The sequence below is a fragment of the Equus caballus genome, chromosome 15, assembly GCF_041296265.1.
Source record: "Equus caballus isolate H_3958 breed thoroughbred chromosome 15, TB-T2T, whole genome shotgun sequence".
Taxonomy (NCBI): Eukaryota; Metazoa; Chordata; class Mammalia; order Perissodactyla; family Equidae; genus Equus; species Equus caballus.
Window position 1 is genome coordinate 36,694,951 of NC_091698.1, and position 72,089 is coordinate 36,767,039.

The window sequence follows — 72,089 nt, forward strand, 5'->3', positions numbered from 1 at the left end:
GGCTCTGTTCATTTCGTTCATTATTTTTTCTCTCTGGCCCTCAGACTGGACAATTTAAGTTTATCTATTTTTTAAGTCTATTGATTCTTTCTTCTGCTTGTTCAAATCTGCTATTGGACCCCTCTAGTGAATTTTTCATTTCAATTATTACACTTCTCCACTCTGGAATTTTTTATAATTTCTATCTCTTTACTGATATTCTCTATTAAGTGAAACAATATTGTCATAGTTTCTTTTTCTTCTTTGTGCATAGTAGATTCCTTTAGCTCTTCAATCATATTTAAGACAGTTGAATTGAAATGTTTCTCTAATAAATTCAATATCTCCTCAAGGATACTTTCTACTCATTCTTTTGTTTTTGTTGTAAACTAGACATTCTGAATATTATGATATGACTTTTCTAAAAATCAGATTCTCCCTTGTCTCTATGATTGGTTTTTGTTGTTTTTTTTGCATTTGTGTAGTTTGTTTGTTTTCTGATTTTTCTGAACTAATTTTGTAAACTCTGTATTCTTTCTCATGTGTGACTACAAAGGTCTCTGTTCCAATAGCCTAGTGGTCAACCAGTGATTTGATACAGATTTCTTTAGACATTCTGAACCTTTCCCCTAAAAAGAAAGACACTCTCCCACTCTTTTCAGATTGGATCTGCATTGGGGTATTCCTTCAGGACTTTGCCAAGTGATTTGCATCTCTGCCTTTTAGCCTTCACTTCCTTTGACTGGAACCTGAAGGGCAGCCATAGCGGAGAACTTAGGTTCTTCTCTGGTCTTTCCTGAGCATTATCCATCCATGGGTTATGCATGTAGCCTTAGATTCCCTGACAGGAGCTTTTAAAATCACTTATTTCCCTAAGTATCTTCTTTTTCATCTTCTTCCTTTCTAGGCTTTTATTTCTGTCGATTGTTGGTCTCAGGTTCTCTCTTTTGCCCTGGTACTTTCAACCAATGATGCCTAGGAAGCTGCTTCAATCCTGGGGAACTTCTGAGACAGATGAAACAAAGGTAAAACCTTGAGCTGACCCTTCAGGGAGCCAACAGAGCGGTCAAAACATACAACCACAAGTCTTTGAGAACAAGATCCATATTTCTTCCTCTGCTACCAGGAATGAAGGCTGCCTTCATCAAGGTTGCTGTTGAGAGGGAGATTGGGGAAGTTAACAGGGTAAGTAAAAGTGCCACAGAGCTCTCTTAGCAAAACTCAGTAGTTTTTCTTCTTCGTTAAGTGTTCCCCTGGTCAAAGTTTTTCATCAGATTTCAGAGTTCCTAAAAAGTTTATTCCGACATTTTTTGTGAGCTTATTCATTGCATTTCTGGAGCAATGGAATTTTGGAGTTTCTTATGCTGTCATATTCATTGATACTACTCTAAGCATCATATTTTAATGGTAGGGTTTTTGTTAAAGAAAAAATTATTTAGTCAAGGCAGATAACTTCCCAAAGATCAGTCAGCAACTATTTCAGAAACAAAAAAGACAATAATTTGGCATTAAATTCTCTTTTTCTTCTTATTTTTCCAATTGGTTGCCTTATCTTATCACTCATGTTTTTTTGAGGCATTCTTATGTTCTTAATTATACTAATAAATTTTTAAATACTTAATTTCCAACATAAGCAATACAAAATTCACAACTCATTATCAAAATTTTCTCCTCTCTCTATATATTTAATATATTATAATATATTATAAAGATTGAATAAATATACATTATATGAAAGATTTTTAAATTAAATAATAATGTTCCCTGATCCCAAATGAAAAGAATATAAATTTGAAGGTAAAATACAAATACATTTTATTCTTATATTGAAAAGCATTCACTATCTGAATCATCCTTTCTGTTTTTATGAAACAAAAGGGACTTTATCATATAGGACATTGATCCTATACATGAAATGGCTTAGTGCCACCACCTTTCAACCAATGGTGCCTGTAGAAAGTATTATAAAAGCAACTCTAGAATCGCTAAAGTAACAGCCCTCATTAAAGTGGTTTCTGGTTTGAAATTGTTTTTTTGAATCAGGAACTGATTCATAACATCAGCACCTATGACTTCCACAAATGACCTGAAAATTGAAAACAACAGAGTTTAATTGCACTATTATAATAATGCTTTATTAGTGGTTTATTACTGTGGCTTATTATACACTGAGAGATCCACAGATAGAAGGCTTAGTAGAAGTCTAAAGTTACATTTTCTAAAGAAAAAGTATCTCAAAGTGGTAACAAAAGTTTTAAAGTTTCATAAGTAAGAACCATAGGCAAAATAATGTTCTTTGCTTGGTAAAGACCAAATTTACAGTCTGGGTGCCCATCAATATGCATAGCACTGCTCCCTCCCAAAATGCTGTTTCAGAACTAACCGCCCTGTGTTTCTTTTCTTAAGATACAAAGGAACGTATGGTAAAGATCTGTGTCTGGTGTTTGAAGACCCAGACACAGGAGTTCAAATTGGGACTGTGTGACATATTTGCTTAATCTTTCAACCCTTGATTCTTATGACTACTAAAGTAGGGCTAAGAGTACTTTCCTTGCAGAGTTGTATTAGAGATAATTAACTGGAATGCATGAAAAATATATGAATGAAAATGTCACAAAGGAGCAGTCATTATTGTAGCAATGGGAACAAAGTGCTTGATTCAGTGAATCCTTGCTACTGTCAAATCTGAAAAATAAAATTGTTACTTTATCCTATAACATAACATATAACCACAAATTAGGAGAGGCACGTAGAGACATCTTTAATAAGGGGGTCTTTTACTATGTAATATGATCACCATCTACTCCAGCTATCTGGGCCTAATCAGACAACACCACATGGGAAGTTAAATTAAAGCTAATTACATTTAAAATTTTGGTTGGAATAACTCCTCTCTTATCAACAACATATTATTTGTTGTGGACCTTTGTTTCTGCATTGTGATCTAGCGGTCACAAAAGTAATTAAACATTTTTGAACTATAAACATGGCAATTTCATATGGTATGGCCTAATAACTTTAGTCTTCTCAAACTATAAAATCTTCCTAGGGCCGGCTCTGTGGCCAAGTGGTTAAGTTCGCACGCTCCACTGTGGCGGCCCAGGGTTCGGATCCCGGGCGTGGACATGGCACCGCTCCTCAGGCCACGTTGAGGCGGCGTCCCACATCCCACAACTAGAAGGACATGCAACTAAGATATACAAGTATGTACAGGGAGGGTTTGGGGAGACAAAGCAGAAAAAAAAAAGGAAGATTGGCAACAGTTGTTAGCCCAGGTGCCAATCTGTAAAAAAAAAACAAAAATCTTTCTAATGCTTCTTTGACAAAATATTTTTAAGCTTATTGTGGCTAACGTCCTGTCCTTTGTATCACTTTTCTCCATTACATCTTCACCAAATGGTCCTCCATTCTAGGCTTGAATACATAAAGCCTGTTTATGGGTTCAAGTGTGGTTCCCCCAAACTCATATGTTGAAACGCTAACATCCAAAACCTCAGAAAGTAACTGTATTTGGAGACAGGGCCTTTAACAAGATGATTAAAATGAACTGAGGCCATTAGGGTGGGCCCTAATCCAATTTGCCTAATGTCCTTATAAGAAGAGGAAATTTGGATACACAAAGAGACCCTAAGGATGCCTGTGCACAAAGGAAAGACCATGTGATGAAATAGCTAGAAGGCAGTCATCTGCAAGCCAAGGAGAGAAGCCTCAAAAGAAATCAAACCTGTCAACACCTAGATCTTAAACTTCTGGCCTCTGGAACTGTGAGAAAATATCTTTTCGTTGTTTAAGCCACTCAATCTGCAGTATTTTGTTATGGCAGCCTTAGCAAAGTAATACAGAGTGTCACAGACTCATAGCAGAGGGGAGGAAATTATGTCTATTAAGGGGCTGTTTGGTATTAATCATAAGGCTTCATAAATCTTAAGGTTTTATTTGCCTTTTGTTTTAATTTTTAAGCTGTCACATTGTTAATTTATATTACAGCAGCCTTTGAATAGGCTCCAAATTTATTCAGCAATTGCTAAGGGTCAGAATACACAATCAGACTCATAAGACACAAGTAGGCTTCAATCTGATACTGCATTTATTTAGCTTTAGGGAAGAAAAAGTCATGGACTGTATAAGGACATTTTGGTCAATGATAGACCGCATATAATACGGTGGTCCCACAAGATTAGTATCATAGAGCCTAGGTGTGTAGTAGGCTATGCCATCTAGGATTGTGTAAGTACACTCTATGATGTTTGCACAATGATGAAATCGCCTAATGACACATTTCTCAGAAGGCATCCCTATTGTTAAATGACACACGACTGTCCTGAAGAAGTAGCAGATAGACTTCCATCTCATGGGAGGCCCTGCAGCTATACAGTTCTGAACTTCTTTCGCTGCTTACTCCGTGTTTATGTAGGCCTGTCATAGACCGACATGTAAGAACCAAGGTATAGGTAGGTCACCTTGACACAGAGGAGCTGCAATCTCAGTTTCTCACCAACTATATAGGCCCACAGTTTGCGTGCAAATTCGGTTTGCTCAAACCAAGTGAGTTTTACAGAACAGAGGTTTATACAGTAGAACAGAGACAAAATTCCACATTGATATTAAATGTAGTTTTCAAGAAAACAAATACCAAGATCATTCATCAGTAGGCCAATATCAGCCCAGGCCAGATGTTAGCCCTCTGCTTACAAGCCTATTAGAAAAGTTTGAAGACAGTGCATAATTAAATGAAGAGTGTAATTCTGGGAACCCTCCAAGACCCTGAAGTGTTTCATTCATTCCAAACTGGAACTCATCCTTTCTTTTTTTTTTTTTGAGGAAGATTAGCCCTGAGCTAACATCTGCTGCTAATTCTCCTCTTTTTACTGAGGAAGACTGGCCCTGAGCTAACATCCATGCTCATCTTCTTCTACTTTATATGTGGGATGTCTGCCACAGCATGGCTTGACAAGTGGTGCACAGGTCCACACCCAGGATCTGAACCGGGGAATCCCACGCCGCCAAAGCAGAACATGTGAACTTAGCCACTGTGCCACCAGGTTGGCCCCAACTCATCCCTTCTTATAGACTGCAGGCTTAAAGATTCAATTTTGCTGGTTTCCCAAAGTTGGTAAGACTCTGGAATGCTAGATCAGGGTAAGGATGCGCATAAGTGGCAGATGAATAACAATCAGAATTCATTAGAATATATTGAGCTATCAGCAAGACCAGAGTCACTGGAAATGGGCCAGTGCGTTCCTTCCATGTGAAAAGCCAAAGAAGTTGTAAGACATCATCCTTTAGAGAAGCTTAGAAAGTATGGAATCAGTTAAAATCTATTACACAAATCATACATTTATTAGAATTAGACTCGTAACTTTCATGTTCATCCCATGCCTTCATGTCTTCCAAATCTGTGAGGTGTGCTAAATGTTTATGTCATTCCTAAAAGGTACCTTGTTCCAGTTCTCTGGAGAAAATTGCATGAGTTTTATTAAAACTGGTTGCATGTTGAGCCGTATTCCAACCAACCTATCAGTGTCCTACGTACACTATTATGCATGCATGAATGAACATCATTGGAAAACCAGGAGATAAGCTGCATTTTTACTTTTATTTTATCTCTAAATACACCCCCTCAGGTCTTCTCTATATGGAAATATGCTTTCTCTGAGTTTCCATTCACTTATTTTCTAGAAATTGCTCAACCCTCAGCTCTTGATTTCCCCTTAATTTTGTTCATTGCCACATGCAGAAACTCACTGTCCCGTTCTGTTTTAAACCACTGTGGCCCGAGAGGCAGGCCACATCAGACTCATATGGCTCCCAGGGTCCGTCCTGGTGAATGGCCAGCTTCTCAGAGAAAGAATATTTCCAGTGATGAGCAGTCACTCTCGTGGTATCCACTAGTAGGACCTAAAAGTATATTTTATTTTGTAAGCTCTAACACATCATCCCAGCCTCTCAAGGTCCTTTTTGGATAATGGTTGAATCGTTCAATATTTTTTAGCACATATTATAGCAAAATTTTACCTGTAAATTTGAAAAGCATGTCTTCTATAACCATTTCCTTTTCAAACCGGAAGATGCTCAAAGCTTCATTAAGGAAAGAATTCTTCAACTTATCACTAGAGATTTCTATGTTGTCACGGGTTAACCGATTCTGTCGAGATTATAGAATTTTGGGTAACCATCACATGGAAGCTGCTGTACACTTATTTTAGGTGAGCAGTATTAGTTCTTGGCCACCATGATACTCTGTGAAATGTTTTACTATTTATAGGCTGTTTCAATATGTATTCTGAATTTTATTTAAAATGATATTTGAGTTTATCCCTTGCTTCAATGTATAGTATTCAGCTTTATAATCTTTTAAAAACACTAGTAGACTTAAGCAAAGTATGTTTAATATTTAAGACAGTCTAAAAATATTATATCAAGATGTATTGATTCTTGACCACTATATAATATCAATGAATGTGCTTGCTTTTGACCCCTGCAAAATAATCAAGTACTTTACTATTTATCTACACATGGTATTTTATAAGCAGGTGTGCTAAACAAGTGTCAAACTCTTTAAAACTAAACTAAAAACCTATTTGCTTTGGAGTCTGATTTGTATTACCCAGTAATTGAATTGCTTTACTCTATTGCTCTCCAGACGAGTACACACGTTTCCTTTAAGCTCTAAAAATAGTTGCCATAATAAACACAGTTTCTGCCTCATTGTCTCATTACTAACTTAAAAATTTGGATCTTACGCAAGAACTATATCCTACGACCATATACGGGAATCAGCGTTTGGAACTGTGTCTCAAATTGCTAGCTTTAAAACTGACCCTTGTTCACTTTGTTAAGATTGATACCAAAGACATATATATTCAATTACCTCTTGGAGACCACTTGGACACGGCACAGGTACCTCAAACTCACTACGTCCAACGGCACTCCAACTACTGCCACCAACCACTCTTGCCTCAAACATACAAGCAAACAGATGAACCATAACTTGTGTTGGCCATTCATCTATTAATTTAGAAAACAGTTCTCATTAGAAGTAAACTTTAGCATTCTCCCTGACTGGAAGAGAAGACCTAGAAGGTAAGAACAACTACTTATTTTAAGGGCCAACAGCAATGAATGAAACCAAGTAATTGTTTAATAAATATTTAATTAATTTTTTAATCACATAGCCTTGAATGCTTCCTTCAACTTGGACAGTAAAGATTTGGTTACTTGATAAAAAAAATATGTCTACTTGCAAACGGAAGTATTTCTCCATTTGTGTTGTATGTATGAATGTTTTACTACTTTTTCCAGTATGTAGAAACTGTACCTGGATATTTATTAAGGCATAAAACCTGTATTACCTGCTGTGATATATAAATTTGAAGGTATTAGTTATTCTTCTTTAACTCAATGTTTATTTTTTAAATGCTACACGCATAAAACAAAAGTTTACATAGTTGTGTATTTATTTCTCCCTAACTATACATTGAGATGTTCAGTTTTTGTTCCCTATAAATTGCTGACATACATAGGTATGTGACCCCTTTGTTAAGCAGTGTTGATAACTTCTATCTACCTCACCAGAAGCACACAGGGATTAATGTGTTCATTTATATGCAAAGCAATGCTAACTTGCCTGGAGCAGTCAAACAAATGCCAAATGTTTACTAAGAGGATACCATGTTTCTGAATCTTGATAGAAAGCAAGATCATGCAATGAGGCTGTGCCCATGGCTATTTGGCTATTGAAGCTTATGGAGCTCTCTTTTGCAGTTTCCTTATGTGCTTATGGTATGCAAATGTGGGGTCTTGAAGAATTTAATAGAGTTCAAGGAACTTTCCTAAATTTAGACATTTTGAATAAACAAAATCAGTGGAATTTTCCCAACATATAGCTGTTGTGGGTACAACGGCTTCCTTAGAACTGTTTGTGTTTGTGTGTGTGTGTGTATGTGTAGCATTCAGCCTCTTCAGTATTAGAGGCAAGGCTCTCAGGAGTCAATGAAATAAATTTCAGGGGAATAATGACAGAGGAATATGAGGTGGATTTCTCTGGGTGTCAACACAGCAAAGAATTAAAGGGTTTTCTATTCTATGAACACAACTAATCAAAAAATCAAACTACATTAACCTTGACAGTTAATGATAAAGAGGAAAACTAAGAGAAAAGGCCTACTACACTCAATGGTCAGTGGCTGTTATGAAGCATTGGTCCCTGGTTTTAAATTTTTGGTGGTGGGAAGCTGGAGGGGAGATTAGGAGAAGTCAGCCTGTGTCTGACTCACATTCCCAAGCCAAAATTACTGATTAGTAGTAGAGCTGGAAGGAGGATGTGACATATTTATGTTTAAAAAACTTTGCATAAAAACAGAGTCTAACACTATTTTTAAAAATCATGTCAGATATCAACAGAATTATTTTAGGAAAGTGAGGATGGGCCAATTTTATTATCATAATTTATCCAATCATGTATTTTTTCCCCCATGCATTGAAGTGTATTTTTTTTTCCAGCTTTATTGAGGTGTAATTGAAAAGTGAAAATTGTATATATCTAAGGCATAACAATGTGACGTTTTGATATATGTATACATTGTTAAATGATTACCACAATCAAGGTAATTTACATATCTATCGCCTCACATAGTTACTTTTTAAATTTTTTATGAGAATACTTAAGATATATTCTATTAACAAATTTCAAGTATACAATACAATATTATTAACTATAATCATCATGCTGTACATTAAATCTTCACAACATATTCACCCTGCATAACTGAAACTTTGTAACCTTTGACCATTATCTCCCCATTTCTCCACTCCCTAGTCCCTGGCAACCACCATTCTCCTCTCTGCTTCTTAGATTTCAAATTTTTAGATTCCACACATAAATGAGATCGTGCAGTATTTGTTTTGCTGTGCCTGGCTTATTTCACTCAGTGTAATGTCTTCCAGGTTCATCCCTGTGGTTGCAGATGGCAGGATTCCCTCTTTTTTTACGGCTGAAAAATATTCCAGTATGTGCAGGTGTGCAGGTACACGTATACACACACAAACATATCACATTTTCTTTATTTATTCATCCATTAATGGACACTTAGGTTGTTTTCATATCTTAGCTATTATGAATAATACTGCAATGAACATAGGAATGCCAATATCTCTTCAAGATAATGATTTAATTTCCTTTGCATATACATATCCAGAAGTGGAATTCCTGGATCACATGATAGCTCTATTTTTAATTTTTTAAAGGACTCTCCATATTGTTTTTCATAATAACTGTAGTAATTTACATTCCCACTGACAGTGTACAAGGATGTTTTCCCCACGTCCTCCCCAACACATCTTTTTTCATTTGATAATAGCCATTCTAATGGCTATTAACCATTAGATAATAGCCATTCTTACTCCTGTAAGGTGATACCTCATTGTGGTTTTGATTTACATTTCCCTGTTGATTAGTAATGTTGAGTGCCTTTTCATGTATCTGTTGGCCATTTGTATGTCTTTGTTAGAGAAGTGTCTATTTAAATCTTTGTCTATTTTTATTTTTTATTTAATTTATTTATTTATTTACTATTTATTTATTTATTTATTTATTTATTTATAGGGAGATTGGCCCTGAGCTAACCTCTGTGCCCATCTTCCTCTGCTTTATATGTTGGACGGCTGCCACAGCGTGGCTTGAAAAGCAGTGTGTAGGTCCATACCGGGGATCCAAACTGGTGAACCCTGGGCCGCCGAAGTGGAACATGCGAACATAACTGCTGTGCCACTGTGCTGGCCTACATCTTTGCCCATTTTTTAATCAGGTTGTTTTCTTGCTATAGAGTTGTTTAAGTTCTTTATATATTTTGGATATTAACTCATCAAATATATACTTTATAAATATTTTCTCCCATTCCATATGTTGTCTCTTCACTCTGTTGATTGTTTCCTTTTCTGTGCATAAGCTTTTTGGTTTGATGCAGTTCCACTGTCTACTTTTGATTTTGACGCCAGTGATTTTCAATCATATTCAAAAGAATCATTGCCAAGAGCAATGTCAAGAAGCTTTTCCCCTACATGTTCCTCTAGTGGTTTAACACTGTCAAGTATTACATTTAAGTCTTTAATCCACTTTGAGTTGATTTTTTGTTAATGGTGTGAGATAAGGGTCCAATTTCATTCTTATGCATGTGGATACCATTATCACAACTCTATTTATTAAAGAAATTATCCTTTCTCCATTGTGTGCTCTTGGCAACTTTATGGAAGATCAGTTGACCATAATCACATGGACTTATTTCTGGGTTCTCAATTCTGTTCCATTTGATCTATACATCTGTTATGATGCCAGTGCTATACTGTTTTGACTACTATAGCCTTGTAGAATACTTTGAAATCTAGCATTGTGATGCCTCCAACTTCGTTCTTCATGCTCAAAATTGTTTGGGCTCTTTGGGATCTATTGTGGTTTTATACAAATTTTAGTATTGCTTTTCTACTTCTGTGAAAAATGTCATTGGACTAACGATAGAGATTGTATTGAATCTGTAGATTGTTTTGGGTAATATGGATTTTTCAACAATATTAAGTCTTCCAATCCATGAACAGGGATATTCTTCCATATGTGTCTTCTTCATTTTCTTTCATCAAGGTTTTATAGATATCATTGTACAAATCTTTCACCTCCTTGATTAAATTTATTCCTAATTCTTTTATTGTTCTTGATGCTATTGTAAATGGGATTGTTTCCTGTCCCCTTCTCCTCCCCCTCTTAGATTCCTCCTTCTCTTTGTCCTTCTTTCAATGTTTGTGTCTCCTGGACAAATGGATCTTAATGCCATGTTAAGCACATTTTCTGGACATAATTGGAGCATTTTTCAGTTCAGTTATTGTATTCTTTGGCTCCAATATTTTTGTTTGATTCTTTTTAATTGTTTCTATCTCTTTATTGACATTCTCATTTTGTTTAATTACTGTTTTCCTAATTTTGTTTAGTTGTCCTGTCTGTGTTCTCTTGTAACTCACTGAGCTTCTTTAAGATGATTATTTTGAAATCTTGTCAGGCAATTCACAGATCTCCAATTCTGTCAGGTTGGTGACTGGATATGTATTTTCTTCCTTTGATTCTGTCATATTTTCTGTGCATTTGAAGATGTAGACGTTTGTTCTGCGCCTTTTCACAATCTTGCAGATCAGTGTTGGCTGTAAGAGGATGCCCTCTCTTTTATTCCTAGATGCCCCAAGGGCCTGGACTCCACAGATTGCTCAGTGCTTAGTATGAGGGAAGATAGAAAGTGGCTCCACGAAGGGTTCTCTGAAATACTGGGCATAAGGCCCCCTTCACTTCATTCCCTCTCTCTTGGAAGATAAAGCTTAGTTATGTGCCTTTTCTCAATCTCATTGAGCAGCACTGGCTGAAAAACGATGCCCTACCCTTATCTTTTATCCTTGCTGTCCCAGGGGACTGGGCTGTGGCGATTGTTCAGTGCTCGGTTTGAGGTGAGATGGAAACCAGCCCAATGGAGTGTGCCCTGAGAGGCCAGGAGGCCAGGTGGCCAGATGCAAACTCCAATCTCGCTTTTCCTCCCATGAGCAATATCACGGACTGAGCCAATCTTCTTGGCACTGAGGTAAGCCGATTTGAGGGAGGAATTGATGTGGGTACAGTGAAATTGGTCTTCTTACCCATATAAAAGTGACTACTCTCAGTTTGTGCTCCTCTGGGGTATTTCAACTCCTTGCCTGTATTCTAAATTTACTTTCAAGGTATTTTGCTACCAAAATCGTTGTTACATCAGTGTTTCTGGGGAGGAACAAGAGCTGGGGCTTCCTACTCCTCCATCTTGTGTATTTGATGCCAGTGCCTCCAATCATGTGTATTTCAAGTGTGAAAAATCATGCTTTTGGATGGGCTGTAAAACATACCTAACATTATTTTTTACAGTGTTTTCCTCAACTTTCTAAATTAAATTAACCTAGAGACCACCCACTATTTTATTATATGTATTCATTTATTTTTAACACTGGTCACGGTCCAGGAATTCCCTGTCTTGTCTCCATTTCAAGATTTCCCAGCTGGGTAAAGGTGGAACTGAGGTCACATGACTCATCATTTAGGTGTCTCTTTCCTCTGCAGAAGCAAAGGGTTCCGGGGAGATGCTTGTTACCATCTAAGGCTCACACAGATTTTTAGATTCTCTTTGGAGTCGAGCACCTTTCAATGACATTTTTGGTCCTTCCTGAGATGACTGCCTTATTCAGCGAGAGTACAGTAACCCCATTCATAGAAATTTCAGAATAGTAATCTTCATGAGATGTTACAACCAGAGCTACACAGGGAATCCAGGACCTCATACCTATATTAAATTCACTGACAGTAAGGACATACGGGAACTCTAAGGCAGTCCAGATTCACCCGGTCCTGGATCAGTTTAACAAATTCAGAAAATGGCACAGGACATTAACAAATAAGAATAGATAGATATTGTATTTTGCATAAATATCTACACACAAAGACAAATCTAGAATCATGCTTAAAATATGGAAAAAAAAACCACTGGTATAGTAAAAAGTGAGGCAAAACTGCCCCTCTTTTCCATTAATATTTAGTATTGTTCTAGAAGAACTAGCAAAGGCAATTAGATACAAATAATATGTGATGTATATCATTGGTAAAATGGAAATAAAATTATCTTTATTTAAAAATAATAAAATCATATATCTTGGACAGATGCCACTAAAATGTAAAAATCTTATTGAATCATATAAAAACCAATTGCATTTTTATTTTCAGAAAAAATCTGAAAGCATAATTAAGGAACATATCCCATTAACAATAGCAATAAAACTAAAAGCTGCTGAAAAACCTCACCTCACAAAAAATGTCCTTCAAGTCAGGAGCATTTGTATTTCTCCTGAAATATGGGGATCATTTTCTCTTAAAGATATTTGAATCTTTAAGGATTCAGTTTTCTTTTCTCGTTTTATTTTTGAGGAAGACCAGCCCTGAGCCAACATCTGTGCCCGTCCTCCTCTACTTTATGTGGAACACCTGCCACAGCACTGCCAGACAAGCGGTGGGCAGGTCCACACCCAGGATTCGAACCGGTGAACCCCAGGCCGCCGAAGCCAAAAGTGTGAACTTAACTGCTGTATCACCAGGCCGGCCCCTCAGTTTTCTTTTTTGACTGGAATTTGTATCATTTAAAAGCAAATGTGTAGTCCACCTCTAGGAAGAAGACAGGATACGAATGTTTTTCACATTATCTTCCCTCATGGCTGGAGTTTAGGACCTTAGACCTTGACTTTCTTCTGCCTTTCTAATCTGCATTCAATTTATTGTAATATAGTTTCTAGATCCCTGCAAGTCACCTTAAATGTGTTTTTGGAATGAGACAGAATATAAATAATTAAACATAAAAATAGAAGACAGAAATGCTGAGCATGGCTTATTAATAAAAATATCCTTTCTATATACCTAAACCACTAAAAACAATAGGAAAGCTTTAGGTATTATATATAATACAATCTCTACATCAATCCCAATAATTCCCTGAAATGCGCAAACAAGATGCAGTCCTGGAACTGAGGATTCATAACAATTTGCCCAGTGCTTTGCCACTCTGCTTGTAGAATTGATCTTATGGTTAGAGTTCTTCCTCAAATTCCAAATTCTCCTTTTAACTTTAAAGTCTTTTCTTTCTTTCTTTTTTCTGCTGATAAAAATCATCACTAAAATAAATGTAATAAACAAATAAGCCAGATATATTGAATGCATACCGCAGGACAGTTCTTATTCTAAATACATTAATGAATTGACTAATTTAATCGTCAAGGTAGTACATCAAAGACTATGAGGTGCTAATTCCATTTTTCTTTTTTACCATTTTATGGATGAGGAATTCCAGGCATAGAGAAGTTAAATAAGTTCTGAAATCATTGAGTTAGTTAGTGATGGAGCAGGATTTATCATGAGATGTCTAATACTAGAACTTACATTTCCAACCACTATATTAAATTGCCTAATCAAAGATAAATTAGAAGAAATAATTATGGAAAGATATTTTAAATGAGTATGTAAACTAAATTATATAATGTATATTAAGTGGCACAGATTCACTACCTTAACAAATACATATAATAACTTAGTATGCTATAAAATAAAAGCATCAATTAATTAATGGATATGTCATTATGAATTAATAGCACTATTCATTATTTGTTAAGCATTTATTGTGGCCCAATAAATTTTTTTTAAATCATTAAGACCAAGATATCCTTTGATATATTAAATTGTTCTAAAACATGGATTTTCTTACCTTCGTATTTACAAAAGAGAAAATTGAGGCTAAAGATGGTTAAACGGCATTTTTTTTCCTTAAGAGATAAGTATATCAATTCTCTTTTACAGGCTTGGCACTTCTGAAATAATTTCACTATACATGTATTTTTTCCCCTCTCTATTAGGAAAAAGAAGATTAAAATGACAACTGTGAATGCTAACTACTGTTCTCAAATAAGTCTCAATTAATTACCGTGTATTTTTTTCTCAAAAAATAACAACAACTAAATTTCACATCAGAGCAGCAAGTAAAGATTTGACACTTGCAAAGTGATATATCTCCACTTTAAAACTCTTTTTAGGTGTTTTCTGAAAATTGTTACTAAACACCAAAAGGGTTCTTTCCAACTAAAGCCACTTTTTATGAAGAACGAAATTATGATTACTTGCCATCTCTGCCTATCATCATTTCCAGAGAGAATTTTATAAGCAATCACAGCAGCCCTTCCTCACACTGGACATGACTGGAAAGTTCTGTGCCCGATAATTCCATAATTTAGAGTTCTAAATATGATCAGATATATGAATATACCTGTATTATATACATCTAGTGTTGTGTGTATATATACACAAACATATCACATACTATGGGCTTAAAATTGATGTTATAATAGCTATTTTCTATTAGGATTGGCTTTTACTAAGTAAATTTGAAGTAACCCAACCAAGGAAGTCTTCTCTGATTTGACAAGTACCCAAGACATATACCCAAAATGACACAACTAATACATGTCTGAGTCAAGCTCCTAAAACTCAAAATGACAACTGTAAGTAAATATGTACCATTAAGGTAACTCACTGCATGTTGGACTATGAGTAAGTTAGTTCTCTTCTCTGGGCTTCATTCATTTTATTTACTTACAAAATTTGGAATATGGATTGGGTGCTATTTAAGTAGCATAGCATTTTATAAGGCTATAATTCTGCAAATGGAAGTCATTTGTTCTATTCAGGAGTTTAACTCCCAATTTATTACCCCTGACATAGTCTATCAAATCTGTTTATGTGAAAAATCCACATAGCGATCTCCTCATACATAAATACTGCAAGGGCATATTTTAGACCTGTGGTCATGAAATCTGAATTAGTGAATTTCCAAAAGTCCTGTGCTTTATAGTTTTCATTTCTATGCACACAAATGACTTATTTTCTGAGTTAACTTCATCCTCTGCCTGATCTAATACCTCTCTGTTAGAGTACAATCTTCAACTAGACTGGGAACAACAGGTGCATTTCATTGGTTCTCTATGTTCTTTGTGAAAACTTAAATGTTATTTATAATCACCGTTCTCTCACTAACTTTCTAATATCCTTTCCCCTGTCTTTAAAGGCTTTTTGAAAATATTTGATGAATATTCATAACTCAGGCCAATTGACTGATGGTAGGCAAAAAATAATAATCTGGGAAATAATGGGATGAGAGGCTCACTATACAAGGTTTATAAAAGAATATTTCTCCAACTCAAGAGGAATTGTTGGAGAGGCTCAACAGTCCATGTCAGCTACCAGCCTGTCTGTGTCTGCTCTGTTCCCTCCTCCTCCCCCTCCTCCCCCTCCCCCTCCTCGTCTCTTCCTTCTCTTCCTCCTTCTTTCAGTGGTTTGTGTCTGCTGGAAGAACAGTCTTACTGACACACTGAGCACACTTCCTGGACATAATTGGAGCAGGACAACTTTCACTATTGCTTGTAGCATAACTTTATCTTTCATTCCTTTTTCCTTCCTTTCATATTTGAAGGAAGTATTATAGGTTGGAGGTAATTAAAGAGTGATATTTACAAAAATACAAGAGATAAAAAATGCTGGCATGGTTGTGGAGAAAAGGGAACCCTGTACACTCTTAGTGGGATTGTAAACCATACAGCCACTCTGGAAAACAGTATGGAGGTTCCTCAAAAAATAAAGAAATAGAATTACTATATGATCCAGCAATTCCAATTTTGGGAATATATCAAATGGAAACGAAAACATTAACTTGAAAAGATATCTGAACCCTCATGTTCATAGCAAGATTATTTATAGTAGCCAAGATATAGAAACAACATAAGTGTCCATGAATGAATGAATGGATAAAGAAGTTGTGGTATATATACACAATGGAATATTCAGCCGTAAAAAATGAGGAAATTCTACCATTTGTGACAACACGGATGGACCTTGGAGGTATTATGTTAAGTGAAATAAGTCAGAAAGAGAAAGACAAATACTGTACAATTTCACTACGTGGAAACTAAAACACACACACTCGTACCAAACTCATAGAAAAAAGAGATCAGATTTGTGATTATCAGAGGTAGTGGGTGGGAGCAGGGGGAACTGGAGGAAGGTGGTCAAAAGGCACAAACTCCCAGTTACAAGATAAATAAGTACTAGGGATGTAACGTGCAACACGATGACTACAGATAACACTGCTGTATGATACATAGGAAAGTTGTTAAGAAAGTAGATTCTAAGAGTTCTCATCACAGAATTTTTTTTTTGTTTTTTTATTGTATCTATATGAGATGATGGATGTTAACTAAACCTATTGTGGTAATAATTTCACAATATATATAAATCAAACCAAAAATAAGAGTTATATTTACAATATTTAACAATTTAAGAGGAATGAGCACACACATATTAGAACTGAAGGTGTGTACAATGCAGGAACAGAGTCCTGTTGGGTTAGTCTTTACTCTTGGTTAGTAAATTATACCACGTTTCCTAACGGGGAGATCTGGGGAAGAACCAGGGTGGGCGAGAGCTTGAGCATGATATATTTGCCAAATTGTATGGAAGCATTTAAATATTTAAATAATATGTAGGGCTGCATTAGTCAGCTTTGGAAATTAGAAAGTCTAAATTATTAATAATTTGAAAGTTTGTTGCATGAGTTTTTGCCCAAATTACAGAGATTTAAAATTAATTAGGCCATGGTAATATGGAAAAGACTGAGATGTCTTAAAGTCCCAAAACACTGTCCAGGCAGAAGCTAGAGAAAGCAAAAGAAATGCTATGTGATCATATTTTTGTTACCACAAAGATCTCATGTTGGATTAAATTTGAAGTTAGATTTAGTAACATCTCTTTCCCTTCACATATTAGTGAAAATAATCTTTATGAATTGAAAAATAGTTAAAATATGTTTTTGAATGGTTAAATAAAAACAAGGGCATCCTTAAGCTAGGAAAATAACAGCAGAGAGGCACACTTCCTAACTAGAAATTTACCTTTTCACCAATTAACACCAAGAATCCTTACAATTCTTGAGTTTCTGCTACAATGTACAAGAGTACAAAAGATGCTTTTTCATGCTATTTTAAAATATATTTTTCTCAAAAAAACATTTGGCAAATAAATTATAATTAATGATATAATAATTCAAGCAACATATGCCCAGAGCACTTTAAGAAATTTGAATAATACCACTACCACCATAACAAAAATGTTGCTCAGGGAAACAAATCACTGTTAACACATAAGATAGACCTGAAGGCAGGAAGAAGTCAAAATAGCTGGTGCTCTATCTGAAACCAGTTCACAGGCTGGCTGAACTGTGAGTGACACCTGTATGACTTTTCTTTTCTCTTGAGTCTAAATGAAACTAATTCAATAATAACTGTAGCATACAAGAGATAAAGGGGGATGATTTTTAGCAGAGCGTATGATACTAACGGGTGCTCCTGAGTTGAAACTTGATCATTTGTTAGTTTGCCATTTCAGGATTTCATAGAGGTCAAAGTAGTATAACCAAATCTTATATAAACTTTTTTGAACCATTCGCTTTGTGGTAGCCATAAAGTGAATCTTATTTCCAGTCTGAATAATTGGCCAAACTCTATTCATTAACTGAATAAATGAGATTGACATTCCCTTACATCTTCTAAAATCTTTGAATATTGATCAAATAATGAATTTCTTCCCCCTTCAACACAGCTTCTAATATAACTCCTTATCTAGTATATGCAATCCAGACTTTCCTTTTTATCTTTCAGAATGGCATCTATAAATTATATTCTTACCTTTGAGCTACTCTTCTTTCTCTTTTTAATCTCTTGTTTAATAGTAACACTGCTCAAATAATTTTACCAAATTTTCTTAACATTTCAACTTCAAATAGCTCTTTATAATTTCTTAAGATCCTTGCACAACTTACCCAGCATTCTTCTACACATTTGCTTATGTATCTGCATGTTTATGTACATGCATGTGTGTTATCATGCATGCATATACAATGCATATAATGTATACACATATATTATACACATTTATAATGAATTTATATACACAAATATATATATAAATACAAATAGACACATGCACACACATATACATCAAGTATTAATTATTGATATATTGCTTTTTTCATTTTCTCTTCTTAAAACCCATGTGAGTTAAATCATAATTTATTCATTTGATACATAAGAGCACAAAGGTGTAGTGATATCTTGCTCTTTATCACAAATATCTAGTGTGAGAGCTGATTATAATTGATTGTTATATATCATACATTCTGCTACACACAACTTTACTCCCAAAATCCCAAATGGCAAGCAAAATCAATGTTCTTAGCATCATTTTATAGATAAATATATGAGAAAATATGAATATTAACTGTCCTATAGTCTAACAGAAAGTCTGAGGTCTGAAACTAGAACAGTATCTGTCCAGCTTCCAATATCAATGTCTACCATTACCTCACACAACAACTAAATGCACTGAAACAGAGCTCCCCATGAGCTCTGTGAAGGTGTAGGTTATTCCTATCACTGAATATGGGGACCAGCTCTGGAACACCTGCCATGGGCCATTTCTAGAACACCTGTCATGAGCATAAAATCCAGATTTGATTTAAATTTGTTTGCTCTCATTTTATCAATTTAAACTGGAGTTTCTTAACTCATAGGTAATTCTGAATGGATACTAGAAGAAAAAAATAATCTTTTCAAAGTTGTTTCATAACAGAAAAATGTGCCTCCTGTTTAGAAACCAAAATTCAGCAAACCAAACTTATTTATTATTTAAGGTGCAGCTAAAACCAATGAAGTATTTATGAACATACACTCTTATGCTCACTGCATTTGTGAGGAATTCAAAGAGGAATTACTTTTGGCATCCACTGGGAGTCTGAGAGAGAATTTTAACTTTGTGAACATAAAGGCATTTCTTTCAACAGAAGATAGAAGTCAAACATATATTATAGGTCATAGAAAGTTTCAATTGGTCAGAATAGGGTGAAATTGGTCAGAATAGGGTTCCTATGACTTAAGTTCACCAGAGAACTAAGTGTTTATAGGAAAATATCTTGTTGGTATTACTTTCTTGAAAGTATTCTAAATTGAGTGTACCTTATGGCTGTAGGTCAGTTACCAGTACTGAATGTGAAAGCTTTAGAAAACGAGGATGAGATTTCCCAGATAGAAATTTGAATACCTTCACTGGAATCAGAATCATGACCAAAAAGCAAATTCACACTGTCATCTTGAGACTGGTTACCTACGCCTGGAGATGTGCATTTTCCCTACACACAAAATAAAAAACATTGAAATACATAACTTTTAGGATCTTTCCTAGAAGTAACATATATTACTTTTTGATTTTACTTTGTTATATAAAAGGAAAAGGTGACTTTGAGAAATATTAAGAAGGAAAAAGTAATATCACAACAGATATTGTTTATGTTTTCTCAAAATCTGGACTGAGAAAAGCTCACCTAGTAATTAAACAGCATCTTTGACTCCAGTAACCCCATGGATAGTTTAATCTGCTCGCTGGCAAATGCAATCCCATCTAAAAAGCTGAAATGAACAGAATGAAATTTTTCCCACAGTTCTTAAAGAAATTATTCTGAATAACTTAAACTAGTAAGAAGAATGTAAAAAAAGTTTTTATTTAAAAACCCTCTAAAACGCCCAGCTATGCTGTAGGAAAAATGAAATTGAAGGACCTGATTGCAATTACTGTTAATATACGGATATTTTTGAGAATGATAGACTCATTCAGAGAAAATGATAATAGCATGGTCTGTGATGGTCTTTAATATAGGAAAATCACATTTTAGCAAATTTGGAAGCTATTCTTTAGAAAGAAGAATATATGTAAAGAAACTCAACTATTCAGCTGCTTAATACTATTCTAAGGACTTTTTTTTTTTAAAGAAGAAGACTATGTCTTGTTATTTGTTTTTCAAATCTCTATATAAAATTACATAATTTTTGATAATCTATAATGTGCTAAAATATTTGTTAAACAGGATTATTTGGTTTTGAAATCTGTTAATAAAATTTTGCATATTCTGTCCCTTGTGAATTTGAGGAGGGGACCTAACACTCCCTTTCAAATACCCGAAGGAACATGATGTGGCAATGGTGACTTTCTTTTCCTGCTACTAATGGGAATCTTTAAGGTGGGAATGGAATAAAACTAGAAATTACAATAAAGTGGGGAAAGATTAGAGGATATCGTTTAGGCCACAAGGTGGAATCTTTTACTGAAAGAGGCTAAGATCACCTGGACGCCCACTTGATAGCATAGTAAACTCATTTGCAGAGAGAAGGGAGTTGTCCAAATTCCAATAGAGTTGACAACAGATCAGAGACCCAAACAAAACCAAGATCTTTGGACTCCTATCCACCTCCTCACTCTGTTATATCAGAAAATTTCATAATGAATTTAAACTTAATTTAATTTAATATAAACTTAATTTAAAATGTAAACATGTTTACAACCATGTTTTAAGCTGTGGTAGATTGCCTAGCAAGAGTCAACACTAATAATATGTTTCCTCATTAATAATACCAAATCCTCTGCTTTGCATTACTCTTATGTATAAGCAGAAGATGTTGATGCCTATATAATATGACTTACAAGGGGTCAAAAGCCCCTTCCTGAACACACTGTTGTCTTTTTTGGAAGACAATAAAACTTGATCTTAGCAGTAGCTCATGTTTTTAACACCAGCATTGTGTACAGGGAATAGCTTATATGGCTACAGAATTAATTTATGAATAATACTGATGGAAATGATGATCAGATCCATTAGCCTCAGAGAGCAGAATCCTAGGGAATGATACATAGGGAAGCTGAGTTGTGGATGATAGGAAAACCTCTGGGAAACGCCTGCCTTATCAGAGTCTATCAGGCATACACTTATATTAATAGTGTAAGAAACACCAGAAGGATTCTTTCCCACCAGTCTGTTTTTGATGGTTGAATTTTCATACTTAAATACTAATTCACTTTAGAGAAACAAAGACATTTTCCTGTAGGCCTCTTTATGAGTTTAGAGTGGGCATTACATGGACCTAGAAATTAAACTGAACTGGAACTACAAAGTAATTCTGAATCTGCTATTAACTCACACTAAATACTTACAAGTTGCCTGAACTCTTTAAAAAGCAGTACTCTATTATCTAAAATGAAAAAGATAATAATATCTAATTTACGGGCTGGCTCAGTGGCGCAGCGGTTGAGTTTGCATATTCTGCTCCTCGGCGGCCAAGGGTCTGCCGGCTCAGATCCCTGGTGCAGACATGGCACCACTTGGCTAAGCCATGCTGTGGTAGGCATCCCACATATAAAGTAGAAGAAGATGGGCATGGATGTTAGCTCAGGGCCAGTCTTCCTCAGCAAAAAGAGGAGGATTGGCAGCAGTTAGCTCATGGCTAATCATCCTCAAAAAAAAAAAATATATATATATATACACAATACCTAATTTATCTAGCTATTAGTAGGAATAAATATGATAATGTATATAAAATACTTAATAATTATAACAACACAGCCAGGCAACGTGCATGGATTTCCTCCAGCCTTTTTTAGATAGGCACTGTAATTATTTCTTTTCACAAATCAGTAAACAGGCTAAATAACATTTTTCTGACTCCAACATTTTGATGGATTAATCTCTCTGCCATATTCCTTCTCACAGACTGTGATGGTTAATTTTATGTCTCAACTTGATTGGGCTCAGGCATGCCCAGATGGCTGGTAAAACATTCCTAGGTGTGTCTGTGAGGGTGTCTTAAGAAGAGATTAGCATTTGAATCAGCAGACAATAAAGAAGATTATTCTCACCAGAGAAGGTGGGCATTATCCAGTCTGTTGAGGGCATGAATAGAAGAAAAAGGTGGAGGAAGGGCAAATTTGCTCTCTTTGCTTCAGCTGAGACGTTTATCTTCTGCCCTTGGATACTGGTGCTCCTGGACCTCAGGCTTTCAAACTCAAATAGGGACTTAGACCATCGGGCCCGATTCTCAGACCTTCTCATTCAGACTGAATGATGCTACTGGCTTTTCCGGTTCTCCAGCTTGCAGAGGGCAGATCATAGGACTTCTTGGCCTCCATAAACACATGAGCCAATTCCTATAACAAATCTCTTAATAAATATATAGATAGATGATAGATAGATAGACAGACAGACAGATAGATAGATAGATAGACAGACAGATGCAGATAGAGATATAGATCCTGTTTCTCTGGAGAACCCTGACCAATACACAAAGCCTGACAGAACACAGGTACTCAGTAAGAGCACAGAGGAAAGACAGGAGATCTGAATCATCCCTTGAACTAGAAGTCTCCTTCAACTAAAATCAGAAAATCCAGTAAAGAATTCCTTGCCCTGGCATGAGGACAATCCCTTGGAAGTATTAAATGGAGACAGGGGCTTAACACTTAGTGACTGGAAAGAATAATTTAGCAATGTTCAAACTTTGCAAAAAGTAATCTTGTCCTATCACAGTTCATAATATATTTTATTAACTGGATATAATTCAGACAAATATCTAGGCTTCAGAACAACAGACTTCCACAATCTAAAAAGATACACATAGACTTTAAGCAAACTTTAAAAATGAATGTGGCTCCAAGAGGATGGTAAGTGCTGCAATTGTGAATATGACTAGAGAAATGTAAAGGATTGATACATGGCTCAAAAAGGGAATCAATACAAACCCAGCCCGATCACCTAACAACGCCTCTGCTACGCTTGGATGGTAAAATGAGAAGTAGATATGACAAATCGAGAATCACATATTGGAGGAGAAAGACACAAGAGTTGTATGAATATCTAAGAGTTCTGGCTAGAAAGTTTAAACCCAGAATAAGATAAGCCTTGAGAAAAATGCTGAAGGGAATAAAGGGGACCATCACAAAGGAAATTAATAAAAGTGAGATATAGGAAAACTATTTGGAGAAAACAGGACGATATTAGCATACGACAAATTTGAGTTTCAAAATATTGAGTGATTTGGGCACAGGATATAAACAAATGAAAGACACACGGAAAGGGATTAGTCATCCGCGAACAGATACTGTACATCAGGTGTTTTATATTCGATATATTTTATATACACTTTATTTTATATATATTTATATAAAATACAAATTATTTAGAATATTTTATATATATATATATATATACACACCACAACCTTGGCGGCTATTATTATTTTCATTTAGGAGGCAGGGATTCAAATCATTTAATTAATTGTCCACGGTCATACAGTTTGGGGATGCCAGAATTGACTCTGAGCCCAGTTTCATTCTGACTTTGTCTTAGAATTAGACATACAAATTTGTCCCACACTGGATTGAGAGCATTTTTAAAATAATGAGGAATTACAATTGATTGAAACATAAGAAATATCATTTGCCTAGCTGTATATAGACAGGTTTTGAAATATCAGAAAATGGAGGAATTAATTCTGTCCTGTGGTGAGAGTAAGAGAAGCCTTTACAGATGAGGTAATGTCTTTCAGTCTGCAAGCTTAGAAAGACTGACCTTCTCTGTCTCGTCACACTCTTTTTCCCAGGGCTATATCAGTTCTGGGTATATGGTAACAGCTCAGTAAATATTTGTTGGGTGAACTGATACGTAATCAGTTTACAGATAATTGGTGGATTATAAACAGGAAACGGTTTTACTTTTCAAAGAAAAAAAAATCCCACCCAGATCCTCTTCCATCAACTTAGTTATTACCTTCTTGATATCCATATATTTTTAGCCATTTCTATATAATAAGTAGTCTCCTTTTAGTTGCTGAAACTAGGCTCTGGTTGTGTTCAAAGCAATAATTTTATACACAATTCAAAATTCTTCTTTGATCCCCACAGTACAAGCTAGAGCAGGGGCAAGGTTACCTATTCCATTCTTGGGGCAAAATAAGGACAAGGACAAAAGAAGCAGACAGAGCTATCATACTTGAATGTTAGGTAGCACTTCTCCCCTTGGATGTGACTGCTGCCCTCTCTACGTAATTTTCTACTTGATGTGGATTTGGCAGTGGAGTGGGGGAAATTTCAAGTCCTGAAGACAAAGTGCTTGCTGCTGAGCAAGTACTCATGCCTAGCCACATCCTGTTGGCCCCCTTTCAGCCCTGTTTATCCCTCACTAGCTATCTCCCATCAGATACTCTGCTCCCAGTTCTAGAACTAGGACTATGAATCAATACATCTCCTGACTCAGCATAGTCCACCTGAGGGGTCAAATGATGGCCCTCCTGTCACCAGGCACTATTCCATCTTTACAGGTGATTCTCTCTAGACTCCTACACTTGGCCTCCAGGAAGACAGGTACCATCATCTCTGTGAAAGGGATAGGAAGAGCAAAACTGCCTACCGTAATCCTGCAAAAGGCAGCTTTACCCTCCCTAGAAACTGAATGTGGGACTGAAGATAAAGACAGCTTCCTGAATTGCTGAATTTCTATACGCCTTGGTGAGGAAGACTGGCACCAGCTGCTCTTTGTTTATTTTACTTAAAATGTAAGACCAATGGACCACTTGTCCTCAGTACTAGCCCTTCACCACAATTCCAGGACAAAAGTAATAATTCTTCTGAAAATTCCTGTTACAACTTACTAAAAGCATAAGCAAATTAATTAATGTAGTATTTTGAACGATGTCAAAAAGCTGAATGAGTTTGTCTCTGCAGAACTCCACAGAATGGGGAATATTCCAGGTAAGATACTTATTAAGGTAATTATTAAGCACAGTGAGACCGTACCGTGGATGCAAAGTGTAAGATTAAATGAATGGACTGGATTTTAAGAAACAACTGTGTACAATGCTAAGGTTTTGAACCTTATTCTGATGCCCCTAAAAAAAGCACTGGAGCATGTTAAGTTGTGGAGACATTTTATTTTGTCTATAATCAAAATATAACACTTACATAAGCATCCAAATTAGGACAGAGTGAAAGCAGTATCTTATGTAGGGAGATGCTGTAATATTTCAGGAAAGAGCAAACAAGGTTAATGGAATCATGAAGGGAGTCAAATTAAAAACAAACAAAACAAAAAGAATAGATCTTGGAGGTATATCAGATGTGGAGAATTTATTCCCAATTAAGTGTGGTGGGCTGAAAGAGAAAAGGGGGTTGTCTCCAAGATTCCTCTCAGGGCAGATGTGGAGTTGCAGGATGTAATCGTAACTAACTAGGATAGGAAAGAACAGGTTTTCTTTTAATAAATCCAGAATGTGAGTTGGAGTTTATTTTATTAGCCTAATATTTCTGAATATGGAATGCACTGATTCTGATAAAGGGTAACTTCGTTCAAGTTACCTCAAGTCTATGGAAGTATTCTGCACCTATTTTGAGATGTAGTTTCTATAAAACAATGGAAGATGGATAGTTTGTCTTCACCTACTTTGAAATGTAGAGAATATATTTTGATTATTTGTCCTTGAAAAAAACCCCCATCATTTCTTTGTCTCTGCTACAAGAGGTCAGAACTCAAAGGGAGACGCATCACCACAAGCAACGCAAGGACAGCATCCACTTTTTTAAACCACCTTTGGCAAAGCTATTTATGCAAATTGAAGTCTGACCTGTCATGCCTATTTATTACTCTGCCAATTTTTTTGTTGCAAATCATTGCTTTCCCTGTTCTTGTTTTTTCATCTTAGACATCCAGATGAATTTTTAATGGCATGACTTCAAAACACCATAGAAGTAAATGTTGTTTATATTTTGCTTGCAAAATCAGCACTAGAGAGAATCATTTGCTTACAAATTGACCCTGGTAAGTTCTTAAAAGCTCAACCTCACCCAACCTTTCAGATGTGAAAAATTAGAGATGTCTTGTAGATAACTGAGGCTACTTGTTATCAGGGTGATGGAGGCAGAATATAAACAGTAGGGAGGAATATGGTACTTGGGGATTTGTTACTTAGGAAGTCATCACTTCATCGAATGCACGATGGACATCTTTGTTTTGAGAATTGTTGAAATCATTACTATTTCATAAACAAGTTTGGATATATACAAGGAAAAAATCATACTATTTATTGTTTATTACTTTATTATAATCTGTTCATATTGATTATGTCTTGAATCTCTCCAGGTTCATTTGCTGATGAAATCAGCATTTGTGGGCCAACGTTTGCTTGGCAGGAAGTGATAGACCATATCACTGAGGAAGTTACTGTTCCATTAAAGAGATCAGGTATTAATCCACTCAGAGTGCATGATGATAAATATAGGCTAAGAATATGTAACATTAAGTGCTTAATGTTAAATGGGTTAGTCAATAAAGACATCCAAATAGAAGTTTTGAGAACTGTCTTCAAGAAAGGAATAAAGATGGCTTTACACTAAAAGTTTTGATGACTATGAGACCCAAGAGAATTTGAAGCTCTTTCCATAGGTCAATGTCTTTTGATGTACACATCTTTTACAACTAGAATTTTATGAGATATCTCATAGGTTCATTTACAGAAATTGTGGAAATACCCAACCGTTTCTTTTACATGAGTATTTAATATATTAATTTTGTTGGCATGTCACCTATAGAAGACAGAATAAAATAGAATAGGCATAGGTACTAAAATGAAACATAATTAGATTCAAATCATAGTTTCCCTTTTACTTACTCTGCGGCTATATTTAACTTCTCCAGGCTTCAATTTCACTATCTCAAAAATGGAGAAAACAATACTTGTCTTAGGGATCTTGAGAGAATTGAATCAGAAAATGTGTATAAAGCCCTTAGTATTGTGCCTGACACAAAGAAGATACCAATACATGTCTATTTGTCCTAATTTTTAGGTCTACATTTCCAAAATAATGTTCCACAGAACAATAGGAGTATTAGATGCTTTATGGCAAATGTTTAATTTTGTAACCTCATTCTTTGAGCATCACAGTGCATATTATTGACTCTAAAAAGATAGTTGGGATTTAATGCTATTTCCTCCATTATATCCATTTCTTAATGACAGCATTAAACCACAAAAAGTAAATGATTTAAAGAAAAAATAGTTATTTAATTGTGCAAATGAGGGATTCAGAGAATCAATTAATTAATTCTGAGGCTCTATTGTCTTACTTGTAAAATTCATTCCCTTATCTTTGAATTAAAATATTTGGAGCGCTGACTATGCCGAAGATGCTGTGAGGTGTTGAGGTTAAGTTATCTAAACATGTAATCTCTGAATTCAAGGAGCACAGCATGGAGGAAACAAACAGACCAAAAAAACCAAAAAAATGCCCAAATGAGAATAAAAAGAGATGGAGCTTGAAATAGACAAAGTTATAAATAGCATGCATCACATGGCACTAGGAGATCAACTTTGGGGACAGTCCCTAAGCCTAGTTGTAGTCAGAAAAACCTCATGGAGAAGTCAAAACATTACTCGTGGTTTATAAATTCAAAACATATTCACTGAGCATCTGCTAAATGCAGACGCTTGTCTAAGTGTTGGAGACAGAGCTGGTAAATAAATATGAAAAAACCCTTGGCTTCATGAAACTAATGTACTGGTGGACACAGAAACAATAATCAGATAGATAAGTGCTACAAAAATAAATCAGGAAGGTGTCGTATCAAGGAAGTTGCTATGGAGACAGGGTAGATAGAAAGCCACCTTTCAGAATTCTATTTGATCTCTTTGGTTTATTTGTGTATCACGAACCAATACCTCACTGTTTTATAATCAACTGTATTTATGGATAAATTACATACAATAAAATGCACTCATTTTAATTGCACAGTTAGATGCAGTTGGCAAATGATATACACCTTAGTAACTAGCATCACAAACAATATACAGGACATTGGCATATCTCCAAAAAGTTACTTCATACAACTTTGTAGCCAATTGCCTCACCTCTGACCTAAGGCATTTACCGATTTGCTTTCCGTCACTATAGACTCTTTTTGTCTGTCCTACAATTTCATAAAAACTAAATTACTAAATTTTCCTATTCTTTTGTGTCTGACTTCTTTCTTTCAGCATAAGATTTTTGAGATTCATCTATGTCTTTATGTATCAGTGGTTTATTCCATCTTATGATTGGGTAGGATTTCTTTGTATGAAGGTACTATAACTTTTCATGAATTTGATATGGATATATGGGCTGTTATATATTTTTTATTATTTTGAATAAAGCTGGTAGGAAAATTTATGTATAGGTCTTATACTCACCTACATTTTCATTTCTCTTGAGTAATACGTAGTGGTGGGATTGCTGGCTCATGAGTCATATGATAGGTTTAGATGTAAGTCAGGGTTTTTCAGCCTCAGCACTATTCCCAATTTGGACCAGATGCTTCTTCATTGTGGGAGGCCGTCCTATATGTAGACTCTAATATGTTCAGCAGTATCCTGGCCTCAACCCAACTAGATGCCAGTAGTTCTATCAGTTGTGGCAACTAAAAAAGACTCTAGATATTGCCAAATGTCCCTTGGGAGGCAAAATTAACTCCCAGTTGAGAATTACTGGCTTGCTTGATAAGAAAATACCGAATAATTTTTGAAAGTTGTGTTATCTTTTAACATCTCTTTCAACAATATATGTGTTGTTCCATATTTTCAAAAATATTGAATTGTCAGATTTCTTAATTCTAGCCATTAAAGAATGTATGTAGCGACATGCCATCACAGTTTTAATTGTCATTTATTTGATTTCTAATGATACTATGTATCTTTTTAAAACTATTTTTTCTTCTTTTTTGAATTATCTTCAAATCTTTTTTTAGTGAAATTTTTACTGAGACAAGTGTGGATTGACACAATTTTGAAAATAATACAGAGAAATCTTGTGTTAATTCTACCCAGTTTCAACTAGTGGCAAAATTTTTCAAAACTATAGTATAATGTCACAACCAGTTTACTGGAATTGATACAGCCCACGGATCTTACTGAGATTTCAACAGCTTTACTTGTACTAAGCTGTGTATGAGAGAACATTTAGTTCTAAACAGTTTTATAATACGTATAAGTTTGTGTATCCACCATCACAGTCAAAATACTGGATAGTTCCATCACCACAAGAATCCTTGTCGTCTTTTTATAACCACATCCACCTTCCATTCTCCTGTTTCACTTCCCTAAATCCTGGCAACCACTAATCTCTCCATTTCTAAAATTTTCTCATCTCAAAAATATTTTACAAATGAAACCACATAATGTGTAACCTTTTGGGATTAGCTTTTCCATTTAGCATAATTTCCTAGAGATTCATCTGTTTTCTCTGAGTCAATATTTCACTCTTTTTTTATTGCTAAGTAGTATATCATTGTATGTTTTGCCAGTTTATTTTACCGTTCACCTGTTGAAGGACATCTGGACTGTCTTCTAGTTTGGGATCATTACAATAAAGCTGCTATGAACATTTGTGTAGAGGTTTTTTGTGAACATAAGTTTTCAATTTTCTGGGATAAATGCCCACGAATGCCACTGCTTGTTTATATGGTAATTGCAAGTTTAATTTTATGAGAAACTGCCAAATTGTTTTCCAGAGTGTCTGTGCCATTTTACATTCCCATCGGCAATGTATGAATGAGCAAATTTTTTCACATCCCTACAAGCATTTAGTGTCGTCACTATTTTTTATTTTAGCCACTCTGATGGACATGTAGTAATATTTCATTGTGGTTTTAATATACATCTCTCTGATAGCTAATGATACTGAACATTTTTTCATGTGTTTATTCACCACGTATATGTCCTCTTCACTTCAATATCTGTTTATATCTTTAGCCCATTTTCTTATTGCACTGCTTGCTTTTATTTACTGTTAGGTTTTGAGAGATCTTTATTGTATTAGTCTGAGTTCTCCAGGGAAACAGAACAGGATATATACAAATCTACAGAAAGAGGTTTACTACGAGGGATTGGCTCACACAATTATGGAGGCTGAGAAATCCTATGATCTGCCATCTGCAAGGTGGAGGCCCAGGGAAGCTGGTGGGGTAGCTCCAGTCTGAACCTGAAGGCCTGAAGACCAGAGGAGCCAATGGTGTAAGTCACCTGATACCAGGAGCACTGATGTCTGAGGGCACATCTCCGCTCAGGGAAGAGAGCAAATTTGTCCTTCCTCCACTTTTTTGTTCTATTCAGGCCCTTGACAAATTGGATGACACCTACCTGCACAGGTGAGGGTGACCTTCTGTACTCAGTCTTCAGATTTAAGTGCTAATCTCTTCTGGAAACATCCTCACAGACAGACCCAGAATGTTTTTACCGCCTATCAGGGTGTCTTTCAGCCCAGTCAGGTTTACACATAAAATTACCTATTGCATTTATATACTCTGAATACTAATTCTTTGTCATATATGTGGTGTGAAAATATTCTCTCCCATCTGTAGCTTGTCTTTATATCCTCCAAGCAGGGTCTTTTGTACAGCAAATTTTATTTTGGTTTGTTTTGAAAAAGGTATTCATTTCCTAGGACCGCCGTCAGAAATAACCACAAACTTGGCTTAAAACAACAGAAATTTATTCCCTCACAGTTTCGCAGGCCTGAAGTCCAAATTCAAGGTGTTGGCAGAGCTCTGTGCCCTCTGAAGGCTGTAGGAAAGAATGCATCTTTGCCTCTTCCAGCTTCTGGTGGCTCAGGCTTTCCTTTGCTTGTCACTCATAACTTCAGTCTTGGCCTCTGTCTTCACATCGACTCTTTCTCTTTATCCTTGTGTCTCTCCTCTTTGTGTATCTTTAAGGACACTTGCCATTGGATTTAAGACTCACCTGTATAATATAGGATGATCTTGTCTCAATATCCTTAACCTAATTACATCTGCAAAGATAATTTTTGTCCAAATAAGGTCACAATCATAGGTTCAGGAAGGTAAACATATCTTTTCGGGGGACACCATTCAACCAACTACAATGAAGGCCAATTTATCAGTGTTTCTATTTGGTTCTTTTTTATAACATTTATTTTCTGCAATTTTCATTTGTTTCAAGAGAATTTTAACTGCTTGTTGAAGTATTTTTATGACAACTGCTATAAATTCTGTTCAGATAATCCTAACATCTGATTGAATCTCACTGTTGGTGTCAATTGATTACCTTTTCTCATTCCAGTTGTTATTTTCTTGGTTCTTTGTATTTAATTCATCCTAGACATTTCGGCTATTATGTTAGGAGACCCTAGGTCCTATTTCAATCTTTTCTTTTAGGTATTTTATTTAGTGTTCAGCAAACACTCACTCTGATCAGCTTTAGATTGTGGGCTGGGGCTATATTTCTGGGCAGTGGTTTTGATGGCAGTTTAATTTTCTGAGCCTTTATGGTGTTATTTTGTGTGTTTGGTTTATCTGGCACTGCTGGGGGCACCTACCTATCCTGACGTTGCTGCCTGAGGCAAAGAATGAGGCTCCCCAGCTGGACTCTGAGCATCTTACATTTAGGGAGATGAGTCTCAGGCCTGAGGGCACACAGAGGCTTCCCTGGTTGGACAGTTTTTGTGCTGGTATCCATTTGCCCATGACCCCTAGATGTACCAACGTCTCTGGACAGGTGAGGGGAGTTTCAGGTCCCTCGGACAAAAAGTCCCTTGGTATCCCAAGACCTGGCAGCTTGTTGTGGCTGAGTTCCTCTTATAGGTTCTTCTCTCCTACATCACGAGGTTCTGCTTTCCTACATCAGTATCTCTCTTGGGGGAATCTCAGGCATGGAGAGGAAAGAGAAGACTTCCTCTGGCCACTTATTGTTGGCAGGTCTACTGATCCCTCTTGCTGGTGGTTGTTAGTCTCAAATGATGTTGTCAGGACGACACGTGTTTGGCCCAGGAGAGGAATGAACCTAGCTGTGTTGCCTTCTGTTGTTAAATTGGGGATTGGAAATGCCAGGTCTGGTTGTCTGCCTTTGTTGGATGGGGGTATGTAAAACATCCTGTTGCTGTGTTGTCGCTGCAGTCCTGAGGTCTCTAACAATTTTGTCCTCTTTTTATCATCTTTCCTGTTCTTCATTAGTTGCCTCTTGTGTTATTTCCAGGGTTTATAGCTGTGCTTAGTGAAAGGAGTAGGGAGAAACAGGTCTGCAACATCTTGTCTGGACTTAAAGTCCTAGTTATATTTTAGAGTAACTAAAACTAGGAAAAATAAAATTTATTTCACATTTATTCCATTTTCAGAGTTTTACTTATTTCTGTCTAGCAAAACTTCCTTCTGTTTAGAGGCTTTTCTTCAATATTTCTGACAGAGTTGGCCTACTGAAAGTAAATTCTCACAGTTTGAGCATTTTAAAATTCTGTCTTCAATTTTACTAGATATTTCCACTGGGTACAGAATTCATAGTTGACAGACCTTTGTTTGTACGTTTACTCTCTTATTTTGTCACTCTAAAAATGACACTATTATTTTGTAGATTGCGTGATTTCTGAACAGAAGTCTCTAATTCTTACCGTCGTACCTCTGTGTGTAGTATGGTTATTTTCTTTATGTGGCTCTTTGTCTTAATTTTTCTCACTTTGAAGACGACATGTTTTGGTGTCTTTTTCCTTTTGGTCTGTTATTAATTTTTTGGAAAATTTTCAGCCATTATTTTTTCAAATATTTCTTCTGTGCTTTCTTCTCCCTTTAAGATTCAAGTTATTTATATGCTATTCTACTTGATGTTGCCCCACAGTTCTTCTTGCAAAGCTCTAGAAGCTCTGTTATTTTTTTTTTCTCTTTTTGCTTATATTTGGGTAATTTGTATTGACATGTCTTCGGAGTCACTTACTCTTTCATTGTCTGTGTTAAGCCTAATGATGACCCTGCTAAAGGCAATCTTCACGAGTCACTTTTCATTTACTTTTATTCAGCTTATCTTGAACATCGTCTACTTTTTCAATGTGGGCTCTTAACCATTTAACCCAGTTATTTTAAATTCTTTGTTAAATATTTTCAACACTTCTGTCATAGAGTAGGTTCTGATGGTTGCCTTTGGACCTTTTTTTTCCTTGCCTTTTTTTTATGTCTTCTAACTTTTAGTTGAAAGACGGACATTCTAGGTAGAACAGTAGAGGCTGAGGTAAATAGTCTTTATGCATGGTGATTAGCCCTTCCTTTTTCTGCCATTATTTTAGTGCTAGGGCTTGTCTTAATCTAACTGGGCTGGCCTGTTGTTGCTAGGGATACCTCAAATGTACCACAGGTTTCAGATTCATCTGTTGACACGTGCTATTTAGGGTATGGTATGCCAGAGGGAATTTTCTCAATGTCTGTTCACCTCTTTGCTTTTATTTTTCCTCTTTCATTTTACCTGAAAAGGAATATGTCTCTTGAAGCTCTCTCCGTTGTATTCCACAGTTATATTCAATTCTTATTATTCTGGAAGTAGGGATCAGGGTGGGGAACTAGTCTCTGATGTCCTGATTTAGCCTTGGTCTTATGCAGGCACTGTGTCCAAGGGTCTCATGAGTGGGGCCTTCATAATTACTCCTGCCCCTTCTCCATTTGTAGTGGTGGGCTTAGCATTTACCCATGCTCCTCCCCAGGACAGAGGATTTTGTTTTGTTCTCATTCTCTTCCCTTCAGTGGGTTACTCAGTTCCCTAAAGTGACAATATTTGTTTCTCTTTTACCTGGAGACCAAGACCTTTCATAGAGGAGAAATATGAGATGCATCTAAGCAAAGCTTCAGCAGTTTAAGCTATTCCCCTCCTGTAGTTAGGGAATCACAAGGGAAGACTTCTCAGCATTCTCTCCAATCTTTCCTGTGAGTGCCTAGTCGGATTCACGGAGAAAAAGCCAGTGAGAGGTGAACCAAATGTGTAATCTCCCAGGGATTTACACTTTAACAATAACATAAGGCATTTCAGCTGAATTCTTACTGGCTTATTTTATGTCCAGCAGCCCCTGCCCAATTTAAGCAAGCTTACCACTTCTCTCCCATCACTTCTCTCCAAGCAGATGCCTGGCTCTCCCAAATTTGGGGTTAGTTGGATGCCTTGAGAATTCAATTTTCTGATGTGCTCCAGAAAGCCATTAATTTGTAGCTCATCTAGGTTTTCCTTGTTATAAGGGTGGATAGACTTTTCATATCCCTTCTTCTCTGATCTAAGAATCAAAAGCTTCCCTTTTTGATTTTTACATAGGTATTTATTTAATAACATAATGATTTTAGTGAACCAATCACTCACCCCACAAATGAGCTGATTATAAATAATGTCCACCTAATAATGTGCCCTTCCCTATCATATTTCTGTCTCCTTTTAGATGAAAACACTATTTATATTACCTCTTTACCATTTCATTACTTTTTCATTTTTAATTTTAATACATACACACACATTTCAAATATATCTCTGGTTTGACAGAATTTTGCTTTTCTTACTCCCCTTCATTATTCTACTTAGGCAAACATTGGTTCCTTGGCTATTCATCTAAGATGGCTAGGTTTGAGAGCTTAAAAACTTCTATTTTCTCCAGCATCAGTAAAGATTTCACGTGTAAGTGTAAAGGAACAGCGTTATTTTCAAAGGAAGTCACTTAGCCAATTTTGTTGTACAATGATTGGAAGATGCGGCTTATTTCACCTTGATGAGTCTCAAACATTAAACTTCTTGGACTAGCACAAATTTAGAATATCATCGAGAATTAACTTTTCTTATTCTATTTAATCAAAATAAAGAAATATTAATGAATAATCAAAAAAATACCTTCCTAAATGACAACTTACAGAAAGGTACAATAAAACTTAAGTTATTGGCACCTGAAAATATAACTTGTACGAGAGTATAATTTTGACATCTGGTTCAAAAAAAAAAAAAAACCCTAAACAAGAGGAGTTGGATCCCTTTAAGTGTGATTCTTACAATAGGATTTCCATGTTTTAGTAACGCATAAGTTGCTTGAAAAGATATTTTTCTGGTATTTATATACAGGCTCATATGTTTTGGAACAATTTTGCCCTTCGAAAATTTGGACATAGTGTCATGTCAAATTTTACATTCACTTACACATACAACAAAAAACAGCAAACAATAAAATTTATTCTACCAGAAAGGTTTAAATTCCAATTAAGGGCTTAATATTAAATCCTGAATGTCATCAGAGAACTTTGGTGTTCTCCTTTCTCTGTCTCTGGGCTCTTAGACCACTAAGGCTTTTATAGATAGTGTCGTTGTCATAGCGCATGAGGACTAAGTACATTTGACCTGGTTAAAGTATATTTTCTGCTTCAGAGTTGAAGACTGCCATTCCATGAAACTGGGTACTAGTTAAAAACTATTTTAGTTATTTCTTAGAGCAGCTCCTGTTTTTGAAATTCCAATATTATCATCCATCACATATTAAAAATAAGCATACCATATATCAATGCAAAGAAAATTAGTAGAACCGCCTGAAATGTATAAATGACTAGTATTGTCAATTTTACATATTTTGTGTGTGTGTGTATATATATATTTCACAAAAAGCTGCTTAATGGAAGTTAACTTTGATTTTATCCTGAATCATACACAACGTTGTCTTAAGCACTCACTTTCTCTAATGTTTAGTTAAATAACACCAATATAAATACAACTGGCAAGGCATAAGTCAATCACTCTTCAGCAAACACTAGGCAATGCCAACTTCACCTAAATCTGCGATCCACAATAAGCGGGTGGTTGACACTCCAAGCATGTGCTAATGTGTAACAAAATTAGACTGAAAATATATTAACACTGGAGACGTGTCAAATCTCTAAAATAAATTCACTCCAACTTGCTGGAGTTTGCAACTCCAGGAGGGAAATAGGAGCCCGTCCTGCGCTGTATTATGCCTAACAAAATAAAGACGGCTCCTTTAGTAAACCTTGAGCTCAGGAGAAATCAGAAATCAAGCCACGGCTGGCAGAGTAATTGCATTCCTCTCCTGGCCTTTGTGGAGATAGCAAGATATTGATGAAACACAGAGGTGGCAAAACAGACATCCTCAAATGATTTTGCATGTTTCTGGAAAAAGATGATTGGTTCAGAATTGGTGAATATTTATGAACTTTACTTTCTCAGCATCACTCTAGAGGTATTTTCTGCAAAGATTTATCTAAATACTGCAAAAATCAAAGTCATTTGTATGAACAAAAAGCTTCCTCGGGAGACAACACAGGGATGTTCGGGCAAGTCAGGCAAGTCATTAACCCCTAAACTACCTTCAACTTTCAAATGTTTGACAGGATCATGAAATGGCGATATGTTTAATTAGACGAATATTTTAGGTGACAGATTCCAACTATTATTTAAAAATATTCTAAAATACATGCATCTATTCGAATATTTTAATAAATAGAAACAAGTTAATAAAATGACTTTTTCATCCCCAGAAAAGCCTTTACCCATTCATTTCTAATCCAACTAACTATGGATTCCATATTGATTCTCAAAACTGACCTCTTTTTTACAGTCACAGCCTTTAATTACCAAAAATCTCAGTAATTTCCACTAGAATAGATGTCAACATTCCCTCTTTATATGATTTACACTGATAGCATAGAAAGGGATCTCCTAAAATAAAAAAATATATATATTTGTTCAGCTTGATGGTTGAGAATTAAAAGATATTAAAACTTGCATTGTCCTCAGAGCAAAGTCCAAAATCATTTGCATGTAATGTAAGGCAATTTAGGCTTTGGAGCCTTTCTTACCTTCTAGCATCCTTATTCACCACTTCCTGAACTGTAGGTTTTGTTTTAGCCTAAATGAACTGCTTTCATTCCTCAATACACCATACTGTATCTCACGGGTTGCTTTTTTTCTTCTTTTTTTGCTTCCTTTGCCCTAAAAGATCAATTATTTCCTTCTTTACCTGAATATTTCCTTCTCATACTTCTTTACTAAACTCTGCGATAAATAATCATTGGAGAAAGTTTTTGGACCTTACGTCTTCAGGGTACAATGTATTAAATTGCACTTATTATTTATTATAGTCTCTTTACTTGTCTGTTTTTTCTCCTAGACTATGAGCTCCTTATGGGAAGGAGTTTGAAGTCCTGGTGCTTAGCAGAATGCCTGGCACAAAATAGTCACGTATAAGTGTTTGCTGAAAGTATCAATGATTTGGGAAATGTCTGAGCTTCCATTCTCACAGTCTACAGAAGAGACGATCTGAGACCAGAGTCTCCAGGTTCAATCCCCAGCTCCCATACTTATTAGCTGCACAGCCGTAAACAAGTTATATGACTTCTTTAAGTCTCAGTTTATTCATCAATAGAATGGGAATACTAAGGAGTCCTAACTTACTGAGTTGTTGTGAAGATTTAATAAGATCACCATTAATAGGTGCTACTTGATAGATGATAATTTTTCAGGAAAGATAAATGATTGCAGAAAATAGTAGGTTTTCTAACATGAAATGTTAGCTTATTTTTAATTATCCAAAAGGTAAATTGGACTGGTGGCTTTTATGAAGAAAACTGAAAACAAACTCATTTATCAGCCATTCAAACCTGGAAGCCTGATGTCATAGATCCAAGAATGAAATGCACCATCTCCTATTTTTGAAAGGCATGAGTGTACAAACTCACTTTCTACAGTTAGTTGTAAATATCTTCTACTCCTTAAACTCTTTCTCACATTTTAACACACACACTCCCCACATTATCAAGTATTTTGCATAGTGCTGTAGAAATAATTGATTCGCAACAATATTAACACATCGGCAAATGTTCTCTCTTTACTCTATTTACAAATGGCTTTGTAACTTAATTCAATGGACAAAAATAGATGGACCAAAGACAAAGTGACCACGGCAGAACCTTCCCCATCGCTTTATATGAACTTAACCGGTCCACACAAATGCGCTGCTTGAAGAGAACTAGAAACCAGGAACAGAAATTAATCTGCTAAATCTATATTTTATTTGACCCTCGTCAAGTATTTCCTTCCCCATAAACTCTTTCTTGAGCTCATTCTTCTAGTGAGGCTGACAAGACATTTTCTTCCTACCTTCTTCAATATGTAGTGGTAATAAACCAAAAGAGTAGGAGTTTAGGGCAAATATGCTAGTCTCTTTGCGACAACAACATAGCTTTATTTGAGTTACTCAGTTAAGTTCTGATTTATTCATTCATTTACTTGTCAAGTACTATGGAATAAACTACTGAGAAACTACTGCAACCATGAACGTTTTTGGCACTGGTGATGTAGGGATGTTCAAATTAGATAGGCTTTCTGTCTTCCAATAATTTCAACTGTATAGGAGAAGAAAATAAAGTATTCATTTATTGTATTTAGAAATAAGAACTATAAATGATAATTTTGGAGGGCTATGAGACCTTATAACCTAATATAATCTGAGAAAATTAAAGAACATTTTCCTGAAGTAAACTTTCTGCAGAAATCTAAAGGACAAGCAGGAGTTCACTGAGTGAAAGGAGAGAGAGTAAAGCTCACCTGGAGGAAACAACAGGTTAAGGGTCATGAGGAATGGAGTCTGGTACATTGCAGAGACTTAAGGTAGTCTTGTCTGGAGGATGACAAGGAGGGTGAAATCAGTGGGAATGAAGTCTCAGTAGTAGGCGAGTCATGGCTATGTAAAACATATTATTTGTTTGGGTCTTAATCCTGAGAGTAGAGAAAAGCCACGGAAAATGCTTAATAACCATGTGTGCAAAAACTTTTAAAAGTATCACTCTATGTTGTGGATAGAAAAGACTGGAGAAAGAAACTATAAGAAATGAGGAAATCAAAAAGATTATTTCAGAATTCCTGGATATCTTAATATTCCCCTAATTTAGACTACTTTGTCAGTGGTAGATATGAGGACTGACTTGGGGGATTGCTATAAGGCAAAAAGGGGAATGTTCTGATGATGGTATTCTTTTATTTTGTTGATTAGAGGTTCAGAGATTGGCTAGGGAGAGTATGGGCAACTATCACCCACCTCAGATCCACTCTAAAATATATTAAAGGCTTCCACTGAACAAAGCCAGTAGGTGCTATTAATATCTCCCTGGGGGTATCAGCTGTACTTGTCCTTTATACAGTAGCCTTGGTTTGTACTTTATACATTAACTAGACATCTTTTATGTTTTAACTCTTAATACTTTTAAAAACCTAATTTACGTTATTTCCTTCTGCCTCTAAGTGCCAAAATTGCATCTAATGGACATTTCCGCCCTCTACTTTAGCTTCACCCCCAAGAGCTGAAGTGCACAGGAAGCCACTGTTTTAAGTTCTGTAACAGCCCAAGAAATGAAAACATGGAAGAACCTGGAACACAGTTAGATATCTAATACTGCCTACATGGGTCTATAGGATTATGCAAAAGAAAGTCATGTCAAAGCATGCTACTTATCATAAAAGTAGCAATTCCTGAGTATAAATTATTCTAGGTGTCATAGTGGCACTGATCTACATTATCCACTTTTGTATTTCTCAAAATAAACTCCACGGATCCCTATCACTATAACATGTTTAGCTAAAATGTATACAATGAGCAATAATTTGAGAAGCTCATACTAAAAGGTCAAATACTAAATGTTCAAACAATTCCTGAGAGAGATGTTACTAACAGTAAATTTAACTTTGCTTAGGCTATCTTTACTAAATGTTTGTTTTTTCATAACACTTAGCCTATATAGCTACTATCACACAGAATAAACTGGGGAAATGCTAATCCCATACATCTTCACAATCATGAACTTTGTTTCAGCCTTGATAGTCACCCTCATAACCTCACGAAAATGCACAAACATCCCACGAAAGCATACATTTTTCTATTGTACATATTTTTTGAACCCATCCAAACTTCCAGGCTGCTGATCTGCCATTTAGTCTCAACCTAGCTACCCAAGTCTTTAATCATCTTTTTTATCCTGGCAGCAGTCCTCAGTTACCATGTCAACAATCTACTCACCCAGATTCTCAACCCACAAACTGCTTGCTCTTTTGCTGCAAGAACACAGGCTTAAAAGTAGTCATCACTCACAGGGGATTGGTTCTAAGATCCCCTAAGATACCAAATTTCATGGATGCTCAAGCTCCTTATGTAAAATGGGGTGGTATTTGCATACAATCTATGCACATCCTCCCTTATCCTTTAAATCATCTCTAGATTACTTATAATACCTAATACAATGTAAATTCTATGTAATTAGTTGTTATTCTGTATTGTTTATGGAATAATAACAAGAAAAACGTCTACATGTGTTCAGTACAGATGCAACCATTATCGGCCTTTTGATCTGCAACTGGTTGAATTGGTGGATGTGGAACCTACGGATATGGAGGGCCAACTGTACAGAGTACAACACCACCACCTTTTCTAGCTCAGGCTACTGACCTTTCTGAGGGTATCACACAAATAGAAAATCAAACCTTACACAGTGGATGCCAATGGCAAATGGGGTCTCAACAGTGATTAGTACATTATCTATTTGTTCCTAGTCAATGCTTAGTCCCGTTACCAAGGGTAGATATTTGAGATCTTCACCACTTTTCCACAGCCTACCTCTAAATATTTTAGTTCCCTGTGATTTCCTCAGAAGCCCTTTCCCTCTACTCTCTCTGTGTCGGTGATAAATCTCTCTGAGGACCTTAATAACTAAGGAATCTATATCTGCCCACGTTCACTTCCCTTGCATGTGGTTCACTGTACTGCAAACCTCTACCTGAATATCCCACAGACATCCCCTGAGTTTTATATCTTGTTCATTATCCCTAATGTTGGAGAAAGCCACCACTCCCAGTTATCACTGGTGTCTCCTCTCAGATTGACAGCTGAGTAGCCTCAAAATCCTGTCAGTTCTCTAGTCTTGATCATTCTCAAGTCTTCCTCACTCCATTTTCTCTGCCACTTATTTAGCATCATCCCTTTACAAAATTATGGCAATAACTTCCCACAAGTCTCCTGGCTACCTGTCTTTGCTGTCTGTAATTCACTATTCCCTGTAATACAGCAAGAAAAAACATTCAAAAATATAAATATGATTATACCATACCTGGTTTAAAATATTGCAGCACCTTGCCAAGATTCAGAATCAAATGCAACAAGACCACACAGAAATCTCCCTTTGTGTTTTCAACTCTGGCTTACCCTTCACTTTTATTACCCGTCTTCACAGAATGTTCTTCTCATTTTCATCTAGTTAATATCTTCATATATGTTGTCTCTAAATGCAACCATCAGTTCTAGAAAAATTTCTAGACCCTTAAAAGTCCATTCAGTAATCCCTCTTTGGAGCTCCATCATACCACAAATCATATTATAATTTTACCTAATGTCATCAACATTAAATTTAAGTTTCTTAAGGGCAGGGATTATATATTAATATTTTACACCTAGTTCTGAGTACTGCATATTGCAAATAGTAGGTGATCAATTAATGTTTGCACAGCAATTTGTAGTTTTTACAAAATATTCATAGAGAAATTTATTTATTAAAAAATCTTTAGGGGGAAAATATCATAGATGTTTCTACCCTCGTTTCTCCACAACCAAAAAATGAAGGACCTGTAACTTTCACTTGAATTTCCTGACTCAAAATCTGATGCAATTTCCATTAAGTTTTATCATATAAAATCAATCCAAGGCTGGAGTCTCATAATAAATAATTTCCATTCTAATGTCATGGCTTTGACAGGTAAGTTACTTCTGACAAGCATCCATTATTCAAATATTAATTCAAATGTATTATGTATATGCAAAGGAATCAGAAAAGAGTCACCAAAGATATACAGATCTGCTCAAAATCTTATATTATGGGCACAGTGGTATCTCAGTTACTTATTAAAATGGTTTCCAATTGAAAATTGTGTTCTGCTGCTTGAATAATTTAAATAGATTTTAAAGAGACTTATGATGTGCATCTCCAATATTAATCTGCTACTTTACTTACTTTTCCACTTTTCAAATTTTGTTTTGATCAGAACATTTTCTATCAAAGCTCAACCATTGTGCTGTTTTTGAACTTCTTCATATAAGTAGCTCGCATTTCAATAAAAGGCCGTCACCCACCCTAGCGATTGAACTAGTATAAAGTGAAGGGCATAGGTTCTTCAAAGATCCCAAAGGCGTGTCCACCTATTTCCTTTGCTTTTCCTATATTCACGACAACCTTGGATTTGCCTTCTTAGAGTCTATTAGAGAAATCTTAACCCTGGTCAACAAGGATTGAAGCACCTACTGTGTATGTTTTATCTATCGGGACTTCTGGACTGCTAGTCCACACAACGCATTAAATTATCTGGACATTTTATTCATCTCTAAAATAAGTTGGTTTTAATAGATTAACTCTAAGGCTCTTTCCAGCTCTAATACAGTGCTACTCTAAGTTGAGGCATAGATTTTCATATTTAGAAACAAATATTTAGGGTTTACTACTTTATATTTAGAACATAAGTCTGGACACAGTAAGCAAATATACAAGAAAAGAGTATAATAGCTCTTTTCTCAGGCTGTATTCATAGAGAGAAATTATCAAGGGAAAAAGGAAGGGTATCCACCTTTATAGAGCATTACAGTCGGCGTTGATTTCTACACTTCAAATGAGAGCACCGCTCCTTGTTTCTGCGTCCAGTTGATTGGCTCCTATCATGACAAGGGGAGTGGGAAGCGGTCTTCTACAGGATGTCAAACAAGTTTTACCGAAGTCAAGTGATTATTCAGCCCGCAGATTCCTGTTTGGATTTCCAGATTCCTTGTCCTGAAGCTCACTTGACAAGTATGATTTTTCTTCAGCATGCTACTGGCTTACCACGTATCAATTTTTACCTCTGACTCACATTTTGGGTGTACATTTTCTCTTCTTTCCTTCAACATTTTTCTCTTAGTTTTAGTCAATCTATCGTGTTTCCTGTACCAGATTCCACAGGTGTTTTTTCATTACAACCCCAGTCAGCTTGGTGGCCCATGTCCACAAGGGGCATCTTTTCTTTCCCCAGCAGTTTCTTCCAAAACACTGGCAATTTCAAGTCCCTCATCTAATTTGTGTTTCTCTTCAGGTATTTAACTACTGGAGTTTCTGCTCACTCTGGTCCACTTGATATATCTTAGGGTCACAATCATGGTTTCTCAACCTTTCTGTGTTCTAACAAAAGGCTACTCCCATAGAGTAACCATAGGGAGAAGAAGGATATCAAGGTGTTGCCTTTATTAGGTGAGGCCCAATAATTGCCCAAGTACAGGATCTTGACTAAGGTAGACTGCCAAAAAAAAAAAAAAAAAAAATGTGTTACTTTAAGTCCACGTTGAGCTTCCCTCTACTCTCTACAAAGTCAAGACGTTTTGACCCACCTGACAGAAATATGAACTTTCAGAGAACGAGCACTACACATTCATCCAGCTTCCTATAGTATAAAAGCTGTAACTTATAAGAACTGTCCTTGGTATCAGAGAAGATGCAACAGAGAGAAAGCCAGTTAGTGCTTTCATAACATAATATGTCTTTGCCCTACTAAAGATATCTGATGAAAGCCAGTTTCTCGACAATCAAAAGTAGGTATTGACCAAGCCTGCCTTAATATCTCCTTCAGCGTAACAAAACTGTAAACAGGTTTCTTCCTGGCGGTAGGCCCATGGCTTCCTTTTTCTTAGCATATAATCGTGAATTCTTTTTCTGCCCCTTTGAGATATAAATTTTCTCCTACAGTCTTGCCTGTTTTACAACCCAGGCATATCCTTCTCAAGGACCTGAGAGTCACCCCTTTGAAATGTAAACATCAAGAATGACAGAGTCCCTATCTCCCAGTCTCTGTGGGAGGGTAAGTAAGAGCCTAAACTTTGATAAACCCAAATTACCAAACACAGATGGTATAACCACAATGACCAATCTCCCAACTAAAGTCTTGGAACACTTTCCAAGTAAGTAGCTCACCCCAGTGTCTAAAAATTCTCCTGCCTTTGATTTCAGTGAAGTTGAGTTTAATCTCTCCATTACTGAAATCATCTTGACCCCTGTTGCAATAATCCAGTGCAATTTTTGACCATATTAATTTTCTTTGAGAAGAAGGCAATAAATGAATGGTGGGAGAAACTGGAAAGATTCAATACATTCCTTTTCCCATCCCTATGGGAGGAGGGGGGAGCACATTAATGTTTTGCAAAAACTGGAGGAGCAAAACAATCTTGCCTCCCCGCTACTCCCAACAACTCTGTTCTTACTTTATTTTCCTGGAGTAGAATACAACCTGAATGTCCTGACATGCATGATGGAGAGCATGGTGAGAAAATTTAAAGTCATGACTTTTATAGAACGTTTTAACTTTCTTGGGGTTGGGAAGGAGATTCAGCAGGCTGCATGCATGCAAATACCAAATATGTGAGGATCTGGAAAGAGAAAAGTCACATGGAATAGGCATTCCGACTTGTTTTATGCAGTCCCAGAGAGCACTCTAAGACTAATGCATATAAGTGAAAATGAAAAATTTTTCAGTTCAATAGAAAAATAACTTTCCGAAATCCTGAAATGTTCAAAGATGGAACATGGCCCCTAGACTTGGAAGGTAGTGAGTACACTGTTGAGGGATATGAAGATCCAGTGATTTCAGGAAGTCTTGATTGAAACGTTGAAGAGAAATTTCAAACAGCACAGGAGTTTGCAGAAAGCCTGAGGTATAATTTTCTTTCTAGCCTTGAATTTTTTCCCTATTTTTATTCAAAATATGGAGAATTTTAAAATTTAAATATGGAGAATCAACTCATGTGAACTAAATAGGGAGAGCACAGTATAAAAGATTTTTTGTACCAAATAAAAATAGTTAATAGTTTAAATACACACAAACACACAAAAATGGACACACAAACACACACACATACTCACATACACGATAAAGGAAGTTTCCCTCACTGAAGAAGTTTTTCTGAAAATACTTATAGGAAAGAGGAAAAGAATACAAAAATACTACTACCATAAAACCAGAGAGCTACATGACTGTGCATCTTCTGTTGGCAGCCCATAGTGTCTGCAAGAATGAAAGAAACAGTCTTGTTGCATCCTTTATGGTCACTAATAGCCTTTTAAACTGAAAGTGCTGCATCTCAAAATTTTTTCCTTCACTTTGCCTTCTTAACTGCATCTTTCACCTCCAAGCTAGATTAGGCTGTATATCACAAGGAACATAAAGTAGACCAACGACCTTAAGAAATTCAGACATGGTGGGATCTTTGATTTTCACAACAGATTAAAAATAGGATGGCTTCAGATGGCCCTGTTGAATGAGTCCTCTGGGAAGAGCAGCCTGTGACCATTAGTGTGATTTGTCCACTATGTTGGGCTGTAAGAAAATTCTCAATGGCTATGTGGAATATGCTTTGCAGAAACCTTCTCTGAAATGTATAATAGCTTCAGCAGATGAGTAGAAAATTAACAGATATTTCCTGGTCACCAAATAGAAGAGGTCAGATACCACAGTGATGTCAAATGAAGGCCCAAGGCAAAGTTATCAATCCAAACCAAACAAAATTCTAAAATTCACAAGATCTCCTAAGATTCACAGATATAGATTTGCCCCGTGCTCTATCTGACTTTCAATAGTTGAGGAGAACTGGATAAAACCGATTCACTGACGTTTCAGACACCAGATGAAAACATAGGTATTAGTGACGGGCAGTTGTCAATAACATCCACCTCAAATAATAGTATTTTTTATTTTCAGTTATTCTCTATATGATATTATGAGAATATATAATTATAAAACAAAGGGAATAGACGATTTTAACATTTCTAACTTTATGTGGTTTTCCATATAGACAAGACTATCATTGTGAAACTACAGTGCATGATTTTAGTGTAATATATGCATGGCCTAAAACCTTATTCTGATGTAAATAGGATGGTTTTCTATTTAAACAGATATTTAACTAATCTAATAAAAAAGTGGATGTTTCAAAAAAAAATAGGTGAGTAAAAAGAGTTATTTTCTTCCTTAAGAGTCTTTCCATAAATGTTTCCTCATTTACTTTCCACCAAAATAAAAGTGAATGTACCTGATGCTTTCTGTTATGTATAGACATCATCCATCAAGACTTAAAACACAAAGGAATTTTAAAAGCTACAAAATGTTTTAAAAATAAATAATGCAATGATACATAGCAATGACAATATAAGGTAGTCTTGCCAGATTCTATACAATTTCAAGGCATTTGCCCCTTTTTATATTTTAAACAGTTTATTCTTCCCTAAGTAAACAACTCAGATCATTGAGTATGTCAGCCTTATACTTCCCACTGCGCTGCTGCTTCCAACTGTCTCCAGCACTGGGACTTCTCAGTTAAATGAAGGTGATGCTCTGATTCCACTTGGGTTACAGACTTGCTCTTCATATCCTTAAAGAGAACCTCCTCTAATTACTTTGTGTTAAAATCAAGGGAGAATTGAAATTTTCAGTATCTCTGGCTCTCTAACATTAGGAATTTTTGTCATTTTTTTCTATCCAGAAGTAGAAGCGGGGGGGGGGGGGGGAGGGGGAGAGGGTGGCAAGGACTATAAGACGGAATATAAAAGATGGAATATAAAAGCCTACGTTTTTTTTAAAGTGCATAATTTTCTCTTATTTATCAATGAGGGCTTTCAAGTTAGATATAATAATCTTCATTGCATCATCTCTTTTTTTTTGCATGATCTCTCAAGGGCGTTAAATAACTCAGAATGTATTTTAAAAGTATTTTCTTGCAGTTTTGAATTGCAATGTCCTAAGATGCTCAAAAAGTTTTTACGACCTAGTGTCTAGCATGGAAAACTGTTATCGATATATTTATAACAATGAAGATTTTTTTTTCCTTATTGGAAGGATATTGTCTCTGATAAATTAGGTTGGGTTTAAGTTTGTATTAAATTGACTAGCACTGATATTTCTTTACAAAAATTCTCGCATGTGTGCATTTTCACCTCAAAAGAAATGTGAGTGCCTTGAAAACCAAGCCCCTTGTAGTCATGATAAAACTCCCCTGAGCTAATTCTAATAGCATTTCAGATGTAGGAAGCATGTGCACCCTGCTCCCTGACAGACCGGCTAGTGAAACTGGCCTCTAAAATTACTCTAAGGAGCAGAGAGGATACGCAGGAAAAAATGACGAAATGCTGAAAATTCCTAAATTTTTTTGAGAAAGTAAACAGGTGCCAAACCTGGGGACACGTGTAAGAGAGATGATTATTGCCCTTGTGTAGTTCTGAAGATTTAAGGAAAATATAGACCTGTGCTGTCCAATTTAGCAGTCAGTAGCCATATGTGGTTATTTAAATTTAAAATTGAATTAATAAAAATTCAGCCCAAATAAAATTTAAGTTTCTGAATTGTGCTAGCAACATTTTAAGGGCTCAGTAGCCTAACATGGCTAGGGCTACCATACTGAACAGGGCTGATACAGAACATTTCTACCATCACAGAAGATCTATTGGACAAAGGTGATACAGATACATTTGAATATTCTTTAAGCCAGGCATTCTTTCCCAATAAGCCTCACTCATAACATAATTTTTCATGCATTGTTTAAGCCTATAGCTGAGTGCTCTAGAGATCCACCAATGGCCTATTCTAGTGCCAAGATAAGTTTTATCTGTCTTCTTTCCTTCTGACAAAAGGTAAATTTCGCCCCCCTTCTCCTGCCCTGGAGCTCCTTTTCCTGGTATCTACCAAGTGCAGCTTTAGGAAGAGGATTTGCTTTCAGCCGCTTAAAACTTAAAGCTGAATCTCTTCCTTGTTTGCCTCATTGAGACATATCTCCCTGTGTCTTTTACTTAAGAAACATTAGTCAGCATGTTCTGTCAGAAGATTGTTTTGGGGGAAAGGGAGGTTTTTCCAAAGCCTTAATTAAAGCAGATATTTACCTATTTGCACACCAGGTACAAGTATTAATGGCTTAGCTTTGACAGACTATAATGGAAATCTGCCTACCAATTAGTTCTGCTCTGCACACTGACTTCATGTATAGTGAACAGCACCAATGGCACCATAAATGAGCTATTTATTCATAACATTTATCCATTCAGTAAATAGATATTTATTTACTCTGGGGCAGGAGAGTAATAGGAGGCTCCTGTTACACCAGGAGTGCAAAGAAGCTTAAGAAATTGTTTCTGCACTTCAGGAGTTTACAATTTAGGAGTAGAAAATATCTCCTGAAATATAATTGAAACAGTAAGTAATGGTATGTCATTTCCTCTTTAGCTACATGTAGTGGATGCATACATTTCAATAAATAATTACAGCTAATACTTACTATTTTAGGTGACAAATATTTTACCTGCATAATCTCATTTAATGTTCCCAACAATTCTACCTATTTCAAGATATTATTGTCTTCATTTTACAAATAAAGGAAAGTATATGGTATTTAACTTACTGTTTCAAAATTCCATATCTAGGATGTGGAGGATACTCATACAAACCCAATTTTATCTGATAAAACAAGACTGTGGTGTGTTCAGAACCACAGCACAGTAAGTACAGGACGTTAGTGAACCGTGGAAGAAGATGCCAATATCTATGATGGACTTATCCGGGTAACCTTCACAAATGGGTGATATGAGAAGAGGATCGTGAAGGTGGTAGAGATATTTTTTGAATGGAGAGTTATGGGTAATACCAGCCAAGGGAAGTGTGTGTGGAGAATCACAGGCACCTAAAAGAATCACAGCAGATTTGGAAAGCAGTATAAGAAAATGTGAGGGACAGGTGAGGTTGTAAAGCTGAGTCAGAGAAAGGAAATAAGTAGCTTTGTAAAGCTAACTAAGTAGTTAGGACCCTATTGTATAATTAATAGTAAAATTATGAATGTCTAAGTTTATACAGGGTAGTAACCTATATAAAGTCTACACTTAGGAGAGAGGAGGGACTAAGATGGTGACATAGGAGCCTCCTGAACTTCCCTGCTTCCACACATGCCCCAAGGGTAGAGTTATGGTGTAGTTCCCTCTGAAAGAAATCCGGAAACTAGTTGAGCAACTTTAACACATCAGGTAAATGAGAAAATATCCACATCCAAATAGGTTGGAAAGGCTGAAACATACTCTCACCATAAACTCCACCCCCAGCACAGTGCCATACAAATGGAAAGAAACTCATAAGTCTCAGCTTCTCCCTGAGGTTCAAAGGGTTTGGACCACCTCGACTTTTAGCACCTTGATTTTTAAGGCTCCCACCTGAGGGACAACATCCCAAAATGTCCAGCTCTAAAAGCCAATGGGGAGCCAACCCTGTGGCCAAGTGGTTAAGTTGACATGCTTCACTTCAGCAGACTGAGGTTCACTGGTTTGGATCCTAGGCATGGACCTATGCACTGCTCATCAAGCCATGCTGTGGCAGCATCCCACATAGAAAAACTAGAATGACTTACAACTATGGTATACAACTATGTACTAGGGCTTTGAGGAGAAAGAAATTAAAAGAGGAAGATTGGCAACAGATGTTACCTTAAGGCCAATTTTCCTCACAAAAAAAAATAAATTAAACTAACTAACTAAATAAATAAAAGTCAAAGGGCTTTGCATCCAAGAGTCCCACAGGACTATAACAAACAAAGAATCAGTTCTTAACTGATGCATAAGTACTCACTATGGCTATCTCTCCAGAGATCACCACCAAAAGACCAAGCAAATCACCCAGTCTTTCCCTGGAAGGGGTTTGACTACATACTTTTAAAACTGTTGCCTGAGGGTCCTGCTTTTAATTAATATGCATTTAGAGGCTGCCTGAGATCCTCCCCAGCCTGGAGGAGCTGGTGGGCATTTCCCCTGCCTTTTCCCTGTGGCTCACTCCAACAACAAAATCAAGTGGACGATATCTCTCTGGAAGGAGCTTGTCCACACATCTAGCACCCTAACTTTTATGATCGCCATCCGATGTGGGGGGGAGTCCCCAAATAATCTGCCTATGATAGCCAATGGGCTTGCATTTATGAGTCTCACAGGATTATAGCAAACAAAGAAACAGTTTTTAAACATCAGAGGATTCACTTTCTAACCAGCATGCATCTAGGTGCTGTCTGTTTTCTTCTCTTTTGGCTCATTGATGGGTCTAGGCATAGCCTCGACTACTTGGAGCCAGTGAGAACAAATTCAGTAGCTTGAGCAATCACAAAGTTTGGAGAGGCAATCAGGAGCTGAGGGCAGGATTATCACCAAGGTTTATCTCATACATGAGACACTCTGTCAAGACTGGGGGAGGTGATTGTCTTTACAACGTGCAAAAACCAACACAGGGAGTCAAGGAAAAGGAAGAAACAGGAGAATATGAAGAGATAAAGAATAATAGAACAAGATTGGTAAAGAATAAAAGAAAAAGATAAATTTCCAGAAATTGATCTTAATGAAATGGAGACAAGTCATTTACATGATGGAGAGTTCAAAATAGTGGTCATAAAGATGTTCACTGAGGTCAGGAGAGCAATGCAGGAAAAAAGTGAGAATTTCAACAAAGAAAGAGAAAATATAAAAAAGTAGGAAACAGAAATCATAGAGTTGAAGAATAAAATAGCTAAATTAAAAAATTCAATAGAGGCATTCAACAGCCAATTAGATCAAGAAGATGAAAGAAGCAGCAAACTCAAAGACAATGCAGTAGAATTCATCTAATCTGAGGATCAAAAAGAAAAAAGAATGACAAAGAGTGAAACCAGCTTAGGAGAATTATGGGACACCATAAGGCTGACCTTAACAAGCAAAATAAGTCATTATAACTATAAAGGAGTTAATTATTAGAAGGATGTAATGATTGTAATTATTTATGCACCCAACATCAGAGCACATAAATATATAAAGCAAATATTAATAGATCTAAAGGGAGAAACAGACAGCAATACAATAATAGTAGGGGACTTCGATAACCCACTTTTAACATTGGATAGCTCATCCAGACAGAAAATCAATATGGAAAGACTGGACTCAAACTACGTTAGGCTAGATGGACCCAAGAGCATTATGCATTATGAGGGGTCTCAGAAGAAGAGAGGGAGGGGAAGAAAGCTTATTCAAAGAAAATAATGGCTATAACTTCCCTAACGTGGAGCAAAAAAAACCCATATAACTAGATCCAGGAAGCCTAGAAAGTAACCAAAAAAAAAAAAAAACGAAGAAAGAGATACACACCAAGACATGCCATAATTAAATCATCAAAAGTTAAAAACAAAGAGGGAATCTTAAAAGCAGCAAGAGAGAAAAAAAAAACACTTGTTATATACAAGGGAACTCCATAAGATTATCAGAAGATTTTTCAGCAGAAATTTTGAAGGCCAGAATGAAGTGTGATGATATATTCAAAGTGCTAAAAGGAAAAAAACTGCCAATCCAGAATATGCTATGCAGCAAAGCTATCCTTCAAAACTGAAAGAATGACAGTTTTGCAGGCCAACAGAAGCTGAAGGAGTTCATCCCATTATATTGGCCTTACCAGATATGATAAAGGGGCTTCTTCAAGTTGAAATGAAAGGTTGCTAATTAGTAACATGGAAACATATGAAAGTACAAAACTCACTAGTGAAGACAAATTAAATTCAGAGTACTCCAAAACTCCCATGGTGGTGGGTAAATCAGTTATAACTCTAATTTGAAAGTTAAAAAACAAAAGCTTTGAAAAATCATCAAAACTACAATAATTTATTAATGAATAGACAAAGTAAAAAGATGTAAATTGTGACATCAGAAACATAAAATGAGTGTGGAGGGATGAAAAATGCAGAGCTTTTGTATACTTTCACAGTTAAGGTTTTATCAGCTTAAAATAGACTGCTATAATTATCAGGTTTTATGGAAGCCTCATGTAACCACAAAGCAAAGACTGATAGTAGATACAAAAAAGATAAAGAGAAGGAAATCAAAGCATATCACTACAGAAAATCATCAAATCACAAAGGAAGACAGCAAGAGAGTAAGAAAGAAACAAAAGAATTATAAAATAGCTGGAAAACAATGGATAAAATGGTAATGGTTAAGTCCACACATATCAGTAATTGCTATAAATATAAATGGATTAAATTATCAAATCAAAAGACACAGAGTGGCTGAAGGGATTTAAAAAACAACGCCCAACTATGTGTTGCCTGTAAGAGACTCACTTCAACTTTAAGGACACACACAGACTTAAAATGAAGAGATGGAAAAAGATATTCAACACAAATAGAAAACAAAAGAAAGAAGGGTTAGCTATACATATATCAGACAGAATAGACTTTAAGTAAAAAACCTTAACAAGCAAAATAAGTCATTATAACTATAAAGGAGTTAATTATTAGAAGGATGTAATGATTGTAATTATTTATGCACCCAACATCAGAGCACATAAATATATAAAGCAAATATTAATAGATCTAAAGGGAGAAACAGACAGCAATACAATAATAGTAGGGGACTTCGATAACCCACTTTTTTTTTTTTTTTTTAAAGATTTTATTTTTTCCTTTTTCTCCCCAAAGCCCCCCAGTACATAGATGTATCTTCTTCGTTGTGGGTCCTTCTAGTTGTGGCATGTGGGACGCTGCCTCAGCGTGGTTTGATGAGCAGTGCCATGTCCGTGCCCAGGATTCGAACCAACGAAACACTGGGCCGCCTGCAGCAGAGTGTGCAAACTTAACCACTTGGCCACGGGGCCAGCCACTCGATAACCCACTTTTAACATTGGATAGCTCATCCGGACAGAAAATCAATATGGAAAGACTGGACTCAAACTACGTTAGGCTAGATGGACCCAAGAGACAGAAGGAGAATATTCCATCCAAAAGCAGCAAAATACACATTCTTCCCCAGAGTACGTGACCATTTTGCAGGATAGATGATATAATATTAGTCCCAAACAAGACTTTATAAATTTAAGAATATTGAAATTGTATCAAGAATCTTTTCCAACCACAAGGTTATGAAAGTAGAAATGAATTACAAGAAGAAGACTGGAAAATTCACAGATATGTTGAGATTAAACAACATGCTCCTTAACAACCAATGAGTCAACAAAAACCTCAAAGTGGAACCAAAAAATATCTTGAGACAAATGAAAATAAAAACTCAACAAACAAAAGTTTATGGAATTCAGCAAAAGAAGCTTTTAAAAGGAATTTAATAGCAGTAAACATCTACATTTTTTAAAAATCCAAAATAAAAAACCTAACTTTACACCTAAAGGAACAAGAAAAAGAAGAACAAACAAAGCCCACGTTTGGCAGGAGGAAGGAAATAATGATCAGAGTGGAAATAAATGAAGTAGAGACTAGAAAGACTAAAAAAAGATCAATGAAACTAAGAATTGGTTTTTTGAAAAGATAAATAAAACTAGACACACCTTTAGCTAGACTAACTAAGGACAAAAGAAGACAAATAAAATCAGATATGAAAAAGGAGACACTACAACTGATAACACAGAAATACTAAACATCATAAGAAACTACTATGGACAATTCTTTGCCAACAAATTTGGTAACAAAGAAGAAGTGGATAAAGTCCTAGAAACATACCACATACTAAATCTGAATCATGAAAAAACAGAAAATCTGAACAGACCAATTACTACTAAGGAGACTGAATCAATAATCAAAAATCTCCCAACAAAGAAAGGTCCAAAATCAGATGGTTTCACTGATGAATTCTACCAAACATTTAAAGAAAAAACAACCAATCCTTCTAAAATACTTTCAAAACATAGAAAAGGAGAGAATACTTCCAAACTCATTTACAAGGCCAGCACTGCCCCAATACCAAAGCCAGACGAAGACACTCACTACAAGAAAACAAAATTAAAGGTATAGATGAAAAAATACTCAACAAAATATTAGCAAACAAACTTAATAGTACATTAAAAGGATCATACAACATGATCAAGTGTGATTTATTCCTGGAATGCAAGGATGAATCAACATATGTATATCAATAAATGTGATACACCTCACTAACAAAATAGAGGATAAAAATAATATATCATCTAATGTATGCAGAAAAAGCATTTGACAAAATTCGACATCCTTTCATGACAAAAAACTCTCAACAAATCAGGTATAGAAGAAACATACCTCAATACAATAAAAGACATTTATGACAAACCCACAGCTAACATCATACTCAACTGTGAAAACCTGAAAATTTTTCCTCTAAGATCAGCAACAAGATAAAGATGACCATTCTGACCACTTTTATTCAACATATTACTCAAAATTCTAGCCAGAGCAATTAGGTAAGAAAAAGAAATAAAATAAAATTAAAATCATAAAGAAAGCAGTAAAATTGTCTCTGTTTGAAGACGACATGACATCATATATAGAAAACACTAAAGACTCCACAAAAAACTGTTAAAACTAATAAATGAATTCACTAAAGTTGAAGGACACAAAATCAATACAGAAAAATTACTGTATTTCTCTGCAATAACAACTATCAGAAAGAGAAATTAAGATATCAATTGCAGTTACAATAGCATCAAAAACAATAAAAGATTTAGGAATAAATTAAAACAAGGAGGTAAGACATCTGTACATTGAAAACTATAAAATATTGATGAAAGAAATTGAAGAAAACACAAATAAATGGAAAGATATCCTCTGTTCATGGATTGGAAGAATTAATTTTGTTAAAATGTCCATACTACCCAAAGTTATCTACAGATTGAATGCAACCTCTATCAAAATTCCAATGTAATTTTTCCGAAACAGAAAAACAATACTAAAGTTTTATGGAAACACAAACGACCTGAATAGCCTGAATAGCCAAAGCCATCTTGAGACAGAACAACAAAGCTTGAGGCATCCGACTTAAAGATTTCAAACTATTTTGTAAAGTTATAACAATCAAAACAGTATGATAATGGTAAAACAGAGACATCAATCAATGGAACAGAATAGACAGCCCAGAAATAAACCCATTCTTACATGATTAATTAATTTGTGACAAAGGAGCCAAGAATATACAATGGGGAAAGAAACAGTCTCTTCTAGAAACGGTGCTGGGAAAACTGGACAGCCAAATGCAAAAGAATGAATTTGGAACCCTATCTTACACAATATACAAAAATCACTCAAAGTGGATTAAAGACTGAAATCTAAGACCTGAAACCCTAAAACTCCTAGAAGAAAATATTGGCAGTAAGCTTTTTTACACTGGTCTTGGAAATAGTTTTTTGAATTTGACACCAAAAGCAAAGTCAACAAAAGGAAAAATAAACAAGTGGGACTACATCAAACTATAATGCTTCTGCCCAGAAAGGAAAACCATCAATAAAATGAAAAGCAAACTACAGAGTGGGAAAATATATTTGCAAACCACATATCTAACAAGGGATTAATATCCCCAATATACAAGGAAAATATAAATAGCCTAATTAAAAACTGGGCAAATGTCTTGAATAGATATTTTTTCAAGAAAAAGTAAAAATGCCCAAAAGCTACGTGAAAAGGTGCTCGACATCACTAATCAACAGTGAAATGAAAATCAAATGAGATATCACCTCACACTTGTTGAGATGGCTATTATCAAAGAGACAACAAATACAGAGGAGGATCTAGAGAACAGGGACCCCTTGTACGCTGTTGGTGAGAATACAAACTGGTACAGCCACCACGGAAAACAGTATGAAGGTTCCTTAAGAAATTAAAAATTGAACTACCATAATCCAATAATCCCACTTCTACGTATATATGCAAAGAAAAGAAAGTCACTATCTTAAAAAGAAATGTGCTCCCATGTTCACTGCCTCATCATTCACAATAGCCAAGAGGTGGAAACAACTTAAGAATGTGTCAACAGATGAATGGATAGAGAAGATACAGATATATATAATATATATTATTTAATAAAATATATATATTCAGCTTTAAAAATGAAGGAAATTCTGCCATTTGCAACAATATGGATGAACCTGGAGGGTATTATACTAAGCCAGATAGAGAAAGACATATACTACATGGTATCACTTATAAGTGGAATCTAATAAGTGAATAAATAAAGTTGAATTCATAGAAACAGTAGAATGGTGGTTTCCAGGGACTAGAAGGAATGATGAGGGAAAAAGGGAGAGGCTGGTAAAAGAGTACAAACTTTCAGTTATAAAATGAAGCTGATCTGAGGTTGTAATGTATAACATGGTGACTGTAGTTGATAATACCGAAGAGTATAATTGAAAATTGCTAAGAGGGTAAAATTTAAGTCTTCTCATCAAAAACAAACAAAAAAGAAAATATGTCAGGTGTGGATGTTTTAATTAACACTATGGTTGGGAATCCTTTCCCAATGTAACATATATCAAATCATCACATTTTACTCTTTAAATATGTTATAATTTTGTCAATTATGCCTCAACAAATCTGGAAAAATTGAAATTTACACTAATATCTTTATATTCTTTTCCTGTGGGGAAGAACTGTAAACCAGACCATGAATATTATTATTGACAGGACTGACAGATTGCCATCAACCACAGTTAATACTATAAATGCCAGAGTTTGAGTAAAACTGTTCCTTCCCTTGTTTCCTTTTTCTTTTTACCCAAGAAGAAAGAAGTTATTCAATGATCTATCAAAACTTGTATTCAAGAAAAATCAAATTAAAACTATAGTACTATGTTATTTTTACCAGAAAGTTTATCAAAGTAAAAAATAATAATAATAAATTAAAATAAAAAATATCTAGGATTGAGGCCAGCCCCGTGGCCTAGTCGTTAAGTTCACGCACTCTGCTACGGCGGCCCAGGGTTTCCCTGGTCCAGATCTTGAGGGCAGATGTGGCACCACTTGTCAGGCCATGTTGAGGCAGCGTCCTGAGTGCCACAGCTAGAAAGACCTGAAAGTAGGATATACAACTATGTACCGGGGGGATTTGGGGAGATAAGGCAGAAAAAAAAAAAAAAGATTGGCAACAGTTGTTAGCTCAGGTGCCAATCTTTAAAATTTAAAACAAATATCTAGGATTAGTGAGTTTGTGAGTGAAACAGGCACCCTCAAATACAACCACTCTCTGAACGGCAATTGAGTGTATATACATATATGATACATGATGAATAAACTGAAAGAATACATATTTCTTAACCTTATAATTTAATGAGACCTTTCCAAGAAATTTATCCATAGAAATATTCCCATAAATTTGAAAAGAGGTATATACAAATATCCATTTCAACTATATGGTCCATCTTAGCCAAACACTGAGAACAACTCAAACACACATCAACATGGAATATTTGACTCATAATTAAAAAGAATTTTAGCTCTATACGTCCGGGCATGAAAAGATACCCATGATCTATTTTTCAGATAAGAAGTACCATGAAAAACAACACACTAAATACAACCCAAATTTTGTTTAAAAAAAGAAAAGATAAACACTAATAATAATAGACGTCAGTATATTTATTAAAATTATTAAAGAAAAAGTCATCTAAGTATGGTTATCTTCACATAAGGGAGATACCTTTGGAAAATTTAAATTTTTTCTCTGTTATATAATGCATATTATTTGTCTTTTTATCACTTTGATTTACTTTTTAATAGGAGGAATGTAATATTTATAAAAGCTATGGATTCCATTCTTACTCTATGCAAGGTAATGATGATAAGACCTGTCCTGCCAAACTCACAAGACCATTGTTGCCAGGTTGAAATAAGACAACAGAGGAAAATTCTTTGTCAAATATAAAGTGCTGTGCTAATGTTACCAATTTGCTTCCCTCCAGTGGGACTTGAACTCATAATCAGAGGGGACCTGAGGAAGAGCCCAGGGCCAGTGGGCCTCGAACCCACAATCAGCCCTTTTCTTCTTTGGAGAGTTCTTTTCTCCTCGGTGATACAGATTTGAAAGGAAATAGAAGCTGAGCGTTCAACAGCACAAGCTTTATTCGACGGCCAGCAGGAACTAAGTTCACAAATCAACTTAGCTCCTGGGGTGATGAAGCAGTTATTATAAGGGGTCTAGGTAATGATGAGGAGGATTATCCAGTTATTTGGGGAAATAGGCAGGTTGCTCTGGTGCTCAAGGGTGCCACCTCTCTTCTTCCCTTATTTGGTTGTATCCTGCCATTGCCATGACAGTTGTAAACATCCATGGCGTTGGTGGATGTGTTCTATAATATGGTAATATATTACAATAAGCGTATAAAGAACTGAAGGGTCTATGTTAAGTCAAGTCAGATTGCAATGTTGCTTTCAACCAGTTTTGACTGGTTTTGTTCAGCCATTTTCTCCTTCCTTTCTATGTGGTTTCCTGCAAGCTAAAGATAATGTTAGGCTTGTTCTGAGCAGGGTTGTGATTAATGTCTTAGGGGGTCAGTGGGCCAGGTAACACTAATAGCATACAAGGAGGTTTCTTGCTAAGAGTCAACAATGCTTGTGTTATCGGGAATGGATGAAGATCAATGTGGTATATCTATCTTTTTATGTTAACTGAATATAAACCTTTATTCCTGGATTGATACCACCCAGCAAAATATGAGTTGTTAAGAAAGATTACAAAATTTTGAAGAATCCTTAAGCAGTAAAATGCTACAAAAAATCGCAGTTTGTAGCACGTCAGCCAAAATGAACTATATTGATGGCTCCCAGAGAAAAGACTTGGAGAAAATTTTACTTCCTTAAATAAATTTGCGAAGTTAAGTTGCTGTTACTGTTTTAAAAATAAGAGAATTCCCAGACATTGGTGCTGTTCCTTTGAACAGTTCTCTGGTACGTTATTGCGTTCTGCTAGGGTTAGAAACCTACAGTCTTTGCAGAAAACATAGCAGTCAAAAATTATCGCAAAAAAGAGTGTGTGGAGGGCAAGCCGATGATTAATTTTAAAGCCAGGCACAGAATCCATTGATCCTAATCAGAGTTATATTGTCTATATAAATCAACAGGAGATAAAAAATGAGAAGTTCTTCATCACCCAAATCATCCACTGTGGTACCATTTATCACTGCTCACCTAAACACAAGGAACCAGGTATGTCAAGGAACAAGGCATGACACTTTATATCTCTGATGCTATAAGAGGGTCCAAAACCTCACTTGGAAATACTTGATTTCGATGTCAATCAGTGGATAAAGGAGGTGAAATTGGCTTTTAGTTTTGGTATTTCTTCCCTTTGTCTAGATTTCTCTTATACCTGGGGCTTCTGTTCTCAATAAGCTCACAACCTACTTGTGAAGAGGAAGATAAGGTCATTCACAATATGCTCCTAAAAATGCATGCTACCTAAATACAAGTGTTGACTCTCCCAGGATCACTGTATTTTAAAAGAATATTTTTTAATTAAACAGAGAAAATATCAAACTATATTATTTTATCCTCAGTTTTGAATATGAAACACCTTTCTTGATAACTCTTAAAACATCACAAAGACTGACTCTTCCTACACAGGTTAGTCCTTCAAAGAATATATTCTAGCCAATGATTTAATTATTTGATAAGCCACCAAGCACATGGAGTCAAGTTTGTTAAATACTAGAGAGAGTTATTTAATTGACTACTCCTTGGATATAGTCCATTGGATAGCAAGAAGTAGAGTACAATGTCACTTTCATTGCTCTATGAATGGTATATGGATTCTATGTAACATCAACAACAGAAGTTTGGTTAAAGCAATTAAACAATAGATAGGTGTAGGGGAAAAATACTTCGAAATGATGACTTGAACGAATTAGCAACTAATAACTACCTTGGGTAAACAAGTGCATCTTATTCTCTGATCACTCTGACACTATATGCATCTGACAAAAGATCCCAGGGATTCATCCAATCAATGATCAGGGATTTGCTAACACTATTTGCACGGCATTGTATCAGGCATTTTGAGGAACAGCATAGAGTACAAGTTACTCACTTTGACATCAAAGCTAAATAAGATACAATAAAACAAAAATAATGTAATGTAATATAGCATACGGGCATAAAGAAAATATTTATTTAATAAACAATTAGCAAATTATTAATACCCTAATAAGAGCAGTAAACAGAAAAATCAATAAGCATTATAGAGAGGGAGGGTCTTATGAATTGGATGATCAGAGAATTCTTGAACCGATTGTTCCCAAACTGGACCTTGAGGAACGCACATACCAAGAATAGCAAAAGGAAAGAACATTCAGAACAAGGAGGACCTTGAATAAAAGCTCAAATGTGGATAGAAATCATAAAGTATGGCTAATAGTATACATATAATCAAAGTTACTTTCATTTTAAAAGATGTGTTAGCTCTATAGTTCAGGATTTCTTGATCTCAGCACCATTGCCATTGGGGCCAGATAATTCTTTGTCTTGGGTGGTTGGTCTCTGCATTGTAAGATGTTTTAGTAACCTTTATCCACTAGATATCAGTAGCAACCCTGTGCCCGCCCCACCCTCACCAAGCTGTGACAATCAAAAATCAAAAATGCTCCAGGAGCTGGCCCAGTGGCGCAGCGGTTAAGTTCGCACATTCTGCTTCAGTGGTTCAGGGTTCGCTGGTTCAGATCCCGGGTGAGGCCAAAGCACTGCTTGGCAAGCCATGCCGTGGGAGGTGTCCCACATATAAAATGGAGGAAGATGGGGACGGATGTTAGCTCAGGGCCAGTCTTCCTCAACAAAAAGGGGAGGATTGGTGGCAGCAGTTAGCTCAGGGCTAATCTTCCTCAAAAAAAAAAAAATCTCCAGACATTGCCAAATGTCCCATCAAAGGGCAAAATCCTCAGGTTAAGAACTACTACTATATACAGATAAAATTAAAAAGAAAAACTTCTACTACACATTGACTCTTAAATCATGGGTTTTCAGAAAATTATACATTTCTTCTCATCGGTTTAAGACTTTTCGTTGCAATGCAAAAATGCATAAAAACATTGGTATTTTAACACATTTTCTTTTTTCCAAACATTTTTTGAAATTTCCAAACTGTAAGAAAAGTTTAAGAAAATAACATAATAAATATTCATATATCCTTCACTTAAATTCACCCATCAACATTTTGCTGTATTTGCACTCTCTAGCACTCTAAAATTTTAGTTCAGCCATAATGAAATTTCCTCCTTAAATACCTCAATATCCATCTCCTAAGAAGACTGCCATCATCCTGTAATGCCAGAATAAAATCAATGTATGAATGCTGTCACAATACTATTACATAATACATGCCAGGATTTAAATTTCCCCACTAAAATCCAGGATCCAATTAACATTTAATCATTTCATTTGATTATCATATCCCTTGTCTTCATTAATCAAGGAGATTTCCCTTGTTTTCAGTTATTTCCTTATTTTTGTATTTTTATTACATTGACTTTTTTTTTTCCCGGGTGAGGAAGACTGGCCCTGAGCTAACATCTGTGCCAGTCTTCCTCTCTTTTGTCTGTGGGATGCTGCCACAGCATGGCTTGATGAGAGATGTGTAGGTCCTGAAACTACAAACCTGGGTTCTGAACCTACAAACCCTGGGCTGAAGTGGACCGCGTGATTTAAACACTATGCCAACAGGCCAGCCCCTACATTGACATTTTTGAAGAATTCAGCCCACTTTGTTTTTAGAAGTCCCTCAATTTGGATTTGTCTGTGTTTTCCCCATGATTAGACTGAAGTTGAACACTTTGGCAGTGATATTACATAGGTACTGCTTTTTCCTATTCAGCGCATTTTATCAGGATGTCATGACGTCATTTTTACATATTACAGGTGATGCTGAATCATTTTATTAAGATGATGTCCATCTGTTTTCTCCAATATAAAATTTATTATCTGTTAGTAATAAGCGTTCTGTGAAATATTTGGACTTTTTTACAATGAGACTATCAACATTACAATATGAATCTATGCACTTCTCTTATAATTACAAATAAGTAAACACACATATATGTATATATACACACAAATATATATTACACACATATATGTTATATATATATATATATATATATATATATATATATATATATATAAAATTAAATAAACTTGAAAGATTCACCAGGAGCTTATTGTGGAAGTTCTGAATCTCACTATAGGCATTTACTTTTTATTTTGTTGTCAAAGGGTATGTTGAAGCATTAGGAATAAAGCAGCTTTAGTATGACATAGGAGAGTGCAGATACTTTACTAAAATCTAACTGAATCACAAACCCCTGCAGATATTTCTCACATCAACTTCTATTATTGCATGCTCATTTCCTCACCTAATATCAAATTTTGTAAAGTCAGAAATAGATTTATAATTTTAATTCTGGATAACTTCAAGACTGATGGCACAGTTCACAAATCTTTTTTAAAAGAATTCAGTAGGAAGTAGATTTAAGAGAAATATAGTTGCTGCTCAGTTTCAGTCAAGTTGCATAACAGATGACCACACGCCATATACATTGAAAATGTAAAGAGTAACTGGTTACTCACAACTAGAACAATAGAAGTGCAAGCCCATAAAAGTAGATCTGAGGGTAGCTCTAATAGAGATGAAAGCAGGAAACATGGATGTGATTACTTTGAAGCAAGAGTGATAAAAAGAAGGAAGGAGACTGGAACACTAATTCTTGGACACTAATCCTCAGTGATGCACTGTTTTGGAAAGAACAGGAACAGAAGAAAGCAAAGCTAAAGAGGAAGGAACACTTACAGAAAGAGGAAACATTCTATCACATTGTAATTCCATGGAAATGGAATGAAGGAAGTTGGGAATTTCAACAGTGTAGGGCTGACTGATCAACCTGTCAAATGATGAAAAGATTAAGGAACGATAATTACAGAGAAAATTTAGACAATTAGGAGATACTCTTGAGTTCTGAGAAGCAATTTCCGTAGTGGGTGGGATGGGAGAAAATGCTTGACTCAGAGATAATGAGATAATTGGTAGTGCAAAAAATAGCGAGCGTGGTGAGAAGTAGCATTTACTCTGGAAAGAACTTTCAATTGTAAGCATCATTTACGTTAAAGTTCGATGTCTATTGAAAATGCTCAGAACAATCTGATAAATTCATCTTGCTAATTTCTTAGTTTACAAAGCTTTATGAATCCATATAGTCAGTACAACAACAGCACAAAGATAATTAATATGCTGACGTCCCCTTGATACATACATTCAAAGGTCAGACACAGTGCCCTTCAGGCTTTCAGTCAAAACTGTTTTGGCTGATTTTCCCCCTTCTTCACTGACCAGAGAAACTCAATTCGCCCCATTGGCTACTCTGCCTTGCCCATCTACTACAGTTACCACGCATGATTATTAAGCCTCTCACAGAAAATCTATAGCTAGCAATTTTAGGGTACAAAATGAGATTCTAGGAAAGAAACACAAATTGTTAATCCATGGTTATAGAATATGAAGGCCAGCTGGCAATTTTCATCTAGGTATGAATTAGGTCTTTTCAAGTTTAGCATTTAATATAAGAATAATGAGGCTCTCAAATTCCCAGGCGCTTCCTGCAGACTTTATCTCCACAGTTCTGAATTTTTAATAATCATTTTCAGTTCTCAAATTATCATATTTTTAAACAAACAAAGTTTTATTTCCAATTTCTCCACTTTTCCTTTTTGAAAAATTCTGATTGTTTGAGCATATTTTCAATAATGAAAGCCTATGAATATTGTCTGTGATCATAAATGGAAGGTTTTTGTAGTTTTTTCCTCCATATCCAGTGCCAGAATATTTAACTCCTTAAAAATTCTGTGCTAGAAGGAGGAAACCTACATTGGAGTTGTACGAAGAATTACTAAGAATGCTAGCTGAAACAGTGAAGAAGGCTCCACAAAGGTCTGATTAATTTAATTGAAAGGCGAGTGCAGGGCTGTTTTCTCAAGTTGAGAAATGTAAGACAGCATCCAAAACAGAAAGAAAAAGATCCATGCCAAAGGCCTCTGCTCATATGTCACTTTCAGCCTTGTAATTATTGACCCTTTCTTTTATACTGAGAAACTGTACTAATATGAAAATGCAAGACATATTCTGGGCTTGAAATCTGTATTCTGTGGCCATAGAATTTAGTCCTATACATGGCATGAACCAAGGAGCAAACAGCTTTATGGAACACTGTGCCTTTTAGGAATCCAGCTTTTCAGTGGCGTTAGAGGCAACAGGTCCTCTTGGATTCATATCTTCCAGAGTGGGGACGACAGGCACTGAGACACAACTCTGATCTCACTGGGATTTTTTTGTCAGCCTGATGATCATCAAAGAAGGAGAGGGGCATTTTAGTCACCAGGGCAGTGACAACTCAGCACCCTTGTTCTACACACATCACATATGGAAATATTTTCAAGAAAGGACACCTGAAAGGCAGGTACTCAATTATAAAACATGAAAGGATGAATAACACTAATACATACTTTCTGTTTTCTGGAATCACCTCATCCTAAAACTTAATAATAATTAAAATATCTATCAGTTTTCATTATTAATAGGTTCAGTCATCAATATCCATGCATATCCCTCCTTACCTTAAACATATTTGATTAAATTGCCTAGAAAATCCTTGACCTGTAATTTAAGGATCTTCAATATACGATATAAGCAGAGAATAGAAAACATTAGTTGAAACGATATTCTTTGAAAATATATTGATTGAAACTACAAATATTTCAAAAGGAAGTATTCCAGGTGACTATTTTTTCAGATATTCATCACTTTGTTATTCCATGAGAAACTATTCTTTTTAAATACATTTTTTGCCTTTCGTGAATGTTTCACAATTTGTATTCATTCATTCATTTTCTTGTCTTTTTACAAAATATTTATCAAGCACTTACTATTTGCCAGATACTCTACAGATTGACCTTTGCCTTCATAGACACCTGGTAGAACTTACAAAGATTAACCTATCAATCACACAAATGTAAATGAGCAACTGTGACAATCGTTGCAAAGATGAAATTCACAGAGAATTTTTGCCTAATAAGGGTGAGCATATAAAAATTTCTCAAATTAGAAGAAGAGTAGAAGTTAACATGAAACGCAATTATCAATTTGGAAAACATCATGAGAAAAACTTTGCAACTGGGGGGAACTTGTTGAATAACTATGCTATTAGTGAAGATCACTCCAGAATAGAGAGAGAAAAAAGTTAGAGATGAGCTGACAGGATAAGTAAGGCATCTTAGAATACCACGTGTAATTCACACTTTCTACTCACTATGTTACTATGTTATTTGCTCTTTAAACATGTATTTCATTTAAAATCATGGACGATATGTTATCCAGTTGTACATGTGTCGTATATACTTAAGTATATGTGTATATACATACATGTATATGTATAAATACACACCACACACACACAAATATATGTTCCTAAACTTTAAGCCGCTTTTACGAAACATGATTAATAGCACATGATGACAATTTTTTGCCAAAATTTGATGACATATGTCACATGCAGAAATGAAGCTACAGTGAAAAGAATTTGCAACTTCCATTTGGATTCAGCTTAAGTTTTGCTTTAAGAATGGTTTGTAGAAGTATAAATGGTAAAATTACATTTGCCAATAAAATTGGGCATTTTACTACAGTATAATCTGAAACCATTAAAGATTTCAAAGTTATTATTCTTGCTATTTTATCTACAACCAAACACATATATATCTGCCACCTCACTGTCCGTAAAGCTTGAAAATAAGTTTGAACTTCAAGATCTCTTTCAATAACTAGATGCTATCTGTTCTCTCTGGTCTTGGTATCGCGCAGGCTTATTGGACACAACAGATTGGCAGATAATACTGGATTGTAAATTATTTTAATATCCAGGCAAATTTGAACAGTCAAATAATTTTGATCATTTAATGAATTTTCAGTAATTTGTCTTTCTCTTTGTAAAAGTATGTGTGTTATCTTATTCATATGTTTGACATTTTTCACATTATAGCCGTTTTCACTTCTCTTTCACCATCTCTCTCTCTCATAATTCTCCAAAACCTATCTGATGTTACCTAGACCACGGGGCCCTTTCCAAACACTACAATTTTAGATAATTTGCGTCTCTTTCATTCCTTACTACATTTTAAATTCTCTTATGGTACTTACTTTACTCTATTTTATAATCTTTGGGTTTATCGTTCATGTCTCATTAAAAGATAGGTTTTTTTGAAATTGTCAACTCTCATATCAAAACATTCCAACAGTGTTTCGTACCAAATGTTGAACACATATTAACTGAAATATATTAAACACTAGTCTAAAACCCAGTACAGTATGTTTTGTATTAAGCAACCTCTGATTTCAAAAAACAAAATTATAATACGACATTAATGTATAAGAGTACCTTAGAACGTGAGATCTATATACAAACTGAAAACTTTGAACAAGCCTTTGGTAAAGGATAAAGAACTTCCAAGAATAGTTAAATAATTTGGGCTTGAATACTTGCAAAACCAGCCTGCAAGATGGTCTCAATGAATCTTGCCTTCTTGCCTTTGTATAACTCCTTCTCTCATTGAATAGGACTAACGTGTAACCAATAAGACAATGCAGACACGATGGAGCACAACTCCTGAAGCTAGGACATGAAAAGACATTACAGATTCTGTCTTGCTCTCTTCAGATTGTTTATTCCGTAAGAAACTAGCCACTATATTGTGAGAACACTGGAGCAGCCCTATGGAAAGTTCCATAAGGAGAGAGACTGAGACTTCCACCAAGAGCAAGCAAACAACTGAAGCCCTCCAGCCAACAGACAGGTGAGTGCACCATTTTGGAAGCAGAAATTCAAGCTCAAGTCAGGCCTTTAGAAGACTGCAGCCTTGGCCAACATCTTGACCATGACTCATAAGAGACCCTGAGACAGAACAATCCAGCTAAGACACTTCTGTATTCCTGATCCTCAAAAACTGTGTGAGATGATAAATGTTTGTAGTTTTAAGATGCTAAATTTTGGGGAAATTTGTTATATTGCCATAGATAACTATTACAATAATCAATCAATAAGTATAGCTAAACACTGAGTGCTTATGATGGGCTAAGTGCCAAACTGAGCACCTCCTTTGCCTTGTATCATTTATCCTTCACAAGAATCCTATCTGGTATTAAGCATATTTTACAGATGAAAATTCTAGACACTTATAATTGTGCCTGGAAAAGCTACTAAACGATGGAGCTAAAATTCAAATGTTTAATTTCTGCCTTAACTCAACGCCTGTGCTCTAACCTCTTAGCTGTAGGTAAGGTATTTTCTTTGGGGTGGCACAGGATTAAAATGTTTATATGGTGTGATCTCTGATTTAAATTTATAATTCATCAGGAACATGGTAGAGTTATTCATAAATATTTAGTAAAATGTAAATACCAAGATGAATGTATGAGCTCTATATGAATTCAGAAATATGAGAAATATTACTGGAAATATTAGTGTAATTCCACCAGATGGAAGGATTTTTGCTGAATCTTGATTCATTACATGTGATAAGACAGAAGAGGGTCCAGAATTGCATTCCACAAAGAATTATTTGTTCCTGTGTCAGGAATGATAATTGTTTGTATGAGAGAAAGAGGATTTCAAAGTGTGTGTTCAAATGTAGTGAAGAAATAGGATGGAAAAGGTAATTTGAAATAAGGATGTACAAAGCAGTAAATAATAGTAAGTATTTTATCCTATACTCAATAAAAAGTTGAACATTTCTGATCAGACGAATCATTTAATAAAAGGGGAACTTTAGGGAAATTAGTATAAATATGCATGTGAATACACAGAAAAAGTTAAACAGGAGAATATAAAGAGAAATGTATATGCAAAACATAGCTTTGCCTGCTTTCTATAAAATAAAGGAATTCTCCAAGAAGAGTGGAAATGCATAGTAAGTGATGATCAAAAGAATGAATTAATAATTCAGGAAATGATTAAATGGCCTAATAAGCAAAATGATGTTTAAGTTAGGTTGTCATTGCAGAAGTACTTGGGAATACAAGAGATAGACATTTTCACCACTTAACAAAGACCTCGAAAGAGGTACGATTCAATCCTAAAATTGCATTGATGAAATTGACTTAACTCTTTCAAGGTAGAAAGAGAAAATCAAAATAATTGCATGGGGGGCTTGCCCCGTGGCCAACTGGTTAAGTTTGCACGCTCCACTTTCGTGGCCCAGGGTTTCGCCGGTTCCGATCATGGCCACGGACCTAGCACTGATCATCAAGCCATGCTGAGGTGGGGTCCCACATAGCAGAACTAGAAGGACCTATAATTAGAATATGCAACTACGTACTGAGGGGCTTTGGGGAGAAAAAGAAAAAAAAACAATTATACGTGCATGTGATATATAATTTGTCCTGTAAAGGCAAAACTACATATTTAATCATTCAGAGGGTTTTTTTCCACTAATTCAAGTATTCTGTTGCAACCGAAAGTACAAATTTAAAATGTGTCCATGATTGAAAATGCATTCTATGTGTGATGGCATCACCAATATGTCAAATATTATCTTTCTCCCAGTTGGAAATTAATGACTCCACAGCATGGAATTAATCTTACATGCCATTTATTTCATCTAGCTACCAGCCTCCACACATGTATATCTAAAAAGGGATAAAGCATTCTGCTTTTAATCATTGTAAGAAGACAAGATTCCATCTGTTTCACTGAACAAAAAAACTAAAAATTCTAAGATTCCTTTTCATTACTAAGAAATTTGTTTTCTGTAATATTATTTCTAGTGCAATGAAAGCACTTTACAATTGGTCCACATGTTATTAAAGATGGAAGTGGAAATTTCAGCTTACTTATTCTTATTAGTCCAAGATTAATTTTGCACATGAAAAGGTTTGGCCCACCAGGGATTACCTATGTTTTTTATTTCTTTTTATGGTTTCTTCTGTGTCAGGTCTATATATCATCAAGGTCTGAGATCAGTATATAGAGTACTGGATAATATTACTAATTCTATGTAAGTGCATATTCCCAGCGAGTTCTTACTCACGTGACCCAAAGACGTATAAAGAAGGAAAAGAAATTTCTATTGCGTTGTTTTAATAGTTACTAATAAGACTATCATGGTCGCAGATGGCAATATTCTTATTGAAATGTTCCAAAAGTTCAAATCATATGCCTCCCACAAGCACTTAGTTAAGTAATTGATTGTTTACGTTTTCTATGAGTCAGGCTTCAGATTCCTAAACGCAGCAAATGAAAAATAATAAATGTAGCTAGGTTGATTGCTTCCCTGCTTTTGCCGAATATCCTAAGTTGCGCTAAAATGGTGGTTCTTTCTGATTTTATCAAACTGACCCAGAAATGACGCACAGCCCTTTACTCCCATACATATCTTCTCCTCAAGATAAAAAATAAAATAGAAAATGTAAATATTTTTAGAAAATATATATCTACCGATGTTTTCAAATTCCACAGCTATCTCTGTCAGGATTTTCTCCATAAATTTCTACATATAAGTATAATAGCTTATCTATTTAATATAAAGAGCTATGTAACTTCAACCCTTATTCTATGTTAGTCCTATTTTTATTTATATATAACAAGATATTTAGCATCATTTATAAAACAAAGAACTTGCCATCCCTGGTAGCTCAACTCATTTTGAAGACAGAAGTGTCTGCATTCTATATGGACTTTATATAATTTTTCTTCTAAATATACATTTGCTATGGCTCATCACTTCCAGTTCTGGATATACATGCAGAGGAACCCTGATCTGTAAAAGGACATCTACATGGAAGTTCATCAAAAGCTTCTTGTTTGTGTAATGAAAACTGGAGACAAAGCAGGCCACTAGTAGGAAAATGGATGAATGAAATGTGGCACGTGCATACCATGGAATGGCATGCAGGAGTTAGAAGGAATAGATGTGTGGCGAGCAGCTTCTAAGATGGCTTCCAATGCTCCCTGTCTCCTGGTATTTATGTCCTTGTGTCATCCCTTCCTCTTGAGCATGGGGTGAACCTAGTGATTGGCTTCTGAACAGTAGATGGCAGAAGTGACAGTATATCACGTTAGGTTACAAAAAGACCATGGCTTCTGTGTTAGGGTGTGTCTCTCTCTCATGCATTCACTTTGGGGACACAACTCCCATGTTGTGACTAGCCACATTGAGCAGCCTGCATAGCAAGGAACTAACATCTCTCTCCAGTAGCCAGTGAGTTCTTGAGCACTGTCAACAGCCATACTTGCAAGGTTGGAATTGGATCTTCTGAGGTCCACCAAGAGCCACATGTATAAGTTTGGAATGGAAATTCCCCTAGTCCAGCTCTGCAATGACTGTAACCTAGGACCTCTTCATTGCAGCCTTGTGAGAGACCCTGAGTGAAAGACCCCACTAAGTCACACTTTGATTCTCAATCCACTGAAATATAAGATAACAGATGCTTCAAATTTGGGAGTAATTTATTACAGTGTAGTTGATAACTGTGTAGATACATTGCATAATTTACCTAAATTGAAGGAACTTGTATTTTTTGTTTGTGGGTGTTCGTGTTAGTGTCTTCTTATATACTGCTTCACTATCACACATGTGCCAACCAGGGAAAAAACCTGATATATTTTTAACATTTTTAAATAACAACAAAAAAGATAGCATGAATGTCTTCTAAGAGAAAGTGACGTTTCAACTGAAGATTGATTTGTTTTTTTAACAAATATCTGAGGGACTTAAATATTGTCATCACACTATTTTCTTGGTGGAGACAGTTGGAAAAATGTAGTTTACATTCTACCTCTAAGGTCTTTATAATCAGTAAAGAGAACAGAGAGACCATTAAAACACAGAACAGTGTTAAAGAGAAGCTCAAGCATGCACTTTCCAGACACCAAGAATTTCTGAGAGGTGACACAAGACAATACTCAAATAGTCATGTTATAAAGGTATTTTATAGTAGAAAAATGGCATAAGAAAACATAAAGATGAAGAAATGAGCCTATAATCAAAGGAAAAAGAAATGAGAGCTGCCCTGATAAATCAGAGCGTGGATATTGAAGAATGATGAGAGATAGCTGAAGTTATAAGGGCGGTCCATTTCTCCTGTATGCTGAGTCCATTGTATTGATCCTAGGAAAGCACTTTAGGGAGAAGGCATGACTGAGGTTAAATTTTTAGCTCTGTACAGCATGAGCCTAAATTAAAAAGTTTTTTAGGTGCTGGAAAATATTTTGCTAAAGATTGTTATAGGTAAAGGAAAGCTTCACCATCCTTGTAATTGAAAGAGCTTCGAGAAATGTCATTTTTGCTTCTGGGGTAACCCTATGTGCATGTGTGTGCGTATCTGTGGCCAGATGGGTTGTTTTACAGAAAAGAAGTGAAAAATCACAAAATGCAGGAAGACGTTGTTTTTGCATCTAAGACCTTTATACATTAACTTAGAACATAAATAAGCAAAATAAAACCATGCAAAGATATCACCATTTTTTAGTGGTCACGTGTTATTCCTTTATACTAGTACTCTTCTCTTTCTAGGTGAGATTGTGATAAAAAACAAAATCATATAAATAAAATGATAAAACAAATGCTTAGCCAAAAATACAGTTAAATTTTGTAACTATTGCTGGAAAAAGGCAATGTCATCAACATAACCATTTTCTGGATAATTTTAAGAGATCAGATATTGTCAAAGGATAAAAAAGATGAAGTAGTAGTGGTAAATCCAGACCTTCTAAATATACAAGATCATTTATTTAGTTAAAGAGGTGATTGGAAAACACTTCAGCAATATCAAAGCTTATGACCAGGGCAACCGATGCAGTGAGTGAAGCAAAGATGACTAGAATTGGGAAGCCTAAGAGATAAGTAACTTGATTAGTAAAGAAGGTTTATATATATATAAACCCAACACAGAATAAGATGCCATTGTGTTCTA